This window comes from Dipodomys merriami, unplaced genomic scaffold (genome assembly GCF_024711535.1).
Source record: "Dipodomys merriami isolate MVZ:Mamm:240054 unplaced genomic scaffold, mDipMer1.0.p SCAF_200, whole genome shotgun sequence".
Taxonomy (NCBI): Eukaryota; Metazoa; Chordata; class Mammalia; order Rodentia; family Heteromyidae; genus Dipodomys; species Dipodomys merriami.
Genome location: NW_027203383.1, coordinates 568,912 through 638,024, shown reverse-complemented (window position 1 = coordinate 638,024; position 69,113 = coordinate 568,912). Strand labels below are relative to the sequence as shown.

General features: G+C 51.1%; 4 protein-coding genes across 7 annotated transcripts in view; all 4 read left to right on the top strand.

Annotated features, from left to right (window-relative positions):
- LOC138833103 (alpha-1-antitrypsin-like protein CM55-ST) overlaps positions 1-1,676 on the top strand; it is a 4,388-nt gene extending 2,712 nt beyond the window's left edge. For all 4 annotated transcript variants that reach the window (XM_070031429.1, XM_070031426.1, XM_070031428.1 and 1 more), the window contains exons 4-5: positions 495-642; positions 1,407-1,676. In XM_070031429.1, coding sequence (XP_069887530.1) covers positions 495-642; positions 1,407-1,598 — 340 coding nt within the window. In that variant the 3' untranslated portion in view covers positions 1,599-1,676. The remainder of the gene's footprint in view (positions 1-494; positions 643-1,406) is intronic.
- Positions 1,677-9,711: 8,035 nt separating this feature from the next.
- LOC138833101 (kallistatin-like) lies at positions 9,712-16,110 on the top strand. Its single transcript, XM_070031424.1, has 5 exons — positions 9,712-9,815; positions 12,011-12,659; positions 13,511-13,781; positions 14,600-14,759; positions 15,691-16,110. The coding sequence occupies exons 2-5, from the start codon at positions 12,026-12,028 to the stop codon at positions 15,889-15,891; spliced, it is 1,266 nt and encodes a 421-aa protein (XP_069887525.1). The 5' UTR covers positions 9,712-9,815; positions 12,011-12,025; the 3' UTR covers positions 15,892-16,110.
- A 4,576-nt stretch (positions 16,111-20,686) lies between these two features.
- Positions 20,687-30,220, top strand: LOC138833100 (plasma serine protease inhibitor-like). The gene is made up of 5 exons (XM_070031423.1): positions 20,687-20,793; positions 24,956-25,578; positions 27,162-27,432; positions 28,434-28,581; positions 29,196-30,220. The coding sequence occupies exons 2-5, from the start codon at positions 24,966-24,968 to the stop codon at positions 29,379-29,381; spliced, it is 1,218 nt and encodes a 405-aa protein (XP_069887524.1). The 5' UTR covers positions 20,687-20,793; positions 24,956-24,965; the 3' UTR covers positions 29,382-30,220.
- Positions 30,221-40,144: 9,924 nt separating this feature from the next.
- Positions 40,145-48,696, top strand: LOC138833099 (serine protease inhibitor A3N-like). The gene is made up of 5 exons (XM_070031422.1): positions 40,145-40,245; positions 42,232-42,851; positions 44,368-44,641; positions 47,191-47,341; positions 48,286-48,696. Exons 2-5 carry the CDS (start codon positions 42,233-42,235, stop codon positions 48,487-48,489), a joined length of 1,248 nt encoding a protein of 415 aa, XP_069887523.1. The 5' UTR covers positions 40,145-40,245; position 42,232; the 3' UTR covers positions 48,490-48,696.
- Positions 48,697-69,113: the final 20,417 nt, after the last annotated feature.

Sequence of the window (69,113 nt, the reverse complement as noted above, 5' to 3'; positions counted from 1 at the left end):
ACCCTGAACCAGGCTGTGCACAGACCACAAGGCCAGGCTGAGGCCAGAACCAATTGCAGAGCCTGAGGGCCAGACACTAACAGAGGCCCAGCCTTCAGCATCAGGGGCATTTTCTCTCCTTGATGAGAGGTGGACAGCACTCTGCTCCTTGTGCACAGATACCCAGAGTATGAAGTCCAGGCATGTCCCTGGCAGAGGACAGATGAGCAGACACACAGGGCAGGATGAGCCTGACTCCAGGAGCTCACTCTGCATCTGCCTGCAGGGCTTCTCAGACGCAGGGGCAATTCAGCCTCTTCAGGACACAGGGAGTCCATTGATATTAAACTCCACTGGCACTGGGTGTAGAGGACCCAAGGAGCTGCCATCCGGCTGTGGACACAGCCCGGGAACTGTGGGAGGAAAAGCCAGAAAAGAAGACAGTCTTACATGGCATTCCTGGTACACTGGGAGAAATGCTGAAATCCTCCTTTGTGATCTTTCCCTCATGGCAGCTCTGCAGATATATACTTCCCTAAACTGTCCATCTCTGGAACCTATGACCTGAAGTCTGTCCTGAGCGCACTGGGCATCACCACGGTCTTCAGCAACGGTGCTGACCTTTCCAAGGTCACCGAGGACGTCCCACTGAAGGTCTCCAAGGTGAGGTCACCTGATGAGGGTGTTTTCTCGGGTGCCTTTGGGGCATTAACAGGACCTAGAATTCATAGCTCAGGCTCGGGGCTGAGGAAGGGGCCACATCACCACTAAGGTCCAGGCTGAGCTCTGAGGGCTCACAGAGAGGATGGGTGCAGGAGACACGGTGGGAAAGGCAGCTCCCATTTGGCTCATGTGCTGGGGAACTGCTCAGAGGTTTCTCACAGAGCCTCGCTCGCTTTTTCCACAGATCCCAGGAGTCCTTGGGCTCATTTCTCCACTCAGTTTAGAATTAATGATCTCAGAGAATGTTCTAAATTTTTCCACATGTACCATCTAGAAGGACTATTTCACTACCGTATTTTAATTAGGAACACCAGACCCTCCCAAAACCATTTGTTGATGAAAGTGAAAACACCCAAGGCTACCAGTGCAGCACATCTGCACACCGTGGGGACAGGGCCCTTTGAAGGTCACCTTCAGACCTGTTCAAGGAGCTCCCAGCACACAGAGGGAGAGCAATGTACAGGAGACATGGATAAAGGGCATCTCCACTCCGAGCTCTGTGTGGGAGAGACCAAGGGAGCAGCTGGGTCACACTAGGGTTGGACAGACAGAGGCCTTTGTGTTCAGTCATGAGGCAGCAGGACTTTCCTGGGGAAACACCCCAGAGAGGCCGACCCTGGAGCTGTTTGCAGCGTGGGTCTGGGCTGGGTGGTGTGCAGAGCATGAGAGCACAGGTCAGAACCCATCTGCACATCTCTCCTTAGGCTGTGCACAAGGCTGTGCTGACCCTGGACGAGAAAGGAACCGAGGCTGCAGGGGCCACATCTTTGGGTGTCATGGCCACATCTCTTCCCCCGGAGGTGATATTTAACCGCCCATTCATTATTGTAATCACTGAAAAAGAGACTGACAGTCCCCTCTTCGTGGGCAAAGTGGTGAATCCCACAAAGCAGTGACCTCTCTAGGAAGGTCCTTTCCTTGATGGCATTAAACACAGGCCAAGCTGGTCCAGGCCACATTCAGGGTGACCTTCACATCTGTCACAATGTGGTCTCTGTAACGTCCTTTGCACCTGAGAGCTTGTGTGGACTCCAAGTCCCCCATCCTTCACCGTCCTTTACATTCATGAGTTCCTGTGCTGGACAGGCAGGACTGGCACAGGACCATGTCAGAGACCTCAGTCGATGGCCCTGAATCCATCTGAACCCTAGAACTGCATTTGGTCTGGGAATTCTGGGGTCCTATGGCTCAGACACCAGCATTAGGCCTAGGATCTACCACGTCCCAAGTCCCTGTGGGAGTGCTCCCCACACACACTCCCTCCCCACAGCCACTTCCATAGAGATGGCTGTGCCCACCCAATGCTGCCTTCTCTGTTCCCGGAGCCTCCAGCCCAGCCTTGGTATCCATGCTCCTGTCCAGCCATGGCATCAGTGGTGACCTCTCTTGCCCCTGAATGGAGAGGACCCCATCTCTTCTCCTCCCCTTATCAGCTCAGTCCTGGCCTGGACTCCATATCTGCCTGAGACTCACAGATCATAGCTCAGGGAGGTGGACTGGAGCCTTCCTGCATGGGCAACTGTGGACACTGAGCTCTGTGCTTGTGATCCAGCTGGGGACACCCAGCTCTGTTCTGGTGATCCAGCCCATGCCTCCCCTCTCCCCCTGAGCAGGAAGATAGGATCTCAGCCTCTGTCTCCTCCTCAAACTCTACCACCATCTCAAGGCCACTTCCCATGTATCTCTTTCTCTTCCTTGGTGTTGGGAACATGGCAGTGCCGTACAGGCTTCTGGAAGGTCAGTCCCAAGGGCTCCTGGGATACAGGAGAGGAAGGCCAGCAGCTGAGGCCGTGCTATGGGCAGAGCCATCCTGGGCTGCCCATGGCCCCCCTCATGGTCTTCAGGACAACCCAGGTTTTCTGTCATACAGGAGGCTGTGCTGGAGCAGCCCTTGTCATGGGACAGGCAGGGGAGGAAGAGGTCAGCATGTCCACCACACACCCTATGCAGACCCCTGAGGCACACCCAACAAACAACCATCACGTAGCGTGTCTCCACACTCCCTGCAGCAACAGTGCTGCTCCTGCTCCTGCTCAACCTCAGAGGGCACAGGGCATGGGTGCAGGGCTGAGCTTGCTCCTCTGCCTGTGTCCAACAGGGGAGATGAGGAGATAAGTCACTGGTGGGAAGGAGGGAAGGACTAAAGGGCATGAGAGTCTGCCCTCTGCTACACAAAGCTTTTGCCACAGGCTGGACATTTCCATTTCCCTGCCTGCCCACCCCTCTCCCAGGCAGTGAGCGCTGAGAGGAAGGAGCCTCTGGGGGTGGGCAGAGCTTTGTCTAACTGAGAACATGTCTCACCTTAGCCTGCTTGGGGCAACTTCTGTTCCTCTGTGAGAAAGCCAGAGGCCCAGGAAGGCTTTCCCACAACCAAACCCACCCTTGCTACTGAAAGCCACAGGATAGAAGTATAAGTTCACCTGAAGATGCAGAGGAGACCCCCAGTGGGGATTGGGACTGTGCCTTCTGGTGGTGGCACACCAAACTGCAGACCCTGACCCATCACTGGCTTTGGGGCGGGGTTGGGTGGGCTCCTTCAGGACAGGTTCCTAGACCACTCATCCCACCCCTGCCCACGGTTCTGAATCAGAAGAATGACCAGGAAAAACTGTGATTCTCACTTCCCCAAAGCCTCTCTTCCAGAGACTCCAGGGCCATACTTGGAAGAAAGCTGGTTTCTGGCAAAACGCAGGTGAATCTTTCTTTTTCCCAGCACCTCTGAGACCTCCTGGGGCCTGCTGTACTGTGTGCATGGGTGTAGCACAGGCCAGAGCAGTTCAGAGATGGGCCTGGTAGCATCATGGGGACGGCAGTCCATCATGCAGCAGCCGGGCCTGGCACACAGACGCTGGGAGGGCTGAGGCCAGCGTTGGGTCCCTGCTGCCTGTGCCAGCCTAGACTGCTGCAGACTACCCTGCTCCTGCTTGAACCCACCCTGCTGTGCTCCCACTCTCCTTTCCTGAGAGGGAAAAGGGGAAGGGCAGTACTAGGCCTGGTGGAAGCTGCTGACTGCCTGCCCTTCTCTCTCCAGTCTTCTCTTCCTGCTCACAAACAAAGCAACTGAGTTTCTTTTCTTTGGTTTCCTTCCTTCCTTCCTTTCTTCCTTCCTTCCTTTCTTCCTTCCTTCCTTTCTCTTTCTTCCTTTCTTCCTTCCTTTCTCTTTCTTCCTTTCTTCCTTCCTTCCTTTTCTTTCTTTCTTTCTTTCTTTCTTTCTTTCTTTCTTTCTTTCTTTCTTTCTTTCTTTCTTTCTCTCGTCCTTTCTTTCTTTCTAAACTATTTTTAATTGAGTTTTTGTCTCACTATAAGCCCTGTAGTGGGATCACCAGTCATCTAGGAATGTAGCCAAGTTTGGGATTATGTGCTACCTCCACTGCCCCCTACCCAAATCTGGTTAGAATGTCCCTCCATCCCTTACCAGCTTTTTTTGGGGGGGGGGCTTGAACTCTGGGCTTGGGCACTATCCCTCAGCTCTTCAACTCAAGAAGAGAGCTTCACCACTTGTGCTACAGCACCACTTTCGGTTTTCTAGTGGTTTATTAGACATAAGAGTCTCCCCGACATTCCTGCCCAAGCTGGCTTTGAACCCTGGTCCTCAGATCTCAGCCTCCTGAGTAGATAGGATTACAGGTGTGAGCCACCAGCACCTGGCCCCTTACCACCTTTTTGTGGCCTAGTGTTCATTGCTTAGACAAGTCCTTTCATGACTTGTCTAAGCACCAAAGTATGAAACTCAGGGGTGCCATGTGAGGAGAATAATGAAACTATGTTGCACACTCAGAGTCAAATAGAGCAGATCCCATGTGCTCAGGGATGTCAGCCGTCACCCTCATGTTAACAGAAGTGGTGTGTGAAAATAGCTGTGGATGCATCAAACATGGAGGAAGGGAGGGAGGTGAGGATGGTGGCAGACATGATCAGCATCAAGCTAATTTGCTGGGCCTCAGTGTCTCACTCCTTCTAAGAGCTGACATCCAAATCAAAATGGATGTAGAGGGGGCTGGGAAGGTGGCTTAGTGGTAGAGCGCTTGCCTTGCATGTATGAGGCACTGGGTTCGATTCCTCAGCACCATATAAGCAAAAAGAAAAAAGCCGGAAGTGGCACTGTGGCTAAAGTGGTAGAGCACTAGCCTTGAGCTGAAGAGCTGAGGGACAGCGCCCAGGCCCAGAGTTTAGGCCCCACGACTGGACCCAGAATGGATGTAGAAGCCACCAGAAGCTTCCTTCTGTACAATCTCACACCTTGAAAGGTTTGAGACAACCATGAGCCTGACTCCAGTGGTGTGTGCTGGCCTCCAATCACTGTGGCTGTATCCCTTCTTCCTGCCCCGAAGAATGCTCCTTTTCCACAAAGGCCTGAGTCCTGCTTCATCTTGTGGAGCCCAGCCCACAAGAGTGAGGCCATCTCTGGAGTAGTCTGAGGCGTGAGTCTGGGCTGGGTCACATACAGAGCATGAGAGCACAGGTCAGAAACCATGGCCTGTGCAGGCTGTGCCAGGGCTGTGCTGACTCTGGAAGAGAAAGGAACCGAGGCTGCAGGGGCCACCTTGCTGGAGATCATGCCCTTGTCTCATCCTCCCAAGGTGAAATTTGATGGCCCATTCCTTGCCATAATCGTTGATGAAGAGACCAAGAGTCTCCTCTTTGTGGGCAAAGTGGTAAACTCCACACAGCAATGACCACTCTGGGCAGGTCCCTTCCTTGATGGTATTAAACACAGGCCAAGCTGGCCCAGGCGTCACTCAGGGTGACCTTCACATCTGTCCACCTGTGGTCTCTTTGTCATAGTCGTTTGCTCCCTGAGAGCTTGTGTGGACTCCAGGTCCCGTGTCCCTCACTGTCCTTCACATTCACGAGTCCCTGTGCTGGGCAGGCAGGACTGGCACAGGACCATTGCACAAACCTCAGTCCATGGCCCTGAATCCATATGAGCCCCATAACTGCATTTAAACTGGGAATTCTGGGGTCCTACGGCTCAGACACCAGCATTAGGCCCAGGATCCACCACGTCCCAAGTCCCTGTGGGAGTGCTCTCCACACCCACTCCCTCCCCACAGCCACTCCCACAGAGATGGCTGTGCCCACCCAATCTACCTTCTCTGTTCCCGGAGCCTCCAGCCCATCCTTGGTATCCATGCTCCTGTCCAGCCCTGCTATCAGCAGCTGTCTCTCCTGCCCCTGAATGGAGAGGACCCCATCCCTTCTCCCCTGTGTCAGCTCAGTCCTGGCCTGGACTCCACATTTGCCTGAGACTCACTGAGCATAGCCCAGGGAGGTGGAGTGGGGCTTCCTTCATGGGCAGCTGTGGACACCGTGCTCTGTGCTTGTGATCCAGCTGGGGACACCCAACTCTGTCCTTGTGATCCAACCCATGCCTCCCCTCTCCCATTTTTCTCCCTGCCCACCCTTCACCCAGGCAGTGAGCTCTGGGAGGAAGGAGCCTCTGGGCAGTGGGCAGAGCTGTGTCTAACTGACCTCAAGTCCCACCTTAGCCTTCTTGGGGCAACTTCTGTCCCTCTGGGAGAAAGTCAGAGGCTCACGAGGGCTTTCCCACAACTGAACCCATCCTTGCCACCAAAAGCCAGAAGACAGTAGTTTAGGTTCACCTGAAGATGCAGGGGAGGCCCCCCCCGGGGGGGGGGGGGGGGAATTGGTGCTGTGCCCTCTAGAGGTGGCACACCAAACTGCAGGCCCTGACCCAGCACTGGCTTTGGGGCAGGGTGGAACCTTCAGGCCAGGTTCCTAGCCCACCCATCCCACCCTGGAAATCCTGTGATTCTCCCCTCCCCAAAACCTCTCTTCCAGGGACTCCAGAGCCATACTTGTAAGAAGGCTGGTTTCTGACAAAAAGCAGGTGAATCCTTCTTGTCCCAGCACCTCTGAGACCTCATGGGGCCTGCTGTGCTGTGCGTATCAGGGTAGCACAGGCTGGAGCAGCTCAGAGATGGGCCTGGTAGCATCATGGGGTCAGCAGCCCATCATGCAGCAGCCAGGCCTGGCACGCCGGCCCTGGGAGGGCCGAGGCCAGCATTGGGTCCTCGCTGCCTGTGCCAGCCTGGACTGCTGCAGACCACCCTGCCCCTGCTTCACCCACCCTGCTGCGCTCCTGCTGTGTTCAGAGCGCACGCTGCCCCTGGAGCAGAGCCTCGGGTCTCCTCACCCACCGTCACTGCCAACTTCTGCTGGGCGCCTTCTCAGGGCCAGGCTGTCCTCAGACGGGGCGGAGGGGCTGGCGGTGACAGCACTCCTCATCCCCTGGGACCCACGGTGATGGCAGGGACACTCTCCACATTGCACATGTGCCACCGAGGCCTCAGGGTGAAGAGCAGCCAGTCTGGGGGCAACACCAAGCCCCTCCGAGCTTGGAGCGCAGTCCACTGGGTCCAGGACCATCACCAGCTCCTCTTCCTACTCCCTCCTCCTCCTCCTCCTCCTCCTCCTCCTCCTCCTCCTCCTCCTCCTCCTCCTCCTCCTCCTCCTCCTCCTCCTTGTGTTCTTGCTCCTCTCCTCCTTCTGCTTTGTTGCTCCTCCTCTTCCATAATAACATGTAGCTGCATGCCAGATCTGAAGTTCACTTGCCTGGGCGGTCCATTCTTATGGAGGAAGTGACTGCCAGGCACACAGGAACCACTGGACCCCAGGGGGCTCCAGAATGTTCCTCACTGTGGGATCCAGGGCTAGTTGAGGGCAGCCCAAGCCCCCTTGTGATTCTCAAGATGCCCTGACTCCAAAGAGTTTGATCACTGCCTCAGGCTGTGAACACACTAGGGGTGGGGTGTCAGGGAACTGGGCGTTTTTCTGGAATAAAAGATGCTGGACTTTAGCCGGGCGCTGGTGGCTCACGCCTGTAATCCTAGCTACTCAGGAGGCTGAGATCTGAGGATCACAGTTCAAAGCCAGCCCGGGCAGGAGAGACCGTGAGACTCTATCTCCAATAAACCACCAGAAAACCAGAAGTGGCGCTGTAGCTCAAGTGGTAGAGCGCTTGCCTTGAGCTGAAGAGCTGAGGGCCCAGGCCCAGAGTTCAAGCCCCACGACTGACCAAAAAAAAAAAAAGATGCTGGACTTCCACACTCACATGGCATTGAATTTATACCACTCTAAGCCCCCAAAGGTGTTAACTTCCTGACCCTCTGATTACCCTGCTGCTCAGGGACAGTTTACACAGTTTATAGATGAGGAAACCAAGGCAAATTCAGTGACTTAACCACCAGGCTGCAGGATCCATCCCTCTAGCCCTTCTTCCCCACTGCTGGACCCTGGAGGGAAGGAGGATGCACCATGAGCCGAGAGGACTCCACACACTCCTGCCTTTCTGCTCACCTTTCCAGTGTGCTGACTGCCCCTAACTTGACAGATGAGGAAACTGAGGCACAGAGAGATGGTGTAACTCATCCAAATTTATAGCTCAGTGATGGCAGCATCAACCTGACTCCAATACCTGGCTTCTGTCCAGAGCATTGCAGGTGCCACGGACCAAAGGTCAGTGGCGCCCTGCTCACAGCAGGGACAAGGGTCTGTCCTTGGGGTGGCAGCCAGGCACAGGCTGACCCCTGGGTTGTGTTACATCAGCTCCTCACTCGCTGAAGCGCTGAGGGAGGGAGCAAAGCCCAGATGTGGACTGTGGTGAAGGGGGTGTTGTATTTTCACTTTCCTGAAACCAAACCCCAGGGTTCCCCATGTGTGACAGCCCTGTCCTGTCCTTGCGATGCCATGGGGGACAAAGCTGGAGCTGCTGTTCCAGTGGATGTAAGGTGAGTCCCAGAAACGAAGCCCTGGGTGCCAAAAGGAAGTTCAGCTCCCATCTCATGGCCAATGGTAGGTCCTGACTCTGACATCTGGGTTGATGGCTTCCTGGGCATTGGTGTGCCATGAGTCAGTGAGGGCTAGAGTAACAGAAACAGAGAGAGTCAGTGACAGCACAGATCTCACATCCAGTCCTCTCTTGTCCCAATATTGACATGATGACGACACTGGGACTTGGCTTGACATGCTTTGCCATCCCCGGTTCTTCCTGGCTCAGGGATCCCAGCCCTGTCCCGGAGCTATGTGTGTATATTCATTCAGTTAAGTCCCAAGCACCTAGAAACACTTCCAAAAGCTCTGCTAAGCTGGGCACCAGTGGCTCATGCCTGTAATCCTAGCTACTCATGAGGCTGAGATCTGAGGATTAAAATTCAAAGCCAACCCAGACAGGAAATTCCTTGAGACATGGAGATGAGAATCTCCAATTAACTACCAAACGCCATAAATGGAGCTGTGGCTCAAAGTAGTAGAGCACTAGCCTTGAGCACAAAAGCTTAGAGACAGTGCCTAGGCCCTGAGTTCAAGCCCTAGAACTACCACCAAAAACAAAAATGTCTCCTAAAGGAACCCTGAGTCATTAAGGCCACCTCCTTCTGAACACCACAGGCTGTGCCCCTTCTACTATCACCACGGTTCTTCCTTAAATTGCCTAAGACATAGCTTTCCCCATGGCTAGAGGCTCCTCGAGAGAGAGCAGGTTTCAGGTCAAGGGTGTGGGAGGAAGCATGCTCAGCCCAAGAAGGGGTCTACCTTGTCCCAGATGCACTTTCCTTGGGGTTGAACCTGTGAGGTCCAAGGCTCCAAATGCTATAGTCCATGGCGGTAAACTAAAGGCCCTAGACAGGCCCAGCCCATGGCTGGTGAGTGTGGCCTGTGAGGGCTGACTGTCCACACAGCCGCCATCCCTCCCTCGCACCTGGCAGCTCCCTCACCTAGTTCACGGGGTCACTGGACTTTGCTGCCCCTCCTTGTGACATGGGAGGGGGCCTGCTGAAGCCCGGAGACAGGGCTATATGGACTAAAACACAGAAAATGGGGGGAGGGCTGGTGGTGGCTTGAGCCTCCACACACTAAGCAGATGTGAACCCCTGGGGTCCCTGGGTGTAAAGAGGGAGTGCTCTAGAGTGGGCTCAAGGGCAAGGAGTTCGCTGTCTGTGGGATACCGCGTCTTCCCTGTGGGTCTGGACGTTAATCATTAGCTGAGTGGGGAGGATTGCGTCCTGCTCAAAGGCCCTGTTTTCTGGTCCACCTGCACTTGATAAACCACAGCTCTGACAGCCACCAGGGCCCCCCGCAGGGCTGGCAGTGTGGTGAGTAGCCCAGGGACCCTGGACACATGGAGACTGCAGTGGGAGGGTGACACGTTTGCACAGGACTATGAGCTCTCCTGGGTCCCAGCAGTTCAGTGCTAAAGCCAGGAAAGTCTCGGGCCGTCCGGGACCACAGATCACTGCCCCCTGCCTCCTGGACGTGAGAAATGCCAACCCTGTGTCTGGTGCCCACTGTTCTTGCTGCAGTACTGTGCAGCAGGTATCCAGACCCAAAGCTTGAGGTGGATCAGGCTAGGCCAAAGTCTTCCGGCTCCCAGACCAGGAGTTGTTGGCATGTTCCTGCCAGAGAAGATTCTGGGGGTTCTCACATAAAGCCACAGAGAAGTTTGTGGTGTTGAGGGGGGGTGGATCTTGGAAGCCAGGCTGAGCAGGTAAGTGGAGATGTGTTTTCAAATGTCCCGTCCAGCTGCTGAGGGGAAACAGAGGAGAAAGATCACATAGGAGCTACTGCAGTAGTCAACATTAGAGAAACGTGGCTTTTCATTGACCAAGAAGGGCCACTACAAAATATATGTGTGAAGTGGAAGATAGATGCGGCGAATGTCAAACATTAACATAAATGTAAGATGCGTAGGTGGTTGAGAGAAATATCAATAGACAAACTCTTTTGTGATTTTTTTGTTTGAAAGCGATTTCAGGGTCCATCAAGTTTTGCTACAACAGGGTTCTGTGTATTTGTGTACATTATATCCACGCTGCTTCCCAATGAGCCATGACCACAGAGGCTATGGCCCTGCCAGATCACAAGGTCACGATTGGGCCCTTCCCTTCCCTAGGGAAAGTTTCTGAGCCCTGGTTTGAGGAAAATACATGGAGACTTGGACTAGGATCCTGTCCTACAGGGGAGGAGAGAGGTCCAAGGATGTGAGAATGGGTGAAAGGGAGAGCGGTAGGCATAAGGCTGCCACAGAGATATTAGATCTGCTGCTGGGCCGTTGGCCCCAGAGTCCAATAACCATGGGTCCTTTGATCGAGCAAGAGCAGATCTGGTGGGGAAAATGGCACCGCCTGCCTTGGCCAGGTCAAGTTCCTTGTGAGAAGGAGATCAGTACCGGTCACGGCCACCTTTAGCAGGTTCCATTTGACCATCACTCCCCCCTTTGTGGAAGGGTTGTAATAAGAACTGTTCCCCTGGTCTCTGCCTGGTGGGGGTGGGGGGGGGAGGATCATAGGAAGTGTCAGGAACATGGACTGTAGACTGTAAAGTACAGCACGGATGGCAGGAGCAGATGCTCCAATGACCTTGGAAATGCTCAGCCTGTGTCCTGTCTCTGGGCCTGGAGATAAAGCATGGAGGTGCAGCACAGGTAAGCAGGGCCTGGTGGAGAATAGATCTGGGCTCCCGCTTGGACACTGGCTAGGTGGTGACTTGGTCATTTCCACTCTGAAATGAGACAAAGCCTCATTATGTTGACGGGGATGATAAATAAAAGGGATGGGGACACAGGAGCATGCTTTGTGAATCTAAAGTGCTGCTACCAAATAAAGGCACTATGCATATGGTGAACAGCAGCGTGTCTCCCTGTATTCTGTCTGCACCAGAGCACAGGTGTTCCTCTGTAATGGAACTCCAAGGGTAAGCACAATCAGGCGATAAAAGACTCAAGGAAGATTTATCACTGCAGGAAGTGAGCAGCAGGAAGAGCAGCAGGGCAAACACCCAAAGGAGTGTCTCCCTGAACACGGGGAGGCAGAACACTTACTGGGGACACTCAAGACTTGTTCACAATGGAAAGGCCCGCCATCACCTTCAGAGGCAGCACATGCTACCTTCAGGCTCAGTGGCAGATCACACTTCATACGCTGTGTGGTCAAAGATGGCGGGCAGGAATGCCTGGGTGGAGGAAAGTTAGCTCTCAATAAGCCATGCTTACTGTAGCTCTGTGAAAGAGGGGCTAGATAGGCAATTCTATCCAGCTTGAACCGATTCCATGTGGGTTTTCTCTGGAAGGTCTTATCTGAAACAAAAACAAAACCAAGCCACAACAAAACAAAAACATGAAGGGGTATGAGTCCTGTAGAGAGCCTGTAGGTCCTTACCAGCACAGGTGCTGGCTCCAATGAGTCTCCATCTACAGCAATGCGTCAGCACTCCTGAGGCCGGGCCTGCTGCTAATCTCAGCAAGGCAGGACATCTGATCAGGAATGCCCTAGGTATCTTTTTCCCTCTGCAGATCTGAGATCCAAGCATGCATCGTGCTCTCTGCCTGCTCCTTTTGGTTGGACTCCTGGACCTTTCCTGTGGTCAGGGTGACAATGAAGCTCCCACCAACAGCTCTGACCAGCAGGCTCAGGGGGCAGAGGAGGGCCCCTCCCACCCCCAGGTCACTGCTGGCAATATGGACTTTGCCTTCAGCCTCTTCCACATAATTGCGTCGGAAAGCCCCGAGAAGAATATCTTCTTTTCTCCACTGAGCATCTCAGCGGCCTTGGCCATGCTGTCACTGGGGGCCCGTGGACAGAGCCAGACCCAGCTTCTCACCAGCCTTGGCTTCAACCTCACTGAGCTGTCCACACGCGATGTCCACCAGGGCTTCCAGCAGCTGCTGCGTGTCCTCAGCCTCCAGGACGACAGATTGGAAATGCATTTAGGCAATGCGCTGCTGCTGAGCCACGACCTGGAGCTCCTGCCGGGGTTCCTCAATGACACCGTGGCCTTCTACAACCCCAAGATTTTCCGCCCCAATTTTGGAGACACTGTGGGCACAGTCCAGCTCATCAACGACCATGTAAAGAAGGAAACTCGTGGAAAGATCATCGATTTGGTCAGTGAGCTGAGCCCAGACACCGAGATGATACTGGTGAATTATATCTATTTCAAAGGTGAGGTCAAACCACTGTAACCAGCCCACTGCTGAGCACAGAAGTTGGGGTGCTGCCCCCCAAAGTATAAGGGTGGGGGAACTTACAGGGAAGCAGGCAGACTGAGTGGCACAGCCAACCATCTCCAAGTCCATCTGATCATAACTGCCTGGAGTGATACGGGCTTGCACAGAGCTCGGTGCGATCATTTCCTTGAAACCATGTGCTCTCCCTCACACTTACCTGCACAGCTGTATGCCAGCTTAACGCTAGTCCTCAACCTCCTCCCCACATCTGCTGCAGCTGGCTGTGTCTGGAGGAAATGACCCAAGTGGACAGTGGTTTCGCCTGGTATTTGTGAGTGTGGGTCTGTACTAGCCACCGTACATCACCTACAGACGGTCCCCTCACACCTCTCTATGCTCTCCAGAACCAGGAGGATCTGCTTCCTCCTTGATCCCCATGCCCTTCTCCACTCTTGCTTAAAAACCTTGTTTTGTAGTCCACGGAAAAAGCACCTTCTTGCCTCCACATCTGCCCCCTCCCTGCATTCAGAGCAGTGCAATGCAATGGCGGAAGGGACCCACCTTGGATGGAGAGCCAGACCCTCTGCTCCCACTCTGCTCAAGGATCCCCTCCTGTTTCCCCCTTGAGTTCCAGTGCTGTGCACACAGCAGCCAATGAACACTCTCTACTACTTCTTCTTCCAAAAGCTGAACAAGCCTGAGAGCTCGTCAGCCATGGATGCCCTCGGTGGTGCATACTAATGAGATAAAAGGGACCAGGCTGAGGGCTCCTGGTGGTGCTCCTCCCTTGGGGGGTTGGCTCTCTGGCCATAGATACTCTGTTGCCTCCTTCACATCTCTCTTCAGGTCTGTGGGAGAAGCCCTTCTCTGTCTCCAGAACCAGGATGGATGACTTCCATGTGGATGCGGTCACCACGGTGAGGGTGCCCATGATGCGGAGTTGGTGGCCGCGCTGGTATATTCACGACAGATACGTGCCCTGCTCCGTGCTGCGGTTGGATTACCAAGGCCCTGCAGCCGCCTTCTTCATCCTTCCTGACCCAGGCAAGATGAAGCAGGTGGAGCAGATGTTGACTCCAATGATGATAATGAAGTGGAACCGCTTGCTCCAGAACAGGTAACCAGCGTACCCCCTTGTGCTAAATCGGCCTGCAGATAGGCTCTTTACTGACAAGCCAGGGTCCCCAAACAGGTTGTGGTGGCTTCATTATGCAAGATATTTGTCCTCCTTTTCCATAGGGTCCCCTGGATTGTGAACTCTTCTATGGTATTCATAATATCATTTCACCCTCACCAGTGGAGAGAACCATCATAGAGGCTGAGGGATCTGGATGTAGCTCTTCTTTTGCACAGGCTATGGGTCGAGTGACATTGTGTCTCTGACATTGTCGCCCCTGTGTGAAACAAATGTAGTGCCCTCTGGCTGCCTGAGTGGCTGAATAAAATTAAATCTACCCTCACAAGGAAGTAGTAAGGCAGCTTTCCACCACCCAATGCCTCAGAGTGAAAGGTTTTAGCCATAGTAGAGGAAAGAAGACATCCTGAGGTCCCCCACCGAGGTGAAAATTTCACTCCGCTCTGGCTGAAGAAATCCAATACAGAGCAGGTGCACAGGGCCCAGCAGAGGCAAAGGCAAAGGGCCATGTGGAGGATTTGTACCAGACACTCCCAGCCCCTGGATGCCCCAGAACTCAACATCTGTGGAAGATGAGTTCCCAGGGGCAGGAGCTTCCAGGCTGCAGGGCCCAGGAGACAGAGGAACCCAGCCTGCTGCCACTGCAATTGCTCTCTGAGAGGGCACCTGAGCCACAGGCATTCCTTTTGAGCAAACGCAGAAGTGGAGGTATGGTCAGAGTACCCTTTAAGGAGGACTGAGCATTCCTGGAACCCTGGTTGCTTCATGAATTGAATGGTTTTCCCCAATCTTCTTTCCAGAAAGTTTTACCGAAAAGTGGAGTTGCATTTCCCCAAGTTCTCCATTTCAAGCTCCTATGAATTGGATCAGATTTTGCCCAAGCTGGGCTTCAGGGACATCTTCTCTCAGCAGGCTAACTTCTCTGGCATCACCAGACAGCGGAAACTGCACGTATCCAAAGTAAGTGATCAAGGGTCAGCAAGTCTGTGAACGTCTTGGGCGGGGGGGGTTCATGCCTCTAGGGAGCAGCTGGGTCCCAGAGCTGGGGTGGGACAGTCACGTGCTAGGCACTGAGGGTCATGTCTCGGAGCTGACACAGCCCTGGCCCTCAAGGAGAGGAAATGCAATATGGAAATAGCCCAGGTGTGTGTATATGTGTGTATATGTTGGTGTATGTGCACATGTGTATTTCAATAAGAGTAGTGTGACTTTGGCTGGGGAAAGCAGACATGTACTAGAGACCCTCTCAGATTGAAGACTTGTTTCTTATGACTTTGGGACATTGCCTGGTCTTTGAATTAACTATCTGCATGTGGAGAATGGTCAATATGATGCTGATTTTGTAGAATGGCTATGGTGATCACGTGAGATTGTGTGTGTGTGTGTGTGTGTGTGTGTGTGTGTGTGTGCGTGTGCGTGCGCACGTGCACGCATACACAGGGTTCCGTTACTGATAACTGTCATCCAGCTCAGTGACCACGGGGGGTTTGCCATCCCAGCGGGTGGTTTGGCAATGCTGATCACTAAGAGTTCCCTGTCCTCCCGTCCTTACCCAGCATCACCAGCATAATGTCTGTGGAGGTAATGCCTGTGGAGGTAATGCCTGTAGAGGTAATGTCTGCAGAGGTAATGCCTGCAGAGGTAATGTCTGTGGAGGTAATGTCTGTGGAGGTAATGCCTGTGGAGGTAATGTCTGTGGAGGTAATGTCTGTGGAGGTAATGCCTGTGGAGGTAATGTCTGTGGAGGTAATGTCTGTGGAGGTAATGTCTGTGGAGGTAATGTCTGTGGAGGTAATGTCTGTGGAGGTAATGCCTGTGGAGGTAATGTCTGTGGAGGTAATGCCTGTGGAGGTAATGTCTGTGGAGGTAATGCCTGTGGTTTCTCTTGTAGAGTTTCCACAAGGCCACCCTGGACGTGAATGAAGCTGGAGCCGAGGCTGCCGCGGCCACTGGTTTTTCCATCGCTTTTTTATCTGCCCAGCACAACCCTCCAGTCCTGCGGTTCAACAGACCCTTCTTCATGATCCTCTTTTCATCCAGGATGCAGACTGTCCTCTTTCAGGGCAAGGTGGTCAAGCCCACAACCTCATAGCCCTCTCAGGTCTCCCCACCTCCAGCGGGAGGACTTGGCTGGGAAGGGCTGCATGGAAGCGGCTCTGTGGTCAAGCCTGGGCATGTGAGAGGGGCTTGAATCCAGGGCAGAAGCCATTGGCAAAGGGAGGGGCATGGGTGGATGGGGGTGAGATGGCTGGGGAGCGGGACAGAGCCTCCTAGCTGGCCACGTTGATTAAACCAAGTGATGTCTCAGAGACTCTGAAGCCATTCTGCTTATATACTGGACCCTCACAAAGGTGTCTTCTGCCTGTCCCTCTAGGGTTTACCCTGTCCTTCCCTGGAAAACCTGGGGACATAGGGAGAAAGGTGCTCTAGATCCCAGTAGGCTGTCCAGGTGGATGGTAAGGGGAACCCAGGCCTCCTTCCAGGCTAGGATCTGGGAAGGGGCGGCAGCAATCCAGGCAGCCTGGCCTCTGGGCTGGTGAGGGCTTCCTGCCTGTGGCCATATGAGGTACTCGTATTGCTCTGGTATGGGTGGCTTTGCCCAAGAGCGAGGAGACAGGAACAAGGGACAAGCTGGGAGCGTGTCTTTCACCTGCCGGCCCTGCCACTGATGTGCTATGGAAATTCATACAAACTCTGCCTCTTCTTGGGCCTCATTTTCCCCTCCTGAGTAATACAGGCTGTCCCAGCTGGTCCAGCCCATATTGAATTCTTCAAGGAGCAAGGCCCCTCGGTGAGGGGCCCGCAGAGAGAGGGAGAATGAGCACACAGCTCCTGTAGAAGGAGGCAGGCCTGCAAAAACTAGCTTCGTTAGCCGCTGACCTCAGTGGCGTATGACGAACGCCTCCTCTGGGCAGTGCCCCATGGGTTTATTGGTGGACGTGGCTCAGGGACTGATTCACTTCCTTCTTCTTTTAGAGTGGAGGCTAGTCAGGTCTAAAAAGGGACCATAAGAGATTCTCCCTTGATACTGCCTGCCCTGATGCCTCAGTCCCTCCTTCTGCTCTCCGATCTCCTGTGATTTCAGTCACAGAAGATCCTGCTGTCTCCTCAGGCCTCCTCCAAGCCTTTCTCCTACAGGTTTCCATCTGAGATGCCATACAAGGCCTCACACAAATGCCCACCCACACCCCTTCAAGACAGAAGGCCATCCTGCTATCCAAAACAACTGGCCTGAGAATCATTTCGCCTTTTTAACCTACCCCAGCCCATGAGATGAAACACCTCAGCCAGCACTATGTGCTCTGACTTCCTTGAGTTCCCTGATCCCTGCGCCAACTGTATACACCAGTGCCCCAGCCAGTACTTACAGAATGAATGAATGAACAAATGATTGAGTGAATAAGTGAATGGGAAGGAAAGCTGGACACTGGGCTATGTACAAGGTCACTGAGCTATTTGTTCTGCACCACCACTGCTAACAGGCCCTGGCCTGAAATTGATTGGGCAAATATTTAGTCCAACCTCTCAGATTTCAAAATGCCCTTTGAGAGCATTAAAGAGAATAACACTGAAGTGAAATAAAGATGTCAGGCAGGAGATGCTGCAGCCCGCGTGCGGTGCCCGGGCCCCTTTTACATTTGTCGCTGTCTTTGGGACCTTGGGTTTGTAAAGGTTCTGCCACTAGTCCAAAGCCAGTGTGCAGAGGGACCATCACGTCTGTGATCCTCTGGCCATCTGCCAGCAAGAAAACATGTCTGGCCTCTGAGGCGGAGCGCAGACAGAGGCAGCATGACCACCTGTGACACACTCTGGTCCCCACGAGACCCTGGATCGCAGGAGGGTAACAGTGGTGAGGAGTCTGGGAGTGGCGTGCAGAGATTGGCAAGGTGGGCTCAGGGGGTGATTCCCTTCCTTCTTCACTTAGAATGGGGGCTCACTGTGTCTGAGAGGGGACAGCAAGCCATCGGCCTTTTTGGTACCACGCTCTGGCCTTCACAAGACCGTGGCAGATTCCAATGCTGAACCCTACAAGTCCATTCTGTCCAGCTGGCTCACGGTCCACTTGGAGTCAGAGTCAGATTGTCCTTTAGTGCACCTACTCTTCTGCCAGCTGGCTCTACACGGCATGCCCAAAACCCCTTCCCTGGGAGTCTGGTAGTCAGCTAGGAGAGTTGACAGAATGTTGCCAGTTTATGCTGTTAATCAAGGGCAGCAATGAAGTCTCATGAAAGAGAGGCACAGGACAAAGCCTGGGGGAAGGAGAGCCTCCAGGACCTTTCCCACGCTTCCCCCTCCCCCTCGATGCTCCTCCACGTGATCAGCTGTTGGCTGGAAGCTCCTGGGTCCTTGTCCTTTCCAGTTTATGGCAGACCCTACACAGCACAGTTAATTATGTTGGCCATTGGTGAGCCTTGTCTTTCTCCTGTCCCTAGAGGGCAGGAGTGATGAGGCAAAACTTCCCAGCCTTCCAGTCATAGGGTTGTTTTCTCTGGTAACCAGAGGAGCTCTATGTCGGACACTACTATCACTTAAGAAATTGCAAAGGTTTTAGGGATCAAATACAAAATTAAAAAAAAAAAAGATTCTTCCAGTACCACTCCCTACGAGGTGTAAGAACCTCTGACTCAGTTGCTTGAGAGAAGAGCTCAACTATGTATTTCTTGCTATGTCACAGAGCAGGGACCGGTGGCCGGGCAGCCGAGGGAGGGACCGCTGCAGTGTGGAGGGAAGTGGACAGGACTTCGGTCCCACCACTCCATCGGTGATGTGCTGGGGCCATGGCTTCTCTTGTGGATCTGAATTCCCTCCTCGGTGAATGGAAGCATAGAGCCCTGTACCAGCCAGAGCCCTGGAAATGGCAGGAGGGACATGGGGTCCCCAAGGATGCAGGTCTGGGGCCTTGGCTGCTGACTTGGTGTGGAGGACACAGGGCAGGGAGGAGGCCCTCTGTGAGATGTGGTGCTTCTCGAGGTGAGATGGTGCCATGCTGACAGCCCTAGGCAATAAGCCCCTGCCAGCAGTTAGGGGGCCAAGTTCTTTCCAGATTTCCCCTCTATAATGAGCATGGCTCACGTTGGATTAGAGTCTGCTCTGCTCCAGTGTGACCTTGTCTTAACCAGTTACATCTGGTTAAAGAAAGAAGGGAGGGAAGAAGAGAGGGAGGCAGGGAGGGAAGGAGGGAGTTAGGGAGGGAGAGAGTAAGATGGGAGGGAAGGAGGGAGGAAGATGGGAGGGAGGGAGGGAGAGAGGAAGGAAGGGAGAGAAGAAGGAAGGAAGGAAAGAAGTAAGGAAGGAAAGAAGGAAGGAAGGAAGGGAGGGAAGGAGGAAGGGAGGAAGGGAGAGAGGGAGAGAGGGAGAGAGGAAGAAGGGAGAGCGGGCACCAGGAGGGAGGGAGAGAAGGAGAAAAGGGAGAGGAGAGAAGTAGGAATGAAGGAAGAAAGAAGGGAAGGAAGGGAGGGAGGAATGGAGGGAGGGAGGAGGGAAGGAAGGAAAAAAGGAAGGGAGAGAGGGAGGGAAGGAGAGAGAGGAAAAAGGAAGGGAGGGAGAGAAGGAGAAAGGAAGGGAGGGAGGGAGGAGAGAGGGAGAGGAAGGAGGGAGGGAGGGAGAGAGAAAGGAAGGGAGAGAAGAAGGAAGGAAGGAAGAGAGGGAGGGAAGGAGGGAGGGAGGGATGAGAGAAGGAGGGAGGGATGAGAGAAGGAGGGAGGGAGGAAAGGAAGGAAGGCAAGGAGGAAGGAAGGAAGAAAGGAAGGAAGGGAGGAAGGTAGGAAGGGAAGGAGGAAGGTAGGAAAGGAAGGAGGAAGGAAGGAGGGAGGGTGAACATGTGGACCCAGACCCAGGCAGACAAGTAACAGATGCAGCAAGGCATGGTGTGCAACAGCAGAATTATGGGAGGTCAAAGGCATGGTTTACTAATCCCAAATTCCCAGCATTTTCCTGAAGACGTGGGGTTGGAGATTGGCTGGTGATGTATCCCAACACTGACCGATCAGGACACAGGCAGTGTTCGGGCTGAGAAGAGCCTGGTTTCTAGTTCTCATCCTCCCTGGGGCTCCTGACCTTGCCCTCGGTCATGAGAAGCACGGGTGGGGTTGGGGGGATGTCTGGAGGGAGCAGGGACCTGCTGTGAGCATCGAGTTTGCTCACAGAGTATACTGGGCCCTGCGCGCTCTACCTCACACCCACGTGACCTTCCTGGGTCGTGGCCACACACTGTGCACTGGGCTGAGAGGAAGCCATAGGCCCGGGAATTTAGAAACATCATAAAGCTCCTGTCAGCAGAGGGCACCAGGTCTTAGACATGCCCTTGAGTTAGGGCAACATGAGAGAGCCTCAGCCTCAAAGGAGAAAACAGCACAAGTTGAAGTCCCAGATGTGGCCCATTCCTGAGCAAAGAGCCCTGGCCTCAAGGTTCTGGTCCCCAGGCCCCTAATCTGATAGAAGACCTTCCACGTTTCCCTTGGCCCTCTGAGCATGGTGGGGTTACTGTGCCTGGAGGTGGGTACAATGACCTCTGCATACCCACCGTTGTGAGACTTGCCCACTGACTGCAGAAAATGGACGGCAGGCTTGTGGGGAAGCAGCCCAAGGCCACAGAATCCACAGGAAATTGACTGCAGGAAGCGAAGGAATCCCGCCTGGCAGAAGGAGGGTGGTCAACTGTGTCCTTTGCTCTTCTCCGGAGCACCAGCAGCTGGCAGCCTGGCATTTCCATCTCTCAGGAGGCAGATAGTGGCCAGCATGGCCTTGGGGCACAGTGAGCAGGCAGCGTGGTGAGAGGCTCTGACTCAACCACTGTGTCTGCTGAGGTCTGTTGGCCAGTGCATGAAAGGCAGGACAGAGCAGGATGGGCGGGGCTGGGCTGGGCTGGGCTGGGGTGGGGACAGAGCCCTGGGATCAGAGACAATAACAGGCAGTAGCCCAGCCCGCCCTCTGCCCTTTCCTGAGCTCCGTGAGCTGCCTTCTCTGCGGTGCACACGCTTGGTCTCTGCACAGAGTGAGTACACCATTGGGATGGGCCCCGGTGGGCTTGGGGTGGAGGGGACAGGCCCCAGAGTACCAGATTTGGAGAGATTTAAAGTTCTGTGGTGTCCCAGGGTGGCAGGAAAGGCCTCTGTGGTGTCCAGCAATAAGCTGGGCCCTTGGGTGGCGGGGGGGGGGGGGGGTAGGTCAATGAGGTGAGTCTCTCCTCCCCCAGCCACCTCAGCAACACTGAGCCTCAGTTTCCTCACAGGGAGGACGGAAATGGTTACGCCATCTACGCAATGTAACTGAGACACAGCTACAATGCTGTGACTCACTCAGGCGCACTGCGCCACCTGTGCAGACGGGCTAGGTGGTCACCGCCAGAAGGGACGTTACAGGCATCTGGTAGGCAAAGGCAGAGGTGTTGCCAGCCATCCCACAATGCCCAGCACAGCCCCCCTACAAGGAAAGATCCCACAGGCAGAGGTGGGGGGCTCTGAAACAAGGCTGCAGGACAAGATGGGGACACAGCAAGTTTTTCTGTTCTCAGTGCCTGTTGTCTTGGACCTTAGAAATCAGGAAAAACTCAAATGTGATCGGCTCAGCTGAGAACAAACAGCCGGGATAGACGCTGGAGGCTGCCCGCAGACTGGTCCTGCCGCTTCCCTGACCCCTGGGGGCTGCTGAGCAGCGTGTGACACAGCAGAAATCACATGAGAGGAATATCCCGTTTTTCTAAGGGTGGGGTTTTGAGAACAACAACAACAACAAATAATAAAACAAGGGGAAAATCCTAGTGAAGGAACAGATATTGGATCATCACACACACACACACACACACACACACACACACCGCTGCATACTTCCTCAGCTGAGTCTAGAATCAACCACGTAAGACTCTGCAGCTCACTCATGTTGGGCCAGGAAGGACCAGCCAGCCCAGGGTCTCCCTGTCCTCCTTTGGGACCTGGGGCAGACATACCCTGGCTCTGTGTTGGTACAAATCTCCATCCAAGCTGTGTATTTCCACCAGAGCAGAATGCAAATGCTCAGGCTTTCTAATAATTTTTTTTTTTAAGTGAGCTCTTGAGGACTCTTCTCACCGTCAAAGAAGCCTTTCTGGCCTCTGGTTCCTCTTCTGCGATTCTAAGACAATCCCAAGTCTGTAAGGGACCTAACGCAAGAGAACAGCCTGAGAAAAGCCGGCACCCAGCAACCAGGAGATAGGGGCAAGGAAGGAGGTGTCATTCCCCAGGGCCACAAAAGGTAGCCAAAGTCAGCGCGGGAACTAGCCAGAAGCACCCGGATATGAACCCAGGTTCCATCATTCCCTAGCTAGAATAAGCTTTTCATTTCTCTCAGCCTCTGTTTATCCATCTGTAAAATGGAGCTGATGACCAGGCCTTCCTGCTGTGAATTTAGATGTAGCCATACCTACAGAGAGTCTCTTAGGTCCTTCCAAACTAGTGGCTTTCCTAAAGGAGTGGATCCAGACAGAACAAGACCACCCAGGGGATCCGATGTGACCCTGGGCCTTGCAGCACAGAACCTGCTGTCCCAGGAGACCTAGAGAGCTGTTGGTCAAGGTGGGGGAGCTATGGTGATACAGCTGCTCTTGTCCCCCAGAGTGTTGATTATAGACAGACCTGGTACTGCCAGTGAAGAAACTGAGGCCCAGGGAGCAGGAGCAGCTTGCTAAGGAGACCCGACCAGCTGCATGGGTTCTGGGGCCCCTTCTTCCTGTAGGAAAGCTCTTATCTTTGCCCTGAGCTTTTGTGGGTTGTCCAGAAGGACCTCCCCCACACAGGGGTACAGAACACAAAGACGGGCAAAGGACACAAGACTTCCTCCCCACCGTGTTTTGAAGACTTGGAAGGGCGCTATCTTGTGAGAACGAAGAGGGAGTACAGCAAGAGGGCAGAGTGTTGCTGAATTATCTGCTGATTAGGGTTATCTACCTCGGGGCTCACAGAAGCAGGATTTTGAGGCACAGCCCAGGGATCTGGGGGTGTCAAATGGGCAGTGCTTAGAGACGCTCTCCTGTCTGTGGAATGGAGCCTGAGCCGCCCCTTGATGGACAAAGTTAGATCAAGACAGAGAGCTCAGTGGAGGAGGGATGTCTCACTGGGCTTCCTGTGGCCAGGTGAATACCGAGGCTGCTGTACCCCAATCCCAGGGGTTCTGCAGGCAGAACATTCTAGAAGAGCCTCCTCTGAACTCAGAGTGCAGCTTGAGATTGGAGATGATGGGGATGAACTCAACTCTGGTCGCAGAGGCAGGCCTGCAGTCCTGTCTGCAGCTCCCACGCCTCCCCGGCCAGGGGTCTCACCATGGGATGACCACTCTGCTGCTTGGACCTTTTGGGGTTTGGGTTTGCTTGGGTCTTAGGACCACAACAGGCTATCCCTCCTGATCTGGGTCCAGGGGACTTAATGAGATGGTGACACGGGGACCCCAGGAACGTGGATTCTTCCCAAGAACAGTACGAGGATGAAACATCACTAAGCTTGTGTCTGCACGCATGGGAAGCTTGCAGCCCACGCTACCCCCTGAGGAACTGGGGTGTCAGCTGGGGGCTTTGGGATCTGCCATGTGATATACCTCATGTCCCACAGCTCTGGCAGCATGCCACACTAGGGGTGTGTTGTCACCCTAGGGGTGGGCTGTCACACTAAGGGTGGGCTGTCACACTAGGAGTTGGTTGTCACCCTAGGGGTGGGCTGTCACAGTAAGGGTAGGCTGTCATACTGGGGCGGGCTGTCACACTAAGGGAAGGCTGCCACCCTCCCAAGGCCCCAGGTAGGCCTTGGCTCTGGGAACAGCAACTTGCTACTAAGAGAATACAGTGAGCTGAGGTTTGAACCCAGGCAGCAAATGAGGAGGTACCATCCGAGGTGGGTGCTGGACAGACAGACTTGAGGGAGGAGGAGGAAGAGGGACTAAAGGCTCGAGGAGGAGGCAGGAGCATAGAAAGCCCCCAGAGGCCCACCTGAGGGCAGGAGAGAATGCAGCCTCCACTGCAAGACTTAAGGAGAGACCCCACAGGCTGGGGGCTTAGACAGCAGGGATCCATTTTTTCACAGTGCTGCATGGGAGAAGTCCAAGATCAGAGAAATAGCAGGGCACCTCTCCTTGGCTGACAGGTGCTACAGACTCTGTGTCTTCACACAGTTATCCCTAGGTGTGTACCGGGATCCTATCACCCTCTTTATTTATTCATTTTAATTTTCTAGTACTGGGATTTGAGCATAGGACCTCACATCTGTTTGGCTGGCACTCTATCCCTTGAGCCAGACCCCCAGCTAGGCTTTTTGCTAGTTGTTTTAGAGCTGGAGTCTCATGAACTTTTCTATCTGGGCTGGCTTCAAACTTCAGTCCCCCAGAGCTCAGCCTCCTGACTAGGTAGGACTATAGGTATGAGCAGCCAACAGTGGGCTCACAAAGATTAGTGTCCATCCAATGACCTCATTTCAATGCTTTGTACATGTCCCTCTGCAAATGAAGTTTCACCGTGAGGTGTTGGGGTGAGGATTTCATATGAATTTTAAGGGGCACTATTCACCCCCTAATGGAAGAAGAAAGAGGTCAGGATTCCCACACTGAGTGTGCAAGCATTTTTCAGGAAGGGACAGTGTCACACAAGGGTGACTTGGAGCAGCCTCAGGAAGAAGAGGGGATTAATGAATACCCCAGTGCCCTCCTTGGCTTCTCGCTGCACAAGGGAGCAGCTGGGCTGAACTGATAGGACCACAGGGCTGGTCAGGAAACCCACAGAAAAGTCTGTGACCACGGGTACAGACTCTCGTTCCCTGCCAGCCTCAGCAATGCTAACAGGACAGAGTGTGAGAGGCTCTCTCCCCCCACCCCACCCTGACTCCCCACATACATCTTGATGGCATGGCTGGGGAAGAACCCTGTCCTGATAGCCATACCTGTACCTCCTCTGCCTCCTGCTTCCTCTCCTGACTGTTGGACATCATGCCCCCGAGTCTCTCCTGAAGCAGCTGTCTCCCTCTGCTACAAACTCTGCCCCAGCCTTTGCAGGGCAGCCCTGTAGATCCAGCCTACATGTTGGGCATTGGGTGTGTTCATCCCTCCACAGTGTCAGCCTTGCTGGCTTCCCAGCGTCTCTCTCCACAGGAAGTAGCCCAGCCATGCCCCCTCTAAGAACACCTTCTTGTTCTTCCTTTCAGGGCGGCCATCATGAAGCTGGTCCTCCTCCTGTGCCTGATGCTCCTCAGCCCTCAGGTTACCACACGCCGCCACCACCCCCGGGAGATGAAGAAGAAAGGCAGGGAGCCCTCTGGCAGAGCTACAGTGGCCTCCAGTCCCAAGGATTTCACCTTTGACCTCTACAGAAGCTTGGCTTCAGCTGCCCATGGCCAGAACATCTTCTTCTCCCCTCTGAGTGTGACCACCAGCCTGGCCATGCTCTGCCTGGGAGCCCAAGCCCACACAAAGGCACAGATCCTGGAGAGTCTGGGCGTCCACCTCCAGCAGAGGTCAGAGGACCAGCTCCATGAGGACTTCAAACAGCTCCTGCAGGAACTCAGCCAACCAAGAGAGGGCTTCCAGCTGACCCTGGGCAACGCCCTCTTCATGGACCCTGCAATCGCCATTCACGACAGCTTCCTAAGGGCCATGAAGACACTGTACCTGGCAGACACCTTCCCCGTCAGCTTTGGAGACCCCATGGCAGCCATGAAGCAGATCAACGACTATGTGGCAAAGCAAACCAATGGCAAGATTGTGGACCTGGTCCGCAATCTGGACAGCACCCATTTCATGGTGATTGTGAATTACATTTTCTTTAAAGGTGAGAATTGGGGCTGAAATCTGTACTTTCTCTCTCCTGCCTCCTGCTTTTAGCAAAACAATAGACACAAAAGGGAACCAGGGGGTGGCTTTCAACCCCCCTGGGGCCTGGGATACAGGAAAGACAGGGCTTTCTTGCTGGTGAGATGGTGTCAGTGGAGGCAGGGTGCCCTTCCCTGCCACCTCTCAGAGAATGAGTATGGCTTGAAAGAGGTTGGTGGATATGTCCCAGTCCCTCCCTCACCTAGGCCCTTGCCTGCTGCCCTTCCAGTTGCCTTGCTACCAGGATGTCCGCAGAGAAGCACCTGCTGCTCCTCTGAAAAGTTCTCTCCTCACCTATACTGCAGGTGAACACCCAGCCCTGCCAGTGGGTGACTCTATGTCTCCTTCTAGATGAGGTGCCCCTGGCAGCCCTTCCAGCTCCCACTGGGGAGGGGGAGGGAGCAGGAGTGGAGAAAGAGGAGGGAGAAGAGAGAAAATGCAGGAGGGGGGTGGGGAGTTCAATTGTCCTTTCCCTGTTTCAGCAGCCACAGACAGCCAGGGTGGGTCTCGGTCTGTTGTGGAGTTGAGGATCAGCCGTAGATTTGGAATCTGCCGAGGCCGTCCCCTGATTTGTGGCCAGTGTCCATGGGAGGGCCTCTCCTGTAAGGATGACAATCCCATTCATGAGGCTCCGCCAAGGACCCCATCTCCTAATACTGTGACCTTCGGGGTTAGGACCAACAAATGAATTTTGGAGAATAGACACAAATGTCACTCGATGGTGGAGAGTGGCACACACGAAGTCTAGATTTCATGATTCCTAGCTCAGCATGGATCCTGCTACAGCAAGCCGCAGAAGACAGGTGTAAAGTGAGTCTGATTTTTGGTGGGGGGTCTGTCTTTAGTAACTACTAAGATGTGAGAGTCAGACATGGTAACTCACTCCTGTAATCCCAGTTACTTGGGAGACAGAAACTGGGAGGATGGAGGTTCAAGGCCTGGAAAATTAAGTAAGACCCCATTTCAACTAATAATCTGGATGTGGTAGTGCTTGCCTATGATACCAGGTATTCAGGGGGGTAGTTGTAGGATGATTGCTCTCCAGGCTGGCTTAAGCAAAAGAGAAAATGCGGGGGTTGGGGGAGGGAGGAGAGACCTTGTTCACATGGGAGGGGGAATATCATATCTTTCTAGCAGAGGAAACTGAGACCAAAATCAAATATTAAGGAAAGCAGAAGAACTCTCTCGCAGCTGTCAGGTTGAGCATGGTCAGCCATCTTGTACTTGGCTGGACTTCTTCCATTGGCTATTTGAATAATAGCAGAGAATCAAAGAACACAAAGAGCCAAGGTCCTCAGCAGACAGAAAAGCTGATCTTCTCAGGGGGCAGGTGGAGATGCAGGGGATGGGGGAGAGGATGGAGGGGAGGCCCATAAGAGGTCCAGGCCAACCCAGAGTTATTAAAGAACTTACCTTTGGGCCTTGGGAGTTTGGGTGTCCTGCTGCTGTGTCTGCAGACTGTCTCCATTCTTCATGGGCAGGTGAGGTTTTCTCCTTCTTAGACAAAGCTCTCTTCCATCACCGTCCCTATGTTTTCTTTAGCTAAGTGGGAAACAGGCTTCAACATCAAAAACACTCAGGAGCAGGACTTCCACGTGACCCCGGAGACGGCCGTGCGGGTGCCCATGATGAACCGCGTCGACGAGTTTGACTACTTCCTGGACCAGACCCTTGCCTGCAGGGTGGTGGGCGTCCCCTACCAAGGCAACGCCACGGCGCTGTTCGTTCTCCCCAACCAGGGCAAGATGGAGCAGCTGGAGAATGGGCTGAGCCAGAACACGGTGAAAAAGTGGCTTCGCATGTTCACAAAGAGGTACTCGTCAGAATACTCCGGGGTCAGCCCAGTGCTACCCTCCCATCCCCAGGCCCCAGGGTGGTCCAGTCCTAACAAGGGCTCAAGCAGCCAGTGAGCTGCCTCTACATCCGGGCATTTCATGAGGTCATGGGCCCAGGGATGTGGCCCTGATAAAGGAACCGAAACTGAGAGCTAACTTTCCCCAGGGGGCTCTAGAGCAGGCAGTGACCTCTGAGGTCAAGCCGTTTGCATCCACAGCATAGGGAAGTCCATCTTAGACAAGGGGCCAGAGTAGCAGATGAGGTTGAGAAGCCAATTGAAAGTTATTCCATGAGCCATGATCAGCCTAAAAGTGTGTCCTGTGCTTGTCGAGCTCTGGGGCTCATGCCTATAATCCTAGCTACTCGGGAGGCTGAGATCTGAGGATCATGGTTTGAAGGTAGTCTGGGAAGGAAAGTCTGTGAGACTGAGCTATGGATTCAGAAAGGGTCTTGAGAACTTTTCTTAACCTCCCAAGTAGTAGGCTTACAGTATGAGTCACTCATGCTCAGATAGGAAAAGGACTTGTTTTTGTTTTTTTGTTTTTGCCAGTCCTGGGGCTTGAACACAGGACATGGGTACTGTCTGTGAGCTTTTGTGCTCAAGGCTAGCACTCTATCACTTGAGCCACAGCTCTTGTTTGGGTTTTTGGTAGTCTCACAGACTTTCCTGTCATCCACAGCTACATGGGATACATTGTGGTTCCACTCTAACTAGGGCAGAAAAGTCCCTGAGACCACATCTCCACAGGGAGAAGCTGGACATAGTGGCTTGGGCCTGTGCTCCAAGAAAGGATAAACGTCATGTGTCCAGATGGAAAGCAAGACCTTAACCTAAAAGTAATTGGAGAAAAAGAAATCCAGACCTGGAAGCATCCAGCCAGCCTAGCAAACATGAGGCCCTGAGTTCAAACCGGAAAACTACCAAAAACATTTTTTTAAAAAAAGCTGTTTTGTTTTGGTGCTTGTTTTTCTTTCCAGGGAACTCCGGCTTTACCTTCCCAGATTCTCCATTGAGGGGTCCTACCAGTTGGAGAAAATTCTACCCAGGCTGGGTATCAGTGATGTCTTCTCCTCCTATGCAGACCTGTCCGGCATCACTAACCACCCCAACACCCAGGTGTCAGAGGTGGGTCCTGAGACTCCTGAGTACCGGCCTTCAGACGACTCCATCCCTTCCCATCCCACTCCACTCCAACTCATCTCAGCCCACCCACCCATCCCGTCCATCCTCACCCCCCCCATCCCACCCCAACCCATCCCATCCTACCCCAACCTAGCCCATCCGATCCCAGCCCAGCCCAGCCCAGCCCATATCTCCCTCCTTTCCCCAGAACACAAAGCTGTTCCTTTAAGTCTTATCCTTTTGGCAATGGAAAGCCATGCCTTGCCTAAGGGAAAGGATCCTGTATCAAGTGATCAGATCTCAAAATCTGGGGCACCCATTTCCCTCTTCCCTAGATGTATAGCCTCCAGCGAATCCTTGAGTCTCCAGGCTTTTCTCTTGTCTGTAAAATTAGAGTCATATGTCATTGTCAGGTGTCACAGGAACTCGATGGCTGACATGTGACTCCAGGTAGTGTCTGGCTCAGGGCACCTGCTCAGTGGCTCCCTCTCCTACCACTTCATTGCTCAGTGTTTTGGTGCTTTGGTGTTGATTTCCACAGACACGGTTTCGATGCCAATTCTTGGAAAGACTCCCCCAGCCCCTGTGGTCCACTAATACCTAGTGTCCCCCTGCAGATGGTGCACAAAGCAAAGGTGGACGTGGATGAGGCAGGGACCAGGGCGGCTGCAGCCACAGGAGTCATCTTCACCTTCCGATCGGCCCAACTGAGTCCACCAAGGATCGTGTTCAACAGGCCCTTTATGCTACTCATACTGCAGAACCAGAACATCCTCTTCTTTGGGAAAGTGAACCACCCCTGAGGGGGGCTGCTCCTGAATTCCACAGGCCTCCCATTTGGGCAGAGCTCATAGGAGAGCCAGAAGTGTGGTATGGTCATCTGTCTGCTGGTAGCTAGTGATTCACATAGGTTTAGTTGCCTAATGAGGTATCATAGGCCATAATGCTGTCAATATACTGATAATTGCTTCCTCTGACATACAGCAAGGAGATATGGGTGATTAGGACAACACTGGTCTTTCCCTTGCCTTTAGCCAGTGAAGATTAGCCTAGAGAGGCCAGCTGATGTGCCCAGGCTCACACTGTACCTTTGTGGCATGGACAGGCTAGAATCCAGGGCCACAAAGTTCTGCAGGGGAGTAGGTGTGAGCTACCACAAAGCACCTGTTTAAGTCTGGTCCCCACCTATCAGCCAACAACTCTCAGTTCATCATGGTTTGGGAAGAACTCTGGAATGAAGGTCTGGTATGGGGCTATAGCCTTGTCCACATGTGTGACACTGGCATAACACAGTCCATCTGTAAACCTGACTTTCCCCACATACGGAGAAGGATCAAGACAAGAATCCCACCCCTGGAAGCATTAAAGGCTGCTCTATGGCAGTCACGGTTGGCTCAGTCCACTCACATGCCACTCATCCATTAAGCACAACAGCTGACCATCATCTGTGAGTCCATCATGTTGGGGTCCAGTGCAGGATCACACCATCCCTAGAATGCAGCCATCATCTCTATCACCTCACAGGCCAGGCTAAGAGAGAGAACAGAGGTCTTTCCCAGACAGTAGGGTGTTGATGACAGGCACTGATGATTAGCTTTCTGAATTTTACTTTGTAATAACAATAAAGCATTTGCAAAGACTGGGTCCTGTTGTCTTTATGAGGCAGCTATCAGCAAGGTGATATTAATGATTTGGTACAGGACACCATCTGGGCACTCACATTCACCCTTCACAAAGCAAGTCATCGCTATGTTCACATTGTATAGATGGGGAAGGTAAGGGTTGGAGAGGCTAGGCAACTTGCCCTGACACATAGCTCACACTCGGTGGAACCAGCGTCGGATGACTCCGCTGGGAAAGGGCAGTACTCAGGTGTGTCTTGGCCATAGCAGCCTGTGGTTAATGCAGATGAGTTCCCTCTCTTCTCTTAATAGGCCAACAGGTGAATCAATGGATGAGTGAGTCCTACCTCACTCAGCTTCACACCAATGGTCCCCTGGTCATCTGCCCACAGAACATCCACCCACCCACTCTGCACTTTCCTATCATGCTTTCCCTAAGGCTGTGTCCAACACTGATCCCAGGGGCTGGACGGCATTGGAGATAGAAGCTCATTTGACATTACAAGATCAGAACCCCACGTTTTTACTGCCCTCCAAAGTACAAAGAACCTTCTGTGGACCGGCCCATACTGGCCGCTTCGCATTTGTGAGATGATTTCTCCCTCAAAAACTCAGCAAGATCTACCATTGACATACAAGAAGATAATAGCAGGTGATCACATGTCTATAACTAGGCCCAGACATCTCATTTATGTTTGTGCTTTGATCTCAGGATGACCCTCCAGGATTGAGCCTCCTTGTGAGACCACCCCACTCCTGTGTACCTTTTCCTTACATAATATCTGGTCTTTCTTGGCAAATGTTCTCTTCCTGTTTATTCAACCAGTCCAAGGTCAGAGGTATGTCCTGCCTATACAGAATATCAAAGTCCAATGGTGTCTAAAGTTGACTCTCAAAAACCAGACTCAAAACAACTACTATAGCGCAGGACAGGTGGCGTCTCATGCATTCGGTCTCTATTGTATGTTGTACATCGCAGTCTGTCCCATGCATGGTTACAGGATAATTAGCTCAACATCAGTATAATCCTGTGTACAGAGAAGAGCATGGCAGCTCAGAAGGAGACTCACAGAGAGGAGATGAGGAAACCTTTGGCAGAAGAAGATGGAGCTCGTTTTAAAGAAGACCTGGACTTGAATAGATAGTAGACTGAGGAACAGGTAGAAAAGACCAGCTGGAAAGAACCTGAGATGAGTGACGCCTGGGTGAGGGGATCACAGAGGCTCTTCTGGACCAGTGGAACGAGTATGAAGCAGAACAGAGAGATAGAAAACTGTTGTGCTGATGGCACACGAACAGTGAACCTGGACAGGAGGCCAACACCTTATCTGTTCTTCATCGCTATGACCATGGTTTGGCATCCACAACAGGGACAAGGGTCCCTGTACCCTTTCCTGTCCCTTCTTCTCCATTTGTGCCTCAGCAGGTGCCTCTGCTCAGCTCTCTAGGGGGTGCTCTCAGCATCTTCTCCAAGGTCTCATCAACACATTCCCAGGACTGACCTTGTCCATGGAGCAACCTACATAACCCCTGGAGTCTTGTGCTTAGGCACCAAATCTGCTTCCAAGGTTGCCACGGCAAAGCGCCACAGCCACAGAAAGGGATCCACTCACAGCCAAGATTAAGTTAGGGCTGGCTCTTCCTTGGGCCTCGGCTCCTCTGCTTATAGACAGCCTTCCCTACTCGTGTCCTCCGATGCTCTTTCTGTTGTGGATTTCTGTGTCCGATTTTATCTTATCAAGATATCAGATGCATAGAGTTCATTTTCTCAGACAAGGTTGCACTGGTATGCAGGTCTTGGTTTAAACAAACAACACTATGAGAACAGGAGATGTGTACATATACACTAGGGAGCTGGGAGGAGCATGGAGGGGGGCTGACTGTGCTGCACGGAGTCTCTGTATGTCCTAAAACTGGTCTCAAAATAAAAAGGGCGAGCCGGCCAGTGGCTCACGCCTGTAATCCTAGCTACTCAGGAGGCTGAGATCTGAGGATCACAGTTCAAAGCCAGCCCAGGCAGGAAACTCCATGAGACTCTTATCTCCAAGAAACCACTAGAAAACCAAAAGTGGTGTGGTGGCTCAAGAGGTAGAGCACTCGCCTTAAGCTGAAGAGCTCATGGACAGCGCCCAAGCCCAAAGTTCAAGCCCCATGACTGACAAGAAAGAAAGAAAGAAAGAAAGAAAGAAAGAAAGAAAGAAAGAAAGAAAGAAAGAAAGAGAAGAAAAGAGAAGAGAAAAGAAAAAAGAAAGGGCGATTTTAAAATAAAATTTTCCAAAAGAAAAAGATATTCAGGAAAGGAATAGATAACAGTAACTTGGGAATCCAAGTGGAGAAGAGAGGCCCTTAACTGGAAAGGGTCTCCAGGCTTTTGGCAGTCAGAGGAATGTTGAAGTCAAGACTTGAGAGATAAAGGTTAAGAAAACAAAAGTCCCGAGGTGGGATGGGGTGGAGAAGCAGGATGGAGAAGCAGTACAAAATGGAGACTCACTCACTCTTCTCAGTTGAGACAGCGGGCGGTGTGCTAGGAGGCAGTGAGGGTAATGACACAGGCCACACCTAGAGGCCAAGTCCTTAGTGCCTGGCACTTACTCTGAACTGTATTTGCATACATTGGCTCAGCTGAGGAAGAGGCGAATCAGGAGGTGCCTGTGCAGGGAGCTGAGGGACAGTAGGCAGCAGATGTGGCTGGCCTGTAGAGGAGCTCATCCTCTGCAAATGAGATCACAGAACAGACTGGGCCTGGGCGAGCTGGTCCTTTGGTTGTTTTTTTTGTCAGTCCTGGGCCTTGAACTCTGGGCCTGGGCGCTGTCCCTCAGCTCTTCAGCTCAAGGCTAGCGCTCTAACACTTGAGCCACAGTGCCACTTCCAGTTTTCTGGTGATTTATTGGAGATAAGAGTTTCACGGTCTTTCCTGCCCAGGCTGGCTTTGAATTGCAATCCTTAGATCTCAGCCTCCTGAGTAGCTAGGATTACAGGCGTGAGCCACTGGTGCCCGGCTGAACTGGTCCTTTTTGATGACCCCAGCTGGCAACCAAACTTACCCTCACATTTTATATTTGTTTTCATCTTCTTTTCTTTTGTTTCCCTTATCTCTTTTCTGCTAGTAATAGTCTACCCTGCTTCACCCTTCCTTACACAAGTACTCATCTGTTTTCTGTACTCTTGTAACTCCTGTGAGAAAAGCTTCTTTCAAGTTGGAAAAGAAGCTAATCTTGAGAGAACTGTTTTTCTGAGAAGTTCCTGCTTTGCCAGGTGGCTTGGCCCTCGTTCATTACATTTTAGTTACATACATCCTTTTCTCTGCACTTACAGTAAGACATTCTATTAGAAGCTCCTTGACTTCTCATTCCTTACTGTTAATTAAGCCACATCCCTTCACCGATTGTGAACCTGAGCTCAGCCCATGTGAGCAGAGGGGCGGGGCCTGCTGGGTTGGGGATAAAAAGGGAGCAGCCTGCCTGCTCTTTGCGCTTGCTGGCCAGATTTTTTGGCTGATGCACACCCTTCTGCAGAACTAAACTTGAGTTCCTTTGGAGTTGGTGTCTTTATTCCTGTGCAACACCTCAACATGCCAAGCTATTTCTAATACTCCTGACTTCACCACCCTTCTCCGCATCAAGTAAACTATGTACCAGCAGGTGAGTACAGTAGTGCCCTCATCCCTCACTCCCCATCCCTGCTCTCTCTACCTTCCTTACTCCTCTCTTTCTCACCCTCCCTGATCTGACCAGGGCCTCATAGTACAACACAAAAACCCAGCCCCCAGTGCATTTGACGTAACTGGTTGACTGAAGTTGCCCAAAGCATTTTACTGTATGTAAATATTTTGTTGGGTTTTGAAATGGGAAAATGATTAGAGTTGAATTTTACCCAAACACATGTGGCCAGAAACTGTTCATCAGGTCAGCAAATAGCAGCCCTGTGAGAATATAGAGGCCCACACATAAGTAAACCCCAACACAAAAAACATAAGAAATTATGAGAAAACATGGAAATGCTGCTGGAGAAGAAACACAATATACTGAGGCAAAAAAAAGTTGATAAGAAAGTTCAGTGAAAGAAAAGAGGAAATATACCAGCAGTGACCTGAACACAAACAACACAAAGAAATAGATTCAATGAAAACACAGATAAAAAGCTTAATGAATTCCAAGTCAATTCAGATAAACAGTGAAATGAGTTCAGAGAGAATTTGCATAGCAGCTAAAAGAAGTCAAGAAAACATAGATGAACAGATTAATGAAGTGATATATGGCAACAAAGAGACAGAAACCCTAAATAGGAAAATCAAACAATCAAAGAGGAAAGCTTCTCCAGCATAAAAGATGATATGGAAGACAGAATTTCAGGCTTGAAGATAGAACAGATACAATAGAAAACAAATAAAATACAAGGGAAAAGATGAAAGAAATTTAAGTGGAATTTGCGAGAAACTCAAAAGAACAAATTACACCTTACGGGCATCCATAAAGGTGAAGAGATGGTAGCTAAAGGCATAGGAAACATTCAATAGAGTAAAAACAAAAAAGAAAATCCCAACTCTTAAGAAATCTACATCTAGCCAGGTTCAAGAGGGTTTGGGTTTGGGTTTTTGTTTTGTTTTTGTTTGTTTGGGGGGGGGGTTGCTAAATTTTCCATTTATTATCCAATAGTGATTATTACAAACAAATAGCTGAAGGAAAGAAAACTGAACTGACATGAGAACAGAATGGTAAAAGCAAAAAGGAAGATGTTGAAAATGAAGGTTCAATGTAGAAATGTAGAAAATGAGGTTCAATGGAAAAACAGAGTCGCACCAAAGAGCTGGGAAGGTGGCTCAGTGGTAGAGCGCTTACCTTGCATGCATGAAGCTCTTTGTTCGATTTCTCAGCACCACATAAGCAAAAAGAAAAAAGGCGGAAGTGGCACTGTGGCTCAAGTGGTAGAGCGCTAGCCTTGAGCTGAATTGCTGGGGGACAGCGCCCAGGCCCAGAGTTCAGGCCCCACAACCAGACCCAAAAAAAATAAAGTCGTATCATTTGCTAATGACAATAACTATTGTAAGGGACAAGAAAAGGCTGTTTTCCTGATTCTGAAGTTAATATTGTCCTTTCTATTGTACAAATTATCTAGTACAAATAGAGAAAATAACATAGATGTCTGTCACTGAGTCTACATTTTTAAAATCTGCCAAAATATTTGTATGCTTTTATAAACTTATATCTTACCCTTTTGTTGTTATGTTACTTAGTTTCTTTGCTTATCTTTAAGAAAATATATGCATTCTTATTTGATTATCTCATTACTAAAACACTAAATAGACCATAGTTGGTTACCAGTGCCTCATGACTATAATCCTAGTGACTCAGGAAACTGAGATCTGAGGATTGTGGTTCAAAGACAGCCCAGATAGGAAAGTCCATGAGTGTCTGATTTCTAATTAATCACCAAAAACAATGCCAGAAGTGGAGATGTGCTGCAAATGGTAGAGTAATAGCTTTGAGCACATAAGCTTATGGGGAGTTCCTAGGTCATGAGTTCGATTCCTAGGACAAGTGTGCGTGCTTGCGCGTGCGCGCGCGCACACACACACACACACACACCAGCTTTTATGTATATCGACAATGAACAGGACAAAAGAGATATTAGGAGAACAGTTTCTATCAAAATAACCTCACATGCAAATAAAATATTCTAATAAAATTAACTAGGGAGGATGATTGGGAAGTATCCTATACATACATGGACTTGTCAAAATGAAACCCCTTTGTGCCACTAACTGAAGTCAGTTTTAGCAAATGCATAGGTAGGGTAATGTAGCTTTGGGCAGAGGACTTGCCCTGGGTACAAGGTCCTGGGTTCCATCCTCAACATCCACATCCCTCCAAAATACATCTATGTTCCTGCCCTGATCCCAGGAATCAATATGAAGTGAGGGTGTGCATTTGAATACACAGAGATTCTCATTCTCTACTAGTCATAGTGTGTGTGTGTGTGTGTGTGTGTGTGTGTGTGTGTGTGTGTGTGTGTGTGGCCATTCCACACTGGAGTCCAGGGACTCCCAGGGAGTGGCCACTCTGCAGGTAGGTGAACGGACCACACACAAGACCTCCTCCCCCTGAAGTGTGCACACATTTGGCTATTAGTGAGGAGTTGTCAAATCTGGCAAGTATGGCTTTGGGGAGCAGAGATGGGCTTGAAGCCTCCATCCTGATGACCCAGAGCACACAGCCTTCCCCGTGGTGAGGAGGGACAGTCACAGAACCACGGGTACAGGATCTCCAGCCTGACAGTCAGGTGACGTAGAAGAGGGTGGCTTCCATGAGGAAGGTCTGGGGAGCCCTGCTGCTGGTGATGCACAGCTCACGGTTCACAGGGCCTTATCCACGCGTGATTATATCAGACTTCGGCTTGCCCGAGACGGTCTTGTGTGAGGTACCCCATGCGTGCAGAGTTGCTGGCCCTGGATTTAGTGGAGGCACCTAGGGTCTGCTGGGAGAGCTCTGATCTAGGAGCATTGTGAGAGAGGGGGGTCAGAATCCCAGCTCTAGAGAAGAGTGGGGTCTTCCCATGAGGGCTTCTTGGGTCTCAGAGAGGTCAGAAAGTGACTGAAAGGACTCATTTTCTGCCACCATGGTAGGGGCCAGTACAGGAGTGTGGGAGCTTAGAGTTCATTGCTGCAGGGACAGGGTTTGCGGCAAGGATGAGTGTGGCTAGCAGAGACAGACGGGAGGGAGTTTCAGGGAGGCAGGGAGCTCCCACACAGGGGGAAGGTCGAAGGGAGTCAGGTAACACAGGGAAGAGGCACGGGTTACAGATGGGGAACACATAGGAGGCAGGCAGGGGCAGGGCTAGCTCTGTATAACTGTTTAGTGCATGCACACTGCAAGGGGCCACTCGGGGGAGCTGCCCAGGAGACTGTGTCAAAACCCTGGCTCAGACCCATGGTTGCCAGAGACCTTGAAACACAAAGTAGCTGCAGCGCTTCCAGACCTGGGAGGTGGACGATGTCACAAAGGATCACCAAGCACGCCCCTCGCCCCTGATGCCAAAGCCCAGTGAAATCCCTGAAAGCAGAGAAGCACAATGTGTGCCACCATGACCACCAGGCTGCAAGTCCTCACAGCCTCAGAGCTGGCATCATTCAGCCTCGACCTCCCCACAGGTGACCTCTGCAAGGAACTGAAACTCAGGGGCTGCTGCGTCAGACATGCTGGCCCCAGGTCAGCCAGGATTGGGTTGTGCTTGCTAGAGAGGGTGAGCTAGTAGATTGGAGGTTTTCAATCCCAACTCCTATTTGGGTGTGGGATCACTTTTGGCCAGTAACCTTCTGAGTTTTTGACTTCTCCCCCCTAGAGAAGAAAGAGCAACCGATGGAGCCCATTTCAGCAGGAAGATGGTACGGCTCTTAAGCCATGACCGCAATCAAAGCCCTGGGGCCTCTGAGGGATGAGGGAAGGAAAGCCAGTTTGCACAAGGAGAGGAAACGGGGACTCCCATCCACCCAGTGGTTGTGCTAGGACATTGCCTGATTCTCTTCTAAAATCTTCCAATTTTTCTTCTTACCATCTTTCTCTCTGATACAAGGAGCCAAGAGAAAGGGTGGTGTACATCTGCGTGAGTCATGAACTGCCAGAAAACAAACCACCCAAACTCACAGCTTGAAAGAATAAACACATGTTGTCTCATAGAGTCAGGAATCCAAGAGGGGCTGAGTTGAGTGGCTCTGGCTCTGAGTCTGTAGTCAGATTGTTGGCCAGGACCAAAGGTGCCCCATCCAAGCTCACTCATGGGATGGGAAATCTCTGTGGGCCTACTCAGAGGGCTGATCCAATTGACTTCCAGGAGAAAGTAGGGCGAAGGGGTGGGGAGGACGGAGGGAGAGAAAGTGAGAACAAGCAAACGAAAATGAGTGTGAAATAGAGAATACAAAGCAGGCAGTCTCAGTCTTTGTAATTCAATCCCAAAAAACAATTCTCTAGTCCTCCTGACATACTCTTTCCATTACTAAAAGCCATTCAGCAAGTCCAACACAATGCAAAGAAGCCTCCTTTTTGTTGTTGGTGGTGGTTATGAGCCTAACATCCCCTGTTGTAAGTGGAGGAGCTGGTTCTGGAGGGTTCCAGCAGGTGCTCTTAGATGGCCTTTGTTTTGCTTTCCAGCAAATTCCCAGGGAAGGACGGTGTCAGACAGCACCCTGTACACAAGACGCAGGTAGAACATTCAGGACAAGAGTTTCTAGGGATGGGGCTGGGAAGTTGGCTCAGTGGTAGAGCGCTTGCCTTGCATGCCTGAGGCCCTGGGTTCGATTCCTCAGCACCACATAAGCAAAAAGAAAAAAGCCAGAAGTGGTGCTGTGGCTCAAGTGGTAGAGCGCTAGCCTTGAGCTGAAGAGCTGAGGGACAGCGCCCAGGCCCAGAGTTCAGGCCCCACGACTGGACCAAAGAAAAAAAAAAAAAAGAGTTTCTAGGGATGGCAGAGAAATGGGACAGAAGCTTCGTGACAAAGTGAAGCCACAATAGCAATCCACTTTAGCACGCGAGGGTCTCTGGGCTCCATCCTTGATTCAACTAACTAACGTAATTAAATACGTATTCAACAGTGACAATATTTGGATTGGAGACCCAAAGAACATAAATAGTTATTCAAAGAGGGATGGAGCCAAACTCAATGTGTGTGTGTATAACTGGGCTAGCTAGAGTGTATTGAATTCAGGATCTGGGCACTGTTGCTTAGCTTTTTCACTCAAGTTTAGCACTCTACCACTTGAGCCACAGCTCCACATTTTTTTGCTGGTTAATTGAGAGTCTTACAGACTTTCTTGCCTGGGTTAGCCTCAAACCACAATTTTAGATCTCAGCTTCGTAAGTAACTAGGATTAGAGAGTGAACCACTGATACCCGACCTGGTCTGTGTCTCTGAAAGTACACTCCACAGTGCTTATACAACTGGGTAAACATCCAGAATCACATTTCTCTGAATGTTTCTGAGCAACACCCGACTCTACTTCCCATCATCTTGCCTCTTACACATAGGGAAAGCCGGGACTTGAGGTGATTTGTCGGAGGTCACATAGGTAGTGAGTAGCAGCCTTGGGATTCAACCCAAACCACCTCAGGCCCAAACTATCAGCTCTCTACTAATCCAGAGGTTTCCAGACCTGACTTTGTGTGGAGCCTGGGCGGGGGGGGGGGGGGGGGGGGGGGGGAGGGTTCCACTCAGCTTTCTCAGTAGCTATCATGGATGGGAGTTTGGTTAGGAGCCCGAGACAGGCCTAAGATGAAGGGAGACCTGAAATTCAAGGTTAATGAGGGTGAATCAGCCGAAGAGGCAGGAGAGGATGGAGGCCAAAGACAAAGAGAGCCTGGGAACTAGGGCTCCCAACAAGCATTCTCTAGAAACACTGCCTCCCACTACTCTAAGTGAACATCTGCAGGGGGCAGAGCCCTGAGGCTCACCACTCCTGGGGAAGGATGCCCTAATGTATCTAAATGTACATAGAGAGACATGGCACACACACACACACACACACACATGCACACACACATACACACACAGAGGTTCACAAACACAGTTGTTTCTGCTTTTACTTACAAAAAAATCTGTTTATGAACGCAGTGTATCTTGATCAATGTCACTGCCTTCCATCACAAACACAGATTTTTTTTTCTCCCAAACACAGATAATTTTTAAAAGTGACTTGGAAATAAGTCAAGCAAAATGTGAGCTGCATATCTCTGCTGTCCTTCTTCATGCGCACAAGGTTTTCCCACGAGCCTCCATGAGCCTTTCCTAACATCTGAAGGAGACCCAGGGGAGTTAGTGATTGTTGTTTGTAGGGAGGGGGGTAAGGAGGTTCCAGTAACAAGATTGTCTCAGACTTATTTCTTTAACCCAAGTTACAAGAAATGATCATCTGACCACTTCTGGTCAGAACACAGCGCAGATGTGTCCCAGCCAACATTTTCTAAGCAGGAGGAGGAGCTGTTCACAGGCATAAATAGCCATTGGGGTTCATTCCAGGGGGATGATCCTCTCGGCTCTGGACAGCGGCTCTGGGAAGGTAATTCAGGCTTGTCAGTGGGAGTGAAGGATGTGGGTGGGTGGTGGGTGATGCTGGCTGTGGTCCAGAGCCCAGGAAGTATGGAGGGTGGAGGTGTAGGCACTGTGCCCAGGGCCCAAGGGTGGGACTCGGGGGACAGTTCTGGGACTTGGTTGGAGATGTGTCTCGATGTGTGCAAAGGGTACGGGTGGCAGGATGCTGCTGCCTGTGGACTCTGTGTGTCTGACTCCACAGGGGAGAGGAATTGCCTAGCCTAGGCCTGGCACCGGGGCCTCTGTCGGAAGGGGGATAGTGGAAGTGGGCATCTTGGGGCAGCGGTCAAAAGCCCCAAGGTGATTTGGGGGATTCCATGGGTAATACCTCAGTGGGGTGGGGTCTGCCGTTCTCAGCCAGGCTTCTCGTCCAGCCATGAAGAGCCAGACCTCCAGTGTGGAGAACTGAAATTAACTTAGAGCAAAATATTATTGTTGAACATTTTCCCAAAGCAATGGTTGCACCAGAGTGAGAGGAAGCAAACACTAGAGACAACCAAGCCACCACTGTCCCCTGGCTTCTCCAAAAGACTCCCATCCTCCTGATGACACGTCCCTCATCCTGCTCCTCCTCCTCTCCTCCTCTTTCTCTCTCCCCTCCTCCCTCTCCCCCATTCCTCCTGCACTCTTCCTCCTCTTTTTCCTTCTCCTTTCTCCTCACACCCTCCTTCCTCTCTCTCTCCCCTCCCTTCCTCTCCCCCTGCATCTCTTCCCTCTCCTTGCTTTCCCCTCCTCCCTTCTCCTCTGAATGCCAGGACAGAACTGGCCAAGGCTGACCACAAGGATCTCTGCTAGCCACAGGCCTCGGACCCGGGTCACTTATATACAGCTCCAGGCTTATGTGGAAGGAGGTGACCCTTAGGAACATCTTGGGGAGCCACCTTCATCTCTTTTGTTTGTTGGTTTGTTTTTTGTCGGTCATGGGACTTGAACTCTGGGCCTGGGCACTGTCCCTCAGCTCTTCAGCTCTGCCACTTGAGCCACAGTGCCACTTCCAGTTTTCTAGTGGTTTATTGGAGATAGGAGTCTCACAGTCTTTTCCTGCCCGGGCTGGCTTTGAACCTCGATCCTCAGATCTCAGCCTCCTGAGTAGCTAGGATGACAGGCGTGAGCCACCGGCACCCGGCTTCACCTTCATCTCTTAAGTCACCTGAGCACAGGTCATGCTACAAGGAGGTGGGATCTGAAGCCCACAGGGGTTCTCCGATCTCTCTTCCCCCCAGCTCTGCTCTCTCCTCACCGGAAGGCCTTTCCTGGCTGAAGGTGGACATAAATGACCATGTGCAAACCTAGCAGGGCTGGAAAGAATGTAACCATAGTCCCTGGGTCTTTACGCCAACAAACATTTCTGGGGCTATCAGGGCTCCAGGCCCGGCTCAAGCGGGCTTGTGTGTCGCTCTCAATCTGCACTACATTTAGGCACTGGCGTGGCCTGGCCTAGGCCAATAACCTGTCATGGAGCTCCTGGGAAGTGCTGCAGTGCTCTTGGATTGGTCTGGGGCCAGCAAGGATAAAAATAAAAACAACTTCCTCCTTTCTAATCTTTTTCTCTGGCTCTGCCTGCCACACAGCAGGAAGCAGGAAAGGACATTCTGATTAGACAAGTTTTTATCATCTCCAGCAACTCCATTTGCTTGCTGTGTGACCTTAGGCAAGCCCCTTCCCTCTCTCTATGCCAGGATCCTACACACACACACACACACACACACACACACACACACACACACACACACACACACACACACATAGCAATTATAGCACTTTCCTCCTGGGGTGGAAAGAAATATAGGATGTGTTGAGTAATGAGTACAAGACCTTCTAGAACTTTCCATGGGAGATCACACAGCCAAGTGTGGGTACAGGGACAGAATCCAGGCAGAGTGGGGGGTCCTAGGAGGTCACTGCTCAGGGCACCAGCTGGTCCTCCCAGGCTTAAAGGACTCTTGCTTTTCAGAATGCTGAGAATGTCATTGGTCCTAGCTCTGGGCCTCTTGGTAGCTGCACTGGGCCGCCCACGTGGCACACTGGACAGGGAGATCCCAGTCCAGGACAAGCAGGTGAAGATGCTCAGCACCATTGCCTCTAGCAACACCAACTTCGCCTCCCAACTCTACAAGCTGTTGGTCTTGAAGAACCCTGGTAAAAATATCATCTTCTCCCCCCTAAGCATCTTCACTGACTTGGCCTTCCTGGGTCTGGGAGCCCAAGGAACTACCCTGGCAGAGATCCTGAAAGGCCTGAACTTCGGCCTCCCAGAAAGCTGTGTGGCCGAGATCCACCAGGGCTTCCAGCACCTGCTGCACACGCTCAACCAGCCCAGCGACCAGCTACAGCTCAGCATGGGCAACGCCATGTTCATCCAAGAGCAGCTGGAGGTGCTGGGCGCGTTCCTGGAAGACGCACACACTCTGTACGAGGCCCAGATAGTCCCCACGAACTTCCAGCAGCCCGCAGATGCTGAGCAGCTCATCAATGACTTCGTCAGGAACGAGACCCAGGGGAGGATCGTAGAGCTGGTCCGGAACCTGGACCCAAGGACGGCCATGATTCTGGTGAATTACATCTTCTTAAAAGGTGAGCACCTGGCTTGGGGTGGGGAGGAAACAGAGTTCTGAGCCCTTGGGGTGCGTCCTGGAGAGGAAGTGCTGGGGCTGGGGTGACACAGGTCCCAGGCTGCACCCAGCCCACAGTCTGCTTCATGGGGGTTGTGGTTCCCAGACACAGCTTTGGGGTGCCTCATTAACCAAGACTCTGCTCTAAACTTGCCCAGTGGACAGCAGGCGCCAGCCCTCCTTGCAAATCCCTCTGGAGTGAGCAAGATCCACACTGTTTCCTACAGAGCAGGACACGGCGGGAAAGCCCCTACCCGGGATAACCTGGACACCTCTGACGGGCTCATGCGGGAGGGATCCTGTCTCTGCTGAGCCCGAGGGCTCAGGTGGGGGTGGAGGGGCCATCTTCATGAGGAAAGACAAGGAGGCCCTTAAGGAGCCTTAGCCACCCTGAAGTTCTAGAACTTTGCTCTTCTCACGTGGGGAAGAGCCTCTGGGAGGACCAGGCCCCATGGTCTGGGGTCCTTGGCTTCTGATCTCACTGATAGGAACCCAGCAATGCCAATCTCGACCCATCAGGGGTGTAGGGACAACCTTGGCCTGAAGGACAGCACCTGTGACCAAGTGCTGGGCCAGAATGACTGACAGGGGGAGGAGGGAGAAAGCCGGGAGCTGACCCCGCCATGCTATGGGTACACGGTGCCTGTGACGCAGCCATTCTAAGCCCGCAGGAGCAACACCCATCTGATTTCCCACAGATCAGGGAGCCACGTTGAGAGCCCAGAAGTTGAGATGGGAAACCCAACCCCACTGTGATATGTCTGGGGTTGGGTCTGAAGCTGGACCTGAGATAGCCCAGAGCAGAGAGATGGTAGGTTCTCGGATTACAGCCAAGAAACCAGTAAGTCATCAAGAGAAAAATGCAAGTTAGGAGAGAGGACAGGGGCCTAGCTGGGCCCACAGCCCAGCGAAGACTGGCGAAGACTGGAGTGAACGCCAGGGGTCTCTTTACCTCACCAACTTACAGGTAGAGCTCAGTCTCTGTCTTTCTGCTCCTACCAAACCCCACAAGCCATTGGCAGGGGAGCAAGAGATTTGGGGTGTGAGGTTTGCAGGGGTGGTAGGTGTACATCCTGCAATTTCTGTGACTCATAATTACTTTCTAGGCATTGTTCATGATCAAGAACCCGGGGTTCCCCGCTTCTCCCCAGCCTCCAGCAACTTTTGGTGTCCTACCCCTTCCCCCACCCCCCCTACTTTCTCTAGCCCCCATCTTTTTCATGGACTCCCGATTCCGATTCCTACTGACTTCTCATTTAGCACAAATAACCATGTCTTGCTCTCACAACCCCCTTTCCATTCCAGATGTGTGGGTGTCTCCCTAACCCTTTTCATTTGCCAAAGCACTTCTCCAAAACCAGCCACGCCTCCTCCCTAGGAGAGACTGTGGGTAGCTGTGGATGGCCTAGTGTGATCACAGTTCTGAAGCTGGGCTGAGATAACGCTCTCATGGTCTCTGATCGATTGCTTGCCTTTAGCCAAGTGGGAGACACCCTTTGACCCCCGTGATACCTTCGAGTCCAAGTTCTACTTGAGCAAGACCCGATCGGTGCAGGTGCCTATGATGACTGCTGAGGACCTGACTGTGCCCTACTTCCGGGACAAGGAGCTGTCCTGCACGGTGGTGGAGCTGAAATACACAGGCAACGCCAGTGCACTCTTCATCCTCCCCGACCAGGGCAAAATGCAGAAGGTGGAAGCTAAGCTGCTCCCAGAGACCCTGGGCAAGTGGAAGAAGAACCTGAAGCCCAAGTGCGTTCACGCCCCTCCCCCCCCAACCTGGCTGCATTCATGCCCCTCCCCCCAACCTGGCTGGGTTCACACCCCTCCCCCAACCTGGCTTCCCAATTCCCAGCTCGCAGGGACTCCGTGTGTCTCATCTCAGGGCGTCAGCCATACCTGATGCTCAGCGGTAGGAAAGTCACACAGGGACCAGAGGAATCAGGGGTTATTTTGCCCTCTGCTGCCTGACCTGGTGGTTTTTCTTCCTTAGTCAATGACAAGGAGATGAGGTTCTCATGGCTTCTAGCATATTCTAAGTCCAGGAGCAATTTCCAAGGCAATCCCAACACACATGTGTGGGTAAAGGTAGAAGGGGATAGAGCACTTCCGCCAGTTGAGGGTGAAGCCAATCAGGCTCCAAGAATCAGCTTTGCACGGGTGGACCGTTACATTCACCTATGACCCATTCAGTTCAATTCTGCACTAGCTGAGTGATTAAGCCCCTACTAAGCGGGGCACTGGTGGCTCATGCATGTAATCCTGACAACTCCGGAGGTTGAGATCTAAGGATCAAGATTCGAAATCAGTCCAGGCAAGAAAATCTATGAGATTATTATTTCTAATTAACCACCAAAAAGTTGGAAATGGAGCTGTGGCTTGAGTGGTAGAACAATAACCTTGAGCTAAACAACTCAGGGTCAGCACCTAGACCCTGAGTTGAAGCCCAGGACTGGTACACACAAAAATTAAATACTTATATACCAGGCATAGATATAGAACCTAAGATTATATTAGAGACAAAAACACAAAATTTTCTGATTTCCTGCGCTGTGTAGTTTATCTTGTAATTGAGAGAAGAGAGGGGGAAGAGAGAGACACAGACAGACAGATAGACGGTCATAAGTCAGTCAAGCATTTGGTAAATTAGGTGAGAACAGGGAAGTCCAAGGGTCAGGGGAGCTGGAGCTGGAGGGAATTTGTAGTTGTTAAATAGCATGGCTGCTAGGTGATGTTCAAATTCCTCAGGTCAGAGGTGATAGGAAGTGACAGAGTCACTTGGAAAAGCCATCCCAAATCAGGGAACAGCCAGCCCAAGGCCTCTAAGGCCAGCAAGCCCAGCATGTTTGTGTTTAACCCTCTGCCGGATAGCTGCAGTCCAGGAGGTGAGGGGACAGCAGGAGAGGTCAGGGCCATGCAGAGCCATGGAGACCCCTGCAAATCCCTGGCCTTCCTCCTCTGAGGTTTTCCAGGAGTGATGGATCTGGATGCCGTTGTAAGAAGATCTCCTGGTTACTTGGTGGAGACCAGACTGTAGGGCCAATCATGGGACAGGAGAGACCAGCCAGGGGCTCAGGCAGAGCTGATGGGCGCAGCACTTCAGCAGGGACCCCTAATGTATGAGTAGCAGTCAAATCCTGGATAAATCTAAGCCAGGCCAGGCCATAGAGCCAAACGAATAGTGAAGGAAAGCAAGACAGAGAAGTCATTCTAGGCCCAGGCCCTGCAGTGGGACACAAGGAGACATGGCTGCCACCATTCTCTGTGGTCTAACTGCCCACTGAAAAGGAAGGCGGGAATGGCACTGTATCCTGGTCCTTAAAAGGTGATGATTGGAATTCCATGTTGTATTGGATGTGGAGGGCTCTTCACAAACCAAAAAGGCAAGGACCTACTTCTATATTAACCAGCCCCTGCTCAGATAGCTGGGCCCCTCCTGACTCCCGGGGGCCCCCAGGACCTGTGGTCCCACCCACTCCTCCATTCTCTCCCTCTGGACTCTCCCTTCTCTTCATCTCCAGTGTACAGATCACTGGGGGCTGCGTCTGCACGTGCCCACCCACAGTGGTGCTCATTGTGTAAATCAACGAACGTGAGGAGGTACCGCCCCCACCTCCACAGGAGACACAACCTCCTCTAATTCAGCAGCCCTCAGGCCGGGCAGATGCTGACCAGAGCACTTGAGACAGAGGGTGACACCTCACACCTTGTGATGGAAGATGCCACCTTGTGCCCTGAGAACTTGCTGCCTGGCACGCCCAGCCTACGCATCCAAGCACAAGCAGGCCCAGCACTCAGGGAGGGAGGGGGTGGCTCGTAAACACCTTTGGTGGAAGGGTTCAGAGCTCCAGCCCATCTCCAGCTCAGTCAGACCCCTTGTTTGCAGCCAGGACCTTCATGTCTTGACTGTGGTCCCTGCCCAGGCTCCTCCTCCTCTCTCTCTCCGGTGCCTCCTACAAGAAGCCTTCCTGTTGTCTATGGGACAGGCGGCTGTATGCCTGCCCTTGTGAGGTACTGCAGGGTTCATGGTAGAGTGAATACCCCTCTGCTGCTGCGCAAAGGCCTGGAGCAGGCTTGGGCAGGGCTCTAGCCCCATGCTGGCACACTGCCTGGCACATTCGGATGCTCACGAGTATTGCCAGACAGTGGGTGAGCTAAGAAGAGCAATGCAAGAAAGGGAATGGATGAGATCTTCTCTCCAGAGAGAGAAGGTGACGGTGTAGGAGCTCACCTAGCCCGCGCTGGGAGATGGAGATGCTAAGACACGTGGTGTTCAGCTGTTTTTATTTCTTCTTCTCCAGGGACATAGATGAGCTCTCCCTGCCCAAGTTTTCCATCTCGGACAGCTATGAACTGAAGGATATTCTTTCCCAGCTGGGCATCAGGGAAATTTTCTCCAGAAAGGCAAACCTGTCAGGGATCACAACATGTCACGAGCTACAGGTCACCAAGGTGAGCTGTCAGCTCCACGCCTGAGCTTGAATGGGCCCCGTGAACATTTGGGGAGGGGGAGTCTGGAATGTGTACACACACCTCCGTTTCCCAATATCCAGTCACCTGCCCTGGGCACACCCACCCCCGAGAGAACCAGGCTACTGCCCAGATCCTCCTCCTGCTGTAAAGCTAGTCCCAGCCACGCCACGCCCCTCCCCCCTCCAGAAGCCCAGCGTGGAGAAGAGCCTGGCCTTGGGCTGGAACAGCTACAGGTGCCAGGCACACTCCACTGTGGGGACATAGGCCTTCCCCCTCCCCCTTCTCTTGTTTTGGGCCAGAATTCTTGGCTAGTACCCAGTACCCAACGGCTTAGTAGTAATGCTCAAAGGGGATAGTGACCAGGATAATAGGGTACATATTTCACGCATGTGTAAGAAAGCAGGGTGGGATCCTCTAACTGCATTTCTAGAAGCACAGCAGTGAGAACAATGGAGCACAACCCTGCGATGTGCCCCTGCCCCCATCCACATCCTGAGCCCTGGTCCCAGGGAAGAAGCAGGGTGTGCCAAAGTGGTCCCGAAGTGCAAAGCCTTGTCCCACGCAAAACAGCGGAGCGCCCCCTAGAGACCGGAGCAGGAGTGCTGCCCCTGGCCAGCCCCGGTGTGGCCACTTTAAGGTGGAAGCTGAGAGGAAGCCCGTGACGCCCTCCTCACAGCAGTGACCTTTAGGGGCAATGCAGTTTCTGGGCTCAGTCACAGAAGACCTAGGTCAGGGCGCCTCATCTTCACCTCTGTGACTCTGAGCAAATCTCTTCTGCCTCTGAGGCTAGTTAGTGGGAGGAACGGCACAGAGAGGAGCCAGTGGGCGATGCTCGGCACAGGGGCGTCCCCTAGTGGCACGCGGGCCAGCTGCTTCCTCCTGCGCCCCTGGCTGTCACCAGTAACACTCTGACGTCCCCACAGGTGATGCACAATGCTCTGCTAGATGTGAAAGAGGAGGGCACAGAAGCTGCCGCCGCCACAGGATTCAAACTTGTCCCTATGTCTGCAAAGCTGAACCCGATCATTTTGCGATTGGACAGGCCTTTTCTGATCTACATCTTCCACAAAGACATCATTCTCTTTATGGCCAAAGTGGCCAACCCCAATCAAGCCCAGAGCTCCTAACTGAGCTGTGGGTCTTTCACAGAGGAGCAGGGCTAGATATCCAGCAGGCAGGCCTCTGTGTGCAGCCCGCTCTCCATGAGCCCAGTGGCCACGGCCATGCTGGGGAGGTGACAGCGACTGTCTCTGTGACAACTGCATGGCTCCATCTGGGTACAATAAACCATCACCCTGGGCCTGGACTCTGTCCCTGTGCCCCTTTCCTCCTGACCCCCTTGTTATTTCTCTGTGTCTAGCTGTCTCTCCCCTAAAGCCATTCCCCCAACCGCCTGAGCAGCTCAATCCCAACCCAAGCTCTGGTCCCTCTGCCTTTAGCTTAAACAGCCTGATAGGGTCCACATGAGCTCCAAGTCAAATCCACTCGCATCTCAGGTCCAGGACTGAGAAGGGACTCTGCCGCTCCAAGCCCCTTCCTAACTCTGGAGCTACCTGTTTTCTTGATCCAAGTTCACTCCTTCCCTCTCGAGTTCCCCCAGGTTGTGTCACCACCTCTCGCTGGGGCTCTGGGCCCTGTTCCTACTTCTGGATCTGTCACTCCTGCAGCTGCTGGGGACCAGCTTTTGGAAACCCCACTTCTGCTCCCCTACCTCCACCCCAGCACCTCCAGCTGGTTGTGAGTAGCTATTTCTGGTTTTATAGAATGAATTCATCTGATGAACGCCCTCTGGTCTTGGCACCAGAACACAAGCTGGAGCCTAGGAGCCATAAGCACCCAGCTGAGCATTAGCGCCCTCTAGTGACAACAAAGGCAATGGTCATCATCACTCACCGTGGAGTACGTACTCCTAGAATTCTCCTTCCAGCCAACTTGAGATGACTCTTTGGGACCCTGTGATGAGGAAACTGCAGCACAGAGAAACCTGTAATGTCCCAAGGCCATAGAGTTAGTCTCTGCTACCATCAGGGTGTTATCCCAACCTGAGGGAGGCCACGGGAGCCATGTGAACCATATGGGGTTCTGAGGACTGTATTTAGCAGAGCTGCTTATCTAATGGTGGCCAGGGGAAAAGAGGGAGAAAGAGAGAGGGGAGCTGTCCTCATGGATGTCTTCCTTTTCCTGTTTAATTCCATCCAGTCTCCCCCAGCCTGTGGCGTGGTGTCCCCACATTTAGGGCAATCCCCCCACCCCCCAGCTCCTCTCTGGAAACACCATCACAGACACATCCAAAGAGGTGCTATTCTTTTCTTCCTCAATGCAACCAACTTGACTAGCAAATTAATGATCACATAATTTAAGTATGCAGAGGAGTTAGAGAGTGTTGTGTTTCCCACAACGTGTGCTCCACACTTACCCTGGCTCACAGATGCTGCCGGATAGAAGTGAGTGGAAGGGACACCCAAAGGGTTTCCATGCCTAGTAGGCATGGCTTTAATCCCCACATCTGGGGCTAGCAATGACTGACTTCTGAGTCCTCCAGCCAAGATGAGATGTTGGCACTGCCTCCCACTGGGTTGGAAGACATACTTTGTCTGGCCATTTGGGGAATGCTCAGGGCTGCCCAGGCTGACCGCTTTTATACAGCCCGGGCTACAACAGTGATTCACCCACAGAGGCTAAGTCTCCTTCTCCAAGGCGTCCAGCCTCCACTGGGGACCTCAGGCTACGGCTCTAGGTTTGGGGCCATTGCAACCTGCTCCTGTGACTCAAGATTTTCCAGTGTCTGAGGCCTCTGTGAGGACTGCCGTAACTCAGCATCCCATTGGTCCCTGTCCCCACTAAAGCAATTGTTCTCAGGTGTATCTTCTGTGTATCTCTGGTCTGGCCAGGCCCCAGACCTCTCACCCCAACTCTGGAAAAGGATCCCCCTCAATCCACTGTGAGCTCAGATATGCACAATAACAAGAGCAGGCAGGACCCCTGCGGCCATCTGACATTGTTCCTTCTAGCCTATGAGTGCCAAGTTTCTGCTACAAGGAACCTCTTTGGAGCCAGTCCCTTCCCCAGCCCTCAGGAAGCTCACATCAGCAATCAGAGTAATGACGCGGTTGGTAGAAGGCTAGCCTATGAGTGAAAGTGTCAGCTACTGACTTCATGTCTTGGTCTTAGACCTAAAAAGAAAAGAAAAGAAATAACCAACTCATTGGGGTTGGAGTGTGGTTCAGTTGGTAGAACCATAACCAATGAGTAAAAGCATCAGGTGTCAAGCCAGAGGGAAGTAAAAGAGAAAGAAAGAAAGAAAGAAAGAAAGAAAGAAAGAAAGAAAGAAAGAAAGAAAGAAAGAAAGAAAGAAAGAAAGAAAGAAAGAAAGAAAGGAGGGAGGGAGGGAGGGAGGGAGGGAGGGAGGGAGGGAGGGAGGGAGGAGAGAGAGAGAGAGAAAGAAAGAAAGAAAGAAAGAAAGGAGGGAGGGAGGGAGGGAGAGAGAGAGGAAGGAAGGAAGGAAGGAAGGAAGGAAGGAAGGAAGGAAGGAAGGAAGGAAGAAGGGAGGGAGGGAGGGAGGGAGAGAGAGAAAGAAAGAAAAGAAAGAAGGGAGATAAAGAAAAGAGGGAGGGAAAGAGAGAAAGAAAGAAAAGGAAGGAAGGAAGGAAGAAGGGAAGGAGGGAGGGAGGGAAGGAGGGAGGGAGAGAAAGAGGGAAAGAGGGAAAGAAAGAGAAAGAAAGAAGGGAGGGAGGGAGGGAGGGAGAGAAAAAAAGAAAGAAAAGAGGGAGGGAGGGAGAAGGAAGGAAGGAAGGAGGGAGGGAGGAAGAGAAAGAGAGAGAAAGAAAGAAAAGGCAGGCAGGAAGGAAGGAAGGAAGGAAGGAAGGAAGGAAGGAAGGAAGGGAAGGAGTGAGGGAGAGAAAGAGGGAAAGAAAGAAAGGAAGGAAGGAGGGAGGGAGAGAAAGAAAGAAAAGAGGGAGGGAGGGAGAAGGAAGGAAGGAAGGAAGGAAGGGGAAAGGAAGGGGAGGGGAAGGGAGAGGAGGGGAGGGGAGGAGAGAAAGGAACTCACAACAGAGGGAGGATTGTGCTGGGAGCAACTGACCAGCGTAAAAGATAGCCAAGGTCATGTGAAGGTCATGACAGAGGGTCAGATAGGGGACTGATTTCAGTCCCAGCAGGACAAAGGAGGTGCAGGTGGCCCTGCAGGAAAATGCTAGAGCTAGGCAGGCACTGGATATCGGGCACTAGTTGGGAAGCTGGAAGTGCCTTCATCAAGTTGAGCCTCTAAAATGGAGCCCATAATGACTCTTACCACTGGTGTGGATTCACAATCCACCTGCATGTGGTAAACCATGCAGCGCCCACGAACTTTCTCACATTGGACAGCTGAGAAATCACAGGGTAGGTAAGAAAACACAGAAGGTGAGTCATGACCGCTCATCCTGAGCCCTCCCAAGTGCACCCTGAAATCCTCTGAACACACTCTCCTGCACCTGAGCCTCTCTCCTGTGAGTTTTGGGTTAAGCACCCACCTCTTGGGTCTGCAACAGGTAGAACCAGGTGAAGGCCACTTCTCGATCTGTGGTCAGTAGGAGTCTGGCTGTTGGAATCCCAGCAGCCTGGGCTAGCTAGCATTAAGAGCAGACACCAGAGCTAATGGAAGAAAGGTAAGACTGAGGCCTTCTCTGTACTCCACATGCACACATGTATATGCACACATGTGCATGTATATAAGTGCACACACGTGCTTGCACACATACTATTTATGGACATATGCACGCATACAGACACACGCATGCACCTGCATGTGCACAAAGACACACATGCAGCAGCAGGCCAGAACTAGAAGGAAAGTAGAGCTTTGGGGATGTGGCAGAAGGAGTCAGGAGAGACAAGTTCATGGGCCCCAAAGCAGAGCCGGAGAAATTCTTTCCAGAGGCCATATGGAGCAGGCTCCTGCCCCTACCCCCGTCACTCAGGGGTCTAGAGGTCTCCTTGAAGGCTGAAGGGGGGCAGGGCCGAGGGGGGCTACAAGTCTAGCTGGAGAAGATCTAGCCAAACCAGCCTTGGCGTCCAGCTTGATTGCCCTGAGCGGGGAACGCAGCCAGCAAAGTGGTCCAATATGTTTGGCACATGCACCTCCAGATTCTGCGCTCCTTAGGAGGGGGGCGGTGGTAACCAGAGAAGCCTGAGGTGTGGCCCCTGGGGCTGCCGGACACAAAAGGCCCCACTGCTGCTGGGGAGGAAAGGCACTGAATTCTGCTCCCCACCTCTCCCCCTGCACCTCTTCTCCCCTCCCCTCCACTCTCCTTGCCTCCTCTCCTTTCCTCCCTCTCCCTCCAGTCCCTGCAGCTACCTTCCTCTATGCTTCTGAGGTTGGCTGCATTAGAAATGTTACACACGGAGATGACACACCATAGGTCCTTCGGTGGCCAATCGATCTCATTTAGTACGATGTTCTGTGGGTCGCCCCTGTAGCTGCTGCCAATTCAGGATTTCCTCTCCTTGTTTAGGCTGAATAATGTTCTACTGTAGGAGTAGAAGTGAAAGGTAAACTACAGATTTGTAAACCAAATGATCTGACACATATTAATATAAGAAAGTATGTTAGAAAATCCAATAGCTCAACAGCAAACAAACCACTCAAAGGTGGGGAAAGGACTTCCCTCAAAAAGCAAAGATGGACACAAGGCCAAGAGGTATAAAAAGATGCTCAATATCATTAACCCTTAGGGAAATGCAAATCAAAACCCCAACGACATATCACTGCACCTATAAGACTCTTGTTATCAAAATTAAGTTAACCTATCCCTGTGAACTTAGCTACATAGGAGGCTAAAATCAGAGGATTGTGGTTCAAGGCCAATCACAGGCAAAAAGTCTGTGAGCCTCATCTCAATCAACATCTTGGTCTAAGGGCATTAGCCTGTCAACTCAACTATGGAAGGAAGTATTAAAACCAGGGCAGAAAGTGAAATGCTATCTGAAATATAATCAGACCACAGAGGGTTGGGGGCATGGTTCAAGCAGTAGAAAGCCTATATAGTAAGTGCAAAAGCCTGAGCTCAAGCCCTAGTACACACACACACACACACACACACACACACACACACACACACACACACACACACACACACACACACACAGCATGTTCATAATAAAGCAAATTAACTTGGCTCTTCATTGCTTGAAAATACATTCACCTTCACTCAGGTTAAGAGAAATGCAGAGTAACATAAAAATAAAAGCTCTCTTTCTGTGTCTGATTTACAGAGATAGGAAAAAAAAGTTGAGAAGAGTGTGGGAAACATTTTCATGGATTATGACTTTCATATTATCCTACAGCAAATGGAAACTGAAGAGCCTTTATAAACGAGTATCTGATAATGTTAGAATGCCCATAACCTTTGACCAGCAATTATATTTCCAAGGATTTATCCTATAGTGTTCTTTGGAAGTATAAATTGTATATATAGTTTTTCATTGCTGGACACTGGTCTCTCACGTCTGTAATCTTAACTGTTCAAGAGGCAGAGATCTGGAAGACTGACGTTCAAGGAAACCTGGGCAGAAAAGTCTGGGAGATACTATCTCCAATTAATCAGCTGGGCTGGAGGTGTGGCTGGGGTGAGAGAGCACCAGCTGTGAGCAAGAAAGCCATGAGGCCAGCAAACTGAGCAACCAAGCACTCAATAGACAGCTGTTTACAAACAGAAAATAACACAGACAACAAATTTGTTGTAACCATGAAGAACATACAAATATAAAAGTATAAAGAACAAGTTGCAAAATCAGTGTGAACAATATCATGCTCTGTATATGAATAAAATACATACAGAAAAATATTCAAGCTACTTAAAATGTGTTTGCCTTGGAAATAGGACCATATGGTGCTTGGGAGACGTCTGGAGAAAAGATTTTATCTGTTCAAAAAGCAACTTTAAATAAGGAAAAGAACCAGAAACTCAGATTATAACTTGCCCCAGCCTAAGACCACAGTTAGGGCCCATTAAACAATGAAATTAAGTGTTTGTGTTTCTAAGTATTGGAAACAATTATGTAACCCTAGATGCTCTGAAATCACATACCACGAAGTTCAAGGTAATTGACCAGAATTTCCCGCTGCATTGAGTTTAGTGTAGTTCTGAAATGAAAGACATTTCTTCAGAAAAGATTAAGACCATAGTTTTTTTAAAAGAAGGTCAACTCTGATTCCATTTCAGCTGAAAGGTTTCATTTTGTTTGTTTTTTGACTAAAGCCATCCAATTGCTTTAAAAGGGCACACATAGTCTCCATCCTCTTGGCAGCCATGAACATCGCTCTTCCAATGATTTCTTAATGAAGAAAGCCAAGAATATTTTGCCCAAACAGGGAATTTTCTATGTTCCTAAGCCATTTGTTTCATGGTGACAGATACTAATGTGCTATCACTTGGGAGAGATTACGGCTACACACTGGGGACCTTGTGATGTTCATAGAAGTGGGGACCTTGCCCATTGTTGCAGAGGTGGACCCTGACTCAGACAGAGAAGGTTTAAAGAATCAAAGATAGCCAGGCACCAGAGCTCATGCCTGTAATCCTAGCTACTCAGGAGGCTGAGATCAAGGCTTGAAGCCAACCTAGGCAGGAAAGTCTGTGAGACTCTTATCTCCAATTCACCATTAACACACACACACACACACACACACACACACACACACACACACACACACACACACACACAAATCCAATGGCATATTTTTCCTCCATGCCTACATCGTGGTACGGTGCTTACATGTGAGCTCAGATTCTTCTTTGATATTGAGTCTTGACAAATTCAATAGGAAGTAGAACAAGAAATAAGAAGCTGCTAAACCAGGGACAAAACATCTTAGACCAACCTCAGATGCTTTGTGAAGGACATTCTCTAGCAGAGTTAGGGACCGCCTTGTCCAGAACTTCCCAAGACTCAGAGCCTTCCAAGGCGTGGCCTTGGAAAACAAGGCCCAGGCCCCTGCCAGCCCTTGGAAATCCCTGCCCTGCAGACCCTGCACCCAGCTCTGGGGCCCCTCCTGCCCCTTGAAATCACCCTGGTCTTGGCCTTTGGGAGCCAACCCTAAGGCTAGCCTACTTCCAAACAGAGGCATCCATTTGTGCCCCCAACTCCTGAGCAGAAGCTCTGCCGAAAGACACCCATCTTATTGTCAAATATCGAGGCCTGAGAAGTCTGAATAAACATGTTTAACAACCCCCAGATTAAGAGGTTACACAGCTCTGCACATTCTTAAGTGATAATGCATTGGAAGAACAATCCATGATCATTCTTGGGAATAATGAAAGGCAACATTGGATGGAATTCTGTGGGACTGCCATTACTGTACACTGGCAGTTTCAGGTTCTATTCAGCGGTGGCAACAGCTGCTATTCATGGGGTTTGCTGTGTGCCACACACCAGACTTGACATGGCTCCCATGACAATTTGAGGGTGAGGCTGTTAGTTTCTCTGTCTTACAAATGGGGAAACTGAGGCTTAGAGAGGAAAAAGGACCTGTGCACGGCTGGTGGCAATGTGTTCCCACGATCAGCTGCTAATGGCTCCTGTGGTGTCTTCCACCAGTGTGCTGAAGCTCCTGCTGCTTAGCAAGGGAGCTTCCCACTCCCCGGGACCACCTTTGCTCATGGCTGTCCACTAGCTCTTTGTCATCACTGATCAATCAGTGAGCATCGTCCAATCGAAACCCTCTCTGAGGACTGACCATCCCGCCCCTGGCCACGCCCTCTGTGTTTGTAGTCCCCGAGCTGTGGTCTCCCACTTGGCCCCGAGCAGACACGTCTCCCTCTCCCTCTGTCACCAAGCAGTGGCCTCAGCCAGGTGTCACTCCAGTCTTGATGTCATGAACAAACAATCGAGCAAGAGGATCACATGAGTGATGAGACCGGTAGAGATTTATAAAAGTGAGAGAGGGTGAAAGTAGCTCCCCACAGCACAGGAACAGGCCAGCGGGAGCGGTCTGGACCCCAAGGAGCGCCACAGTAGGATTACTGAGGTGACGTGTGGGAGCCCTGTCCAGGCCACTGGAGCAAAAGAAATGCCAGTCTAGATGCTGAGAGGGGACCAGGCTGTGGTTCCACCAGGTTTGGAACCAGACTCTGTTCCCTGTGTAGGAAGCACTGGGGGCTTCGTAAGAAAAAGACGATTGCAAATGCAGTGGCTGGCCAAAGCCTGCCCTCAGATAGCAGAAGAGAGATGCTGCACGACATCGTCACCCTCCACAGACACAAGCCCCTCATCCTGCTTCCTTTCACCTACTGGGTCCTTCTGAAAGAAGCACACTCTCGCCCAAGGCTCTCCGGGCAGCTGAGGCTCTGTGTCTGAGCTAACCACTCTGCTCAAGCCTAAGTGTGTGTAATCCACACAGGACAGAGGAGGTTTCTCTCAGATACACTGCCATGACAATGAAGCACTTGGTTATCGAAACTCCTAAATAACTAAGCCTGGCTTCCCTTTAGCAATTCTGACCTTAAGGTTCATTGTCATGTGTATTTCTTCATTTCATCAAAGAACATTTTGAATATTAAAGAAGAAAATTGTAATTTGAGAACAGGAAGAAAGTTAATTTTCCCTTTTTGTGGGGTTTTTTGGGGGGAGGGAAGAGAAGTATGTGTTCACATATCATGTGCAGAACTTTACATTCAATCACATTTTGTTTATTTGTTTGTTTGTTTGTTTGTTTGTTTGCCAGTCCTGGGGCTTGAACTCTGGGTCTGGGCACTGTCTCTGAACTTCTTTTGCTCAAGGCTAGCACTCTACCACTTGAGTCACAGCACTGCTTCTGGATTTTTCTGTTTATGTGGTACTGAAGAATTGAACCCACAGCTTTATACATGCTACGCAAGCACTCTATCACTAAACCACATTCCCAGCCCTTATTTTTATTTTTGCCAGTCCTGGAGCTTGAACTCAGAGTCTGGATGCTATCCCTGAGCTTCTTTTGCCAAGTCCTCTACCATCTACAGCTCCACTTCGTCTTTTTTTTTTTTTAAATTTATTGGAGATGAGAGTCCCACATACTTTCCTGCTTGGACTGGCTTTGAACTTTTGATTCTCAGATCCCAGCTTCCTGAGTAGCTAGGATTGTAGGCCTGCGCCACCAGAACCCAGCTCACATTTTGTTTTTAATCCTTTAACTCATTACTATCAACAGAAAATGTGTGATGGTATGGATTAAGGCAATATGATGAGAGATATTACTGAAATGGAGGACCCACAGTACTCTCTTAAATAAATGGCAACTTTAAGATCGTGTTTATTTGTTGTGTTACGCCTTGGCATGTCCACTCCCCGTCATGGGGCAGCAGTGACAGCATTTCCATTTTCCTTACTCTACTAACTGTCATTTAAAAATACCATAGCTTTATGAATGATTCTGTCATTGGAGAAGTACACTTACGAAGACAGGATGAATACACACACACACATATATAATTATGGTTCATTAATTTGGTTTATAGCTTTTCAGCACTTAGGCCCACGGGACATGGACTTCTACTTATTTTCTTCCTCCAACGCCTCTGTTTATAGCTTCATTCATTGCACAATATGAATGGAAAAATAAATATTAGAACTCAGATTTATGTAAAGCTGCATTCACCAAGACCAAGTAAGCAAATGATTTAATAGTAGCTAATTTATTCAGCTAATACTTACACAAATGATCTTAACAAACACCACAAAGACAGTTGATATTTATTCTAAGTTTCCAGACATTTTTTTTGAAAGTGAGGAAAAGCAAAACATCAAGCTTCATCTCATATTTCATGGGGATGTGTCACTGATACTGTCTTTAAGTTAAGGCAAGAAAGGAATATCAGGGACTATATTCATCAGGCATATTGCTCTTGAATTCTTGACAACACAATTCCATAAAGAGTAGAGACAATATGATAAGCCAGATTCCTTACTTACAATAATAAACACATAATATCTCTAAGGATATCTATAAAGAGAAAATGGAAGAAGCCTTACCAATTAAAATACAAAACTTTCCTTTGTACAACCTTTCAAAGTTCAAAAATAATAAATTTTACATTTAAAATGTAAATAAAATATAAAACTTTACTGAAGCCAGAGCCACACCTATAATCCTAGCAACTCAAAAGGCTGCTATCTGAGGACCACAGTTCAAAGCCAGCTAGACAGGAAAGTCTTTGAGACTTTCATCTCCAATTAACCTCCAAAAATCTGGAAAGAGGACTATGGCTCAAGTGGTAGAATGCCAACCTTGAGCAAAGAAGCTCAGGGACAACACTGAGGCTGAGGTCAAGCCCCAAGTCTGGCACAACAACAACAAAAACCACTTTACATGTCCCTGAATTCTCCAATTCTGTGATCTTATGCATGTAACATCACTGGACAATGAACTCCGTGAGAAATGGAGTTCTCTATGACCTTCCTAGAGAAATGGAGCAGACGCCAGTTTCTGGCAGAATTTCCATTTTCATTCGTGCGCAAATGTCTAACATGAACGCAGGGATGGAAAGCATTCGTGTGCTTTGAACATTCCAGTGAACAAAAACACGCAGTTCAACTTTACAACAATTCTCAATGAACTTGACAGATTTTTCTGGGAAATGACAGAATTTGGACTTTTTTTAGGAGTGAATAAATTAGGTATGGATGGCAGCTCAACGGTGCTTATAGTATTTTTCTCACTGGTCTGTTTCATCCATCAGTTCATTTTCCCATCTGAGCTCTCCTTAGGCAAGTCCATGCTTCCAAAGTTGTCTGTCTTCTGTGCTGCTCCTGTAAGCTTGTTATTAAAATGTACTGAATTAGGTTTTTAAAAGAAACAGATATCCATCTCCCAATAAGAAATAATCAATGGGTGTATGGAAAGGGGAAGTGTGAAACTATGTGTGCGATGAATTTCCATGTTTATTCTTTAAACACACACACATCTAATCCTTCTAAAAGAATGCACAGAACCTGGCAATAATTGTTAAGACATAATTATAATTGTTAAGTTGTAATTAGAAATATATTTCTCACACCAAGTACTCATGGTTCACAGGAGGCTGAGATCTAAGGAACACCATTTGAAGCCAGCTGAGGCAGAAAAATCCTCCACATTGTGCCTTTAATTATCTATCAAAAAGCTAGACTAGACACATGGCTCAAGTGGCAGAGCACCAGCCTTGAGCAAGGAAGCTGAACAAGTGTGGGTGCTTAAGTTCAAGTCCTGGTACTGGCACACACACACACACACACACACACACACACACACACACACACACACACACGTGTGCACCATGTACGTCTCAGTAACATACTTTGAAGCCTCTGAATTCCTTACTACATATTAATTATTCAAACATAAAATTTTCTCTCTTCGATCTACCATACACCAATAGCAGGCAGGAAGAGAGCAGTGCCAAGGTGAGCAAATCAGCCCAGAGCCTTAGCTTTTATGCAGTTTCCATGGAGGGTGGGGGAGGGAGGGACATGTCTGCAGGGCACATCCCGGAAAGCTGCAGTAGGGCCGTGGGAGAGGGGGAAAGTGTGGGTAGAGGTAAGGTCAGTGAAGGTGGTGTGTTTGTGTCAAAACCGGAAGACACGCTGGGGACAGCAGGGAAAGTGTGACCAGGCATCAGACAGGGTCCTTCCTGTGCAGTGGCTTCCTGTGCTTCTCTAAACGCAGGGCTGGCAGGATAGCATGGAGAAGTGGGTGGGGAAGAGATGCTGGAGATAAGTTCAAAGGGGAGGCTGGGCAAGATGGAGATACCTCAGATTACCCATCTGTGGAGGAGGTTGGCTGGCTTCACAGGCGATTGATCTGTGGTCCTGGGGCTTGATCAGCTGAGACATATGGCCTCTAGCTTCCTAGGGACAGGGGCAGGGCAGGGTGACATCAGCAAAGCTTGATGGAGGCAATACTCCATGGGGAGAGGATTACCTGAAGAAGCCCCTATGAGACCAAGAGCACATCACCACCAGAGAGATTTGTCTACTGCTGGGACCTTGGTACACTATGAAAACCAGTTTGGGTCCTTAAGTTTTAACAACTCCAACACTGGATGGCAATGAAGAAAAGGAAGGAAAAGAGGAACAGTTGCGGGGGGGGGGGAGATGAAAAGGATGCAACTGGTTAGCTCCAACCTAAGAAGGCAGAAGAACACGTGTGTCCAACACAGAGCTGGAGAAGACATCCTGTGTCTGTCTGGTGGTGACCACTATCACTACAATGATGCCTCCTGTGTCTTCTCACAGAGGCCAGGGATGTGGTCCAGGCTCTTCTAGGAGAAACCATTGAATTGCAACATTGGGTGGGGTTGAACTATCCTAGCCCTCCAATCTTTCTTCTCTGTGAAGATATCTTCATGACACAGGACAGAGCAGGTGAGGGAAGACCAGAGACATTAGAAGAGAAGCATCAGGAATCAGAGCTGCTCCAGGCAGCATAGAGACATGCACAGTTCACACTTGCAGGGTTTGTCCAGCAGTCACTCAATGTCCCCAAGATCCCCAAGAGAATGGGGTCCATGTTCTTGTATTGGGGGACAGTTTTTGAAATATATGTGTAAAGGATCACTTGGGCAATAACAGAGTGGGGTATACCAACATTTACACACCTATACACACATACATACATATCTGTACATATGCACATGCAAATACATAAATTCATGATACATGCATATATATAAATGTACACATACACACAAACACAAAACATACATATACATGCAAATACCTGTGTGTACATACACAAATGAACGTATGTTGTATGCATATACATATACATGCACCTGTTCGTATGCATGCATGCATACCTATGCAAATATGCACCCACACATACCAATTCCTCCTTTACTATCACCTCCATTTTCAGACTCTAACCTCCACAGGCCAGTATCTCTGGTCTCTGGGCCCACAAACATTGGCCACCACTGGTCCAATTCTGTCCTGCCACTCCCCATCTCCACAGTAGACACAGGGGTGGGGGAGTGGAATGGGGGAATTTAGGTGGGTGGGAGGCAGGTGTTTCCTTCTGCTCCCCTCTTTTCTATAAACACTGTCATTTGCTATTAAATGTAAAGATGATATTGATTAGAGAAACAGCACAACAGCTTCATAGAAAGTGCTCTTGGCTCATTATGAAAATATCCAAGGCCTCACTTTTAATTACCCACCTAGTGCCTGACTTCCACATAGTCCAGCAATAGCATGGCAAGGTCACAGTGACCCCAGGGGACACAGGGGAGCGTGGCCACCCTTCTCTTCCTCCAAGAGAATGTGGTTAACCAGGGTCACCCTTCCATCCAGAGGTCACTGTCAAACAAGAACCAGCCTTCATTCCCTATTTCCTGCTGGGTACTTCTTTTGGTGGTGGCCTCAAGAATTATTTTGGGTAGAAAGTCCTCCTTGATAATTGTTTTCTTTGGGGACTGGAGAAACTCAGCATCATAAATGTGAGATTACTGACAAGCCTCAGATCACAGACTACAAGAACTCCCCAGACCCACCAGGGCCTCCAGGAAATGGACACCATCCCTCATTCCTTCTACATCTGTGCCAGCTCACTGCCATGCCTGAGGGCTTCTGCCCTGTGGCCCAGACAGTAGAAAGGCAGACATCAGAATAGACACAGATGCTGTGGGTCTGGGTCGGGGATCTGGAGTCTGTACAGCACTGTGGGGCAAAAAGAAGGGCAGGAAGAGCTCTGAGGAGGGGCATGGACTAGATCCAACAGGGCCAGAGGGGAAAGGACAGGAAGCAGCCATGGGAAGGAACTGAGGCAGTGAAGAACTGTTAGAAATGTCACAGGACCTGCAAAGGGACCCAGAGTCATCTGGGTGTATGGTGCTCTCAGAACCCTTGGGTACTCTTTGATTTTACAATTTCCTCTTGGAAATTCTAGCCTTTCCAGTAGACACTAGCAATGCTCTTTTCCGAGCCTCCCTTGCAGCTACCATGTGACCTCGAATCTACAAATCACACACAGCCAGAGTATGAGTCAGCAGTAACTTGTAGACTGGCCTTGCAGATGCCGTGCTGTAATCCCAGTCGTGACAGAGTCCAGCCTGGCCAGGAGGGCTTCCTGCATGTTCTCGTGGTGGCATCAAGGCAGAAGGCAGCCGTTGTATCAGCTCACCCGCCTCCAACCTGCACGCCGGTTCTCCCCAAGATGCTAAGCATTTCTAATGTCCTCTTGAGATCTCCTTTTCTCTTTAAATTAACTAGAATGGGTTCTGTTTTTTGTAGCCTAGAAACTCGATGATCTGGCAGGATCATTGCTTGCAAGAGATGCAGCTATGGTCAAGCACCACGACTTTGGGTCCACACCAGCAGTCTGGTCTTGACCCTAGGACCAAGCTACGGTATGTGCCAAGTTCTTCTGTGCTGACCCTCAACCCTAAGATTGCATGGCTTGTGAGAAACTGTAGCACGTTCATATATCCTCTGAGGTCTCACACACACACACACACACACACACACACACACACACACTACCCTCCTTGGTAGCCCCCAGTGAAACCCATACAGCTCACTAGGAGAGAGAGTTTTGCAGAGCCTCAGACTAGCCACTGAATCTTTCCCCCAGAAGTGACACCTACCCACACTGATTGTCAGGAATGTATCACCTGACTAGTGTAAGGGGCAAGAAGTTCAATCTCAGCTCAGGAGGAGAAAAGCAGGTCCCCATGAGAAGCTGTAGATAGCTGTGCCTGGCATACTGTGCCTTGACTTGGCCTTGATTGACATTACTAAGATATTTGTGCACCTTTTTCTCTCACTGACTGAGATTCCCTGGGGTCCTTGCCTGTCATAAATGCCCACATTCCACCAGATAGCTAGAAGTCCATCTAGCTGGACACCATTTATACCAGTGCATTATGTTCCTAGGAAACATTAATTTCAAAAGGCAATAGTCCCCCAGTATCTGAAGGGGACACTTTCCAAAACCTCAGATAGGACCCAACTCTGCCTTTATATTCTGATTTATTCTTAGAAAAACTCCTGATGATATCTAATTTACCAGGGAGGCAGAGTGAGATTAACAATGCCTGATAGTAAAATAGAACAATTGTAACAATATATGGTCATCTCAAAAGCAATGTGATATAGTCTCCCTCTCTTTCTCTGTCTGTCTGTCTCTCGTCTGTCTGTATCTCTCTCTCTCTCTCTTCCCACTCTCTCTCATTCCTGGAGTTTTCCATGTAATGTTTTCAGAATGAAGGTGATCGTGGGTAACTGACACCATAGAAAGTGAATCTGGGGGCAAGAGGGGATAACTGTGTAAGATCCAAATGTTCCTGGAAGGTAAAACCCCTCAAATCCAGAGTCCTGAGGATATAGGAATGCCGCCCCTCCCCACACCTGCACTCTTCAGCTTCCTTTTCACATGACATCAGCAAGTGATGAGTGACAGCTGTCAGTCAAGGAGACAGGAGCCAACCTAGCCTCCATCCTCATTGTCTTTGGCTGAGGCTGGGGGGGAGGAGGGGCTACTGAGTAGGTTAAGTGGGGACAAGCAGCTCAGACGCACAGAGCCCATTATCCTGATCTCTGGGCCAGGAGGCTCCAGGGACCTGGCCAACATCTGACCCCTCCCGGATGGCTTCTCCAGGGTCAGCCTATTAAGAACGAATCCTGACTAATTCAGTCACCCTCCCATTTCTCAAGCATGATTTGTGGCTTAATTGCAGCAGGAAAAAAATAATGAGAAGTGCATAGCCTGGGCCATCTCCATAATTCAAAACTGCAATAAAACCCTCGCTGTACCGTCATGACTCAGGGCAGGCCGCGCCATGAGCACACCGGGCCAGAGGAGGGTCCAGATGTTTCCGTTACAGCACTGCTGAGTTCACAGGCTGGACAGACTGCGCTTCCTTCCCAACACTCACGGCAAAGCCCAGCCCTGGCTGGAAGCAAAAGCCAGAGCCTTGGCTCAAGGTCCTGGGGCCCAGGAGGGCCTTCTTCAGGCTGCCCTGAAAAGCAGTGTGTGTTCCTACAGAAGGCCCTCTGCCCTGGCCCCAGCAAAGGGGGAGGTATCACCTAAGCGTTGGGTTTGTGAGTGATAGAAAACTCAGGTCAAATAAGTTAAGCCGTCATGGGGAATTTATTGGTTCACTTAAGTTCAGGCTTCAGGTGAGGCTTGGTCCAGAGGCTCGTGCGTTGTTAGCACAGAGAAACAAGTCTTGTCTTTTCTCGGCCTCTGCCTTGGGTTCCATTCAGTGGCCTCCCGGGCAGCCGCAGGGTTGCTCCTCCGAGAACTCCAAGGACTGCACCAGCTCCAGAATTTATAGCCACAGAGGAAGAAGGATGATCTCTGACTCAGAGTGCTGGAAAACGCTCTCAACTCTTACTGGTACCCACTGGTCAGGTATCTACTCTTGACCCGGTCACCAGGGTCGGGGAGGGAGGGCAGCAGAGCACACGCTCAGGTACTGGAGCTGGAGGCAGCCAGCTCTGTTCAGTTTGAAATCAAGACTGTATGGTGAACAGCCAGGTCCCCTCCTGTATGCTTGGGGGGGGGGGGGAGGGAAAGGGTGCGGGGAGGAAGAGCAGGGAGGGAAGTGGTTTTGCCCTGCAGCTTTGAGTTCGAGGACCCCTCACAGGGCCTGAAGGAGTCACCCCTCACAGAAATGTCCCTGAGGGCTGATGCCACATTTTCACAGGAGCCTGCTGAGAGAATGGTTACACATAGTGCTGGAGGCATGGCCTGCAGACCCCTGGGCCCACTCTGCTGGGGGCGTGGCCTCTGGGCCCCTGGGCTGCTCTGCTGGGGGCGTGGCTATGGCTCCCTGGGCAGTTCGACTGCGCAGCTCCCAGTGGACAGGAGCCCAGGCAGCCCCTTGGCCACACACCCCAGGCCTCCATTACACACTTACACATGCCGAGTCTGAGTGCCCATGCACTCAGACACATGCCCATGCCCATACACATGCCCACCTGAGTGGGCCTTCTGCACTGCTGTTGTGCAAAGGCCCTACAAGGGACAAACTTGTAATATCTCTTTACCCTGTCCTCACAAGAAATGTTTGTGTGTGTGTGCCTGTTCTGGGACCTGAGCTCAGGGCCTGGGCGCTGTCCCTGAGCTCTTTTGCTCAAGGCTAGCGCTCTGCCACTTTGAGCCATGGCTCCACTGCTGGATTTCTGGTGGTTAATTGGAGATTAGAGTCTCAGGGACTTTCCTGCCCTAGCTAACTTAGAACTGCAATCTTCAGATCTCAGCCTCCTGAGTAGCTAGGATGATAGGCATGAGCCAACAGCACCCATGCTCACAGGAATTTAAAAGGAAAAGAACACCAGAGAACACACATGCTGGGGACAGGAAGGGAAGCTTCTCTTGCACGAATCTGATTGTAACTTGCAATCATTTATTTCTTCTGCATGTATCTTTGCTTGTTTCCTGCCCAGGCAGGAAAGCCCAGAAGGCTTTTTAATCTCCAATTAACCACCAAAAAGCTGGAAGTGTAGCTGTGGTTCAAGTGGTAGTGTTAGCCTTGGGGGGGGGTGGAGGGGGGGAAGAAGCTCAAGGACAGTGTCCAGGCCCTAAGCTCAAGCCTCAGGATGAGCACGAAAGAAAGAAAGAGAGAAAGAAAGAAAGAAAGAAAGAAAGAAAGAAAGAAAGAAAGAAAGAAAGAAAGAAAGAAAGAAGAGAGAGAAAGAAAGAAAGAAAGAGGGGGGAAGGAAGAAAGAAAGAAAGAGAGAGAGAAAGAAAGAAAGAGAGAGAAAGAAAGAAAGAGAGAGAGAGGAAGGAAGGAAGAAAGAAAGAAAGAGAGAGAGAAAGAAAGAAAGAGAGAGAGGAAGGAAGGAAGGAAGAAAGAAAGAAAGAAAGAAAGAAAGAAAGAAAGAAAGAGGGGGGAAGGAAGAAAGAAAGAAAGAGAGAGAGAAAGAAAGAAAGAGAGAGAAAGAAAAGAAAGAGAGAGAGAGGAAGGAAGGAAGAAAGAAAGAAAGAAAGAAAGAGAGAGAGAGAAAGAAAGAAAGAGAGAGAGGAAGGAAGGAAGAGAAGAAAGAAAGAAAGAAAGAAAGAAAGAAAGAAAGAAAGAAAGAAAGAAAGAAAGAAAGAAAGAAAGAAAGGGAGGGAGGGAGGAAAGGAGGGAGGGAGGGAAAGAAAGAAAGAGAGAGAAAGAGGAAGGAAGGGAGGGAGGAAGGAAGGAAGGAAGAGGAAGGGAGGAAGGAAGGAGGGAGGGAGGGAAGGAAGGAAGGAGGGAGGGAGGGAGGGAAAGAAGGAAGGAGGGAGGGAGGTTAGGAAGGAAAGAGAGGGGGAGGGAGAAAGAAAGAAAATAAGGAAGAGCCGGGCGCTGGTGGCTCACGCCTGTAATCCTAGCTACTCAGGAGGCTGAGATCTGAGGATCGCGGTTCAAAGCCAGCCCGGTCAGGAGAGACCGTGAGACTCCTATCTCCAATAAACCACCAGAAAACCGGAAGTGGCGCTGTAGCTCAAGTGGTAGAGCGCTCGCCTTGAGCTGAAGAGCTGAGGGACAGCGCCCAGGCCCAGAGTTCAAGCCCAACGACCGACAAAAAAAAAAAAAAAAGAAAGAAAATAAGGAAGAAATGAAAGGACATTCAGAAGGGCACTTGGGAGGGCCAGGTTTGGGGGAAGATGACCCCTTTGGTTTCCACAAACAGGAAGGACCCAGCAGGCGGATCTGGGCGCGGGTGACAGAGGTGCTCTCTGCAGTGTGCCACCAGGGGGCGCCAGAGCCACGCCCATGGCCCTGCAGGCCTGCAGGCTGCAGCTACAGGACAGGGACCTGGAGACAAACCAGGCCTCTGCGGGAGATTTGTGGCAAAGACCAGCAGGAGCAGGCCCAGCAGCAGGGGATTACGAGCATTCAGGAGACACACTCCACTCTGTCTCGCTGTCCTAAACATCCTAATTCACCTGAGTTCCCCAAGAGTCTCTGACCTCCTCTGTCAGCCGGGAGGAAGGTGGGAGTGAGGGTGAGGCTGGGAAAGACGACCCTGCAGACTCGGCTGGGAAAGACGACCCTGTCCCCTTCAGCGAATCACGTGTCTGGACAGAGGACGAGGTGTCCGGCTGCGCTGCACCTTTACAGTGAGTTCAGAGAGGCCTAGAGGCCAGCCTGGGGTCACACAGCCATCCTGCCCTCCTGCTGTCTAGCTGGCTGGCTGGCTGGCTGTCTCTGGGCTGGCTGTCTCTGTCTCTCTGGGGGAGCCAGGTAGAGAAGCAGTCCAGACCTCCCACCTGCACCCCTTCCTGCCCCTCCATTCAGATGCTGTAAGGGTCAGCCAGGGAAGCCAGGATGGCCAGCCATGAGGAAGAGTGGTCTTGCCACTCATGAGGAAGGCCATCCCCTCTCCGAGGAGACCACTGGGCCCCTCTCCTGCCAACCCTGCACGAGGGCCCACAGGAGGTCACAGCAAGGTAACAGTGACATTCTGCGTGACAGACACGGCTGGTGCTCGCTCTTGTGGCGTGTGATCCCCGTGGGACACTGCACACTGGTCCCCGATGGGGTCACTCGCTGCTGCAGAGGACAGATCTGGGCACGGTGGCGTGGCAGGCCACCCGGCTAAGAGCAGAGCATCAGGCTCCTCGCTCAGCTGCCATTCCTAGGCCTCTCTAGGAAGTCTCTGGTGATTCCTCCTCGACTCCTCGTGTGGTTTCAGCACGTGTCCCCTCCTGTCCGCAGCTCTGGACTGCACGCTTGAGCAGACACACCTTGGATGGCTGAACAATCCTCTCCCTCACAGCCCCAGTGGCTCAGGGCACAGGGACATGGCCACTGGGCTGGCCTCCTTTCTGTGGGCTGTGTGTGGCCCGGACGCCTTGTCCCTCTCGATGTCTGTCCTGCATCTGTCACCAGTGTGACACAGCATGACACAGTGTAACACAGCACAACACAGCACCTAACCTCCAGCTCAGGGAGCTTGGGTTTCCGTTGTTCTTGGCCACAAGAGTCAAGCACAGGGCAGGCTGGTGTGAAGAGGGTTTCAGCCTGGGCATAATGACAATGGTATTTCATGTCTTCCACAGGAAACATCAGTATTTGATAATAGCATGGGAAACCCTGGCAGCCACCAAGCAAGAACGGAGGTGCTGACCAAACCTCATTGTGAAATCAAAATACATTCAGCAGACCAAATACACAGACAGCATGTACAAATGTTTTACCTATATTGCTTATGTATCTATAACCATGTTTAAAACTCCAGGCCCCGTGCAGTGGCTCACACCTATAATCCCAGCTTCTTGAGAGGCAGAAATCAGAGGGTTCAAAAGTTAAAAATCCCCATTCCAACCAGTAAAGCCAGGCGTGATGGTGCACACCTATGGTCCCACTTTATAGTGTGGAAACAGGAAAATCTGGATCTGGAGCCAGCCAGAGACAAAAAGGAGAGACCCTACCTCCAAAAACAAATAAAATAAAATAAGGCCAAAGTAACATCAATAATGAGAGTAGAGCATGTGCCTAGCTATGTGCAAACCCTGGTACTGCCAAGAGGGAGGGAAGGAAGGAAGGAAGGAAGGAAGGAAGGAAGGAAGGAAGGAAGGAAGGAAGGAAGGAAGGAAGGAAGGAAGGAAGGAGGGAGGGAGGGAGGGAGGGAGGGAGGGAAGGAGGGAGGGAGGGAGGAAGGGGAGAGAAAGGAAGAAAAGAGGGGAAGAAAGGAAGGAAGAAAAGAGGGGAAGAAGGGAAGGGGAAGAGAGAGAAAGGAAGGAAGGGAGGAAAGAAAGGGGAAGGGAGGAAGGAAAAATGAAAAAAGAAAAACTATAACACTAATAAAATGCATTATACTTATACATAACCTTAAAATCCAA

Bases quoted from the DNA above. Each gene is read 5' to 3' on its own strand.
- LOC138833101 (XM_070031424.1), top strand. From the start codon at position 12,026: ATGCATCGTGCTCTCTGCCTGCTCCTTTTGGTTGGACTCCTGGACCTT. The intron at 12,660-13,510 runs GTGAGGTCAAAC...ATCTCTCTTCAG, and splicing joins GAATTATATCTATTTCAAAG to GTCTGTGGGAGAAGCCCTTC. The intron at 14,760-15,690 runs GTAAGTGATCAA...TTTCTCTTGTAG, and splicing joins GGAAACTGCACGTATCCAAA to AGTTTCCACAAGGCCACCCT.
- LOC138833100 (XM_070031423.1), top strand. From the start codon at position 24,966: ATGAAGCTGGTCCTCCTCCTGTGCCTGATGCTCCTCAGCCCTCAGGTT. The intron at 27,433-28,433 runs GTACTCGTCAGA...TTTTCTTTCCAG, and splicing joins CTTCGCATGTTCACAAAGAG to GGAACTCCGGCTTTACCTTC. The intron at 28,582-29,195 runs GTGGGTCCTGAG...GTCCCCCTGCAG, and splicing joins CCAACACCCAGGTGTCAGAG to ATGGTGCACAAAGCAAAGGT.
- LOC138833099 (XM_070031422.1), top strand. From the start codon at position 42,233: ATGCTGAGAATGTCATTGGTCCTAGCTCTGGGCCTCTTGGTAGCTGCA. The intron at 42,852-44,367 runs GTGAGCACCTGG...GCTTGCCTTTAG, and splicing joins GAATTACATCTTCTTAAAAG to CCAAGTGGGAGACACCCTTT. The intron at 47,342-48,285 runs GTGAGCTGTCAG...ACGTCCCCACAG, and splicing joins ACGAGCTACAGGTCACCAAG to GTGATGCACAATGCTCTGCT.